The 72,089-nt window shown below is 36.2% G+C and overlaps 2 protein-coding genes, 1 non-coding gene and 1 pseudogene across 4 annotated transcripts; 2 read left to right on the top strand and 2 right to left on the bottom strand.

Annotated features, from left to right (window-relative positions):
- Window positions 1-15,313: 15,313 nt before the first annotated feature.
- LOC112704133 (26S proteasome non-ATPase regulatory subunit 11 homolog) lies at window positions 15,314-17,414 on the top strand. Its single transcript, XM_072199613.1, has 3 exons — window positions 15,314-15,739; window positions 15,877-16,016; window positions 16,833-17,414. The coding sequence occupies exons 2-3, from the start codon at window positions 15,943-15,945 to the stop codon at window positions 17,173-17,175; spliced, it is 417 nt and encodes a 138-aa protein (XP_072055714.1). The 5' UTR covers window positions 15,314-15,739; window positions 15,877-15,942; the 3' UTR covers window positions 17,176-17,414.
- Window positions 17,415-17,543: 129 nt separating this feature from the next.
- On the bottom strand, window positions 17,544-22,115 carry LOC112703393 (uncharacterized). Its single transcript, XR_011864122.1, has 4 exons — window positions 21,702-22,115; window positions 21,191-21,335; window positions 19,213-20,005; window positions 17,544-18,236 (listed from the first exon to the last, which is right to left on the bottom strand). It is a non-coding gene; the product is annotated as an uncharacterized protein (transcript).
- An 8,506-nt stretch (window positions 22,116-30,621) lies between these two features.
- LOC112703392 (ATG8-interacting protein 1-like) lies at window positions 30,622-32,156 on the bottom strand (annotated as a pseudogene).
- A 63-nt stretch (window positions 32,157-32,219) lies between these two features.
- LOC112703391 (uncharacterized) lies at window positions 32,220-38,495 on the top strand. Of its 2 annotated transcripts, none has more exons than XM_025754813.3 (9): window positions 32,220-32,932; window positions 33,074-33,137; window positions 33,672-33,860; window positions 34,639-34,820; window positions 34,913-35,093; window positions 35,171-35,382; window positions 37,311-37,436; window positions 37,521-37,624; window positions 38,118-38,495. In XM_025754813.3, the coding sequence occupies exons 1-9, from the start codon at window positions 32,719-32,721 to the stop codon at window positions 38,322-38,324; spliced, it is 1,479 nt and encodes a 492-aa protein (XP_025610598.2). In that variant the 5' UTR covers window positions 32,220-32,718; the 3' UTR covers window positions 38,325-38,495. The 2 variants fall into 2 exon arrangements, with proteins under 2 accessions (XP_025610598.2, XP_025610597.1); XM_025754812.3 differs by having other exon boundaries at window positions 32,753-32,932; window positions 38,103-38,495.
- The last annotated feature ends 33,594 nt before the right edge of the window (window positions 38,496-72,089 follow it).

Below are 72,089 nucleotides of genomic sequence, written 5' to 3'. Positions count from 1 at the left end.
AGTCATAGAATAAATTTGGGAGGGAATTGTAAATACATGCAAATTATATGAATAAGTGGGTGAAAAGCTGATTAAAACCACTCAATTAAACACAATATAAATCATAAAATATTGATTTATCACCCTCATATGCTCTTGTTCTTACTTCACTTACAGCCACTTTTGTCTCTTTCTTAGCCGCTTTATATTTTTTCCAATTATTTGCATTATGGCAAAAAGACCACTATTTAAAGCACTCCCTTTTTACCTTTATCTTTTTCTTGTACACTCGCATTCCACCACCAAGTCTCCTTATCTCTTTGTCCTATCCCTCTAGATTCACCAAAAATTTATTTTACTGTTCTTTTAATAATTTCTGCCATCTCCCTCCACATCTCCTTCGCGCTTCCATCCCTTACCACTTTGCCTTTTCTCCTACTCGTCTTAGGATGCTTCTTTGTTCCTCACCTTTCATCCGCCACCACCTCGTCTTTGGTTTGTCGTATGATTTCTTTTCCTCAACTTTTGCTCAATGCAAAAATCCATGATGAGCATCTTATGTTGTGTTGTTAAACTCTCTCCTGAAATAATTTTACAATTAATGCAAAATTTTCGATCGACTATCCTCAACAAGAAGAAGTCAATTTGAGAGCTTGTCATGCCACTTCTATAGGTTATAAGATGTTCATCTCTCTTTTTAAAATATATATTTACGATGAGAAGGTCAAAGGTTGAGAAAAAATCCAAAATAGTTTTACCCTCGGTATTGACCACCCTAAAACCATGGCCTCTATGAATATTTTCATACCCAGTCACTTCTCTTCCAACATGGCCAATTAAATCTCCTCCTAAGAAAATTTGATCTCTCGAAGGTATGTCTTGGACCAAACTCTCTAGATCCTCCCAAAACCTTATCTTGAATTACTCGTCCGAACCCATTTGCGATGCTTAGGTGCTAATCACATGAAAAGTACTTCCTTCCACCATAAGTTTGATAGAGATGATTCGATCACCCACCCTCTTGACATCTACTACGTACTTCTTTCACTGTTTATCCACAATAATACCGACGACATTCCTATTCTTCACCTTTTCTGTATACCAAAGTTTGAACCCAGAGGCATCTAACTCCCCAGTCTTTGTGCCGACCCATTTTATTTCTTGTAGGCACATGATGTTAATCTTCCTCGTTGTCATGTTATCCACCACTTTCATAGATTTTCCTATTAGAGTGCCTATGTTCCATGTCTCAAATCTCATCCTTCTGTCGCTCTGATTTTTACCTTTTTCTTTGTGAACTAGCTTATTTACCATCGTCCGTTCATGAAAACATGGGAACTCTTGCTCAGTTAACACTACACCCAGGCATCGATGCAGCGACTCTTGCTCATTTGACATTGTACGCGAACAATACAGCGCCGTTGCATTCGGGTAACGACCTAACTTTAGCGCAATAACGTCTTTGATCTATGTCACAAAGATTTGATTAAATTTTCATGTTGGCTGTGGAAGGCCTAACACAACCCTCTCCTTTTATCCTGGATTGGTGTAAAACCCACAAAATTAGTAGATAATTAATTCATAAATTAATTATTATTTAAAGAAATTAAAAATATGAATTTGATAGTTTAATAAGATAGAGCTAATTAAAATAAGAATTTTGATCCAACTTTAAAGAATTTGGCCTAAGATTGGGCCGAACCGAATGACCGGGTCCAAAATAGGCCTAAAAGCCCAATCCAACCCACCTAATTAAGAGAACTCAGCTTCTTCTCTTCCCCATATGAAACACACGCTGCCAACATACTTGGGGGAAGAACCTTGAGTTTCAAACCCTTGCTCCCAAATCAATTTGCCATAACTTCTCACTTCGAGCTCCGATCACCGTACCATTTGTGGCCACGCGTCTGTGGTGTTGAGCTCTACAAAGCCCAGTGTCTTATAAGGTGAGAAACCCTTCATCTCACTTTCATTTATCCTTCCCTTAAATTTTAAATTTTAGTAGCTTGGAGATTGAGGTTTTGGTTAATTTGATGTTCTAGGGTCAATCTAACTTGGAGAATTAGCGGACTCTTGTTGATTAAGGCACATTTAAGGTAAAGATCCTCAAACCTCTATGAATCCCTTGGTTAATTGTGAATAAGTATTAAGTTGGTGCATGTGAATGTGATCATATATGTTAGGTAGTGTATATGTGAGTTTGGAACTCAATTGAATAGATTGGAAGCCTGTTTAATCCTGGAGTGCTGAGATTTTGGTGTTGGAAGCTTGTGACCTCATCAATTTGGGTGTTTTTGACTTAGGAAAGAAATCGGCCAAGGTATGGTTTTGGTTTCTCGTATTTAATATATAATGTCCTGTGAAAACTTAGGCTAGATGACCATAAGATAAATGGAAATGTATGAATATGATAATTGTTTAGTGCCTTGATGATATTTATGAGAAAGGTAGTGATTGATGTTGGTAATAAAGATAGAATGCTATATGGTGAATTAGTGATGATTGGTGAGGTGTTAAGAGTGAATATGTATATGTGATGAATGATGATGATTTTGTTGGTTAATTGAGGAATTGTGTATGAGATTGTGCAAAATTGAGGTGTGGTTGATTCTAGTAAGATGTGGAGGTTTTAATGCTGTAAATGGAATGTTGTGGTACTATTTATATAAGTGGAATGTTGGAATTAAACTTGTTTTGGTGAAAATAGAGGGTTATGAACTTTTGTAAAAAACTTATTTTTGGCCAAACTTCAGCAAGCCATAACTCGGCTTTCGGACCCTCAAATTATTCCAAATTTACTTCATATGAAAATTGGGTCCATGAAGTTTATGTCATTCAAAGAACGGGTAAAAAATGCTTTAAAATAAAAGAGTTATGCCCGTCAAAAGTTTAGTGCGAAAAGTGAAATACTATAACTTAAAGATTTTTGCCGATTCTGCATAACTCACGTACGCGACCACCACACGCGATGCAGCCATTCCATTCGGGTTGGGTGTCTCGTGTATGCACGGTAAAGGATTTTTAGGGGTTGCGTACGCGACCACTTGCACGCAACGCGACCAACCCATTCGGGTTGGGTATCTCGCGTACGCGAGCAAGAGGATGCGTATGCGAGTAAGGTTAAAACAAGCCCTTGCGTACGCGAACAAGATGCTTGTGTACGCGATGCCCCTGTTTTCAGCAAATGAATATTTGTGTTTTAAAATCTAATTTTGAACCTCTAAACCTCTTTTTTTACTCCTTTAGCCCCTAAACCTTAGGGGTATGCCTAGTGATGAGGTGAAGCTAGGAAAGGATGATAACTTGGGGGTGAAGTAAGCTTGAAAAATGACGAATTATGAATGAAAAGTGCAAAGATGTGACTAAATTGAGGGGTGAATGTTGAGACTAGTAATGATTGGGTATGGCCGAAATGGTCGAGATGGCAAGGTTTGGGTGCGAACCCGCTTGCGTATTAACTTGAAAATGTGTGTTGGATAGCAAGTTGAGGATGGAGGATTCCCTCTCTTGTCGTGATGAAGATGTGGAAAAGGTGGAAAGGTACTCTCTTTCGTATTGTTTCCCTCACATTTTTCTTTGGTTGCAAGGTGGAAAGGCACTCTCCTTCGATATGGAAAGGCACTCTCCTTCATGAAACCTCCAGGAGAATGTGGAAAGGCACTCTCTTTCGTTAAAGTTCCTCCTAGGGATGCGCAACCTAAAGACAAATGTCCAGGTTAGCTACCAGATATGTTGGGTTCTGGCAAAGTAACCGACACGTGAGCTCACGGCTAGTAGGATAGATATTCATCATATGCATATTTGTAATTATTATGCTTACTTGCTGCTATATTTGCTACCTGTTGTATCTGTAATCTACTTGTGTTTGCTTTGTCTGCTTTGTTTGTTTGTGTTGTTCTAATGGTGTCTTGGAGGAAGGTGGAGGAAGGGGATAGTTGAGGGTTTTAGTAAGAATTTGGTTAAGTTTAAGAACCTTAGAAAATTACCCCTGTTTATGGTTTCCGTTCTAATTCTTTAAGTCTTATAATCTAAGTGTCGGAGTTCTAGGATTGTCTCTGGCTTTCCTATTTTCTTATATCTTATGTATGCGATACCATTATCATACTGAGAACCACTAGTTCTCATCCCATACAATATTTGTAATTTTCAGATGCATGTCAGGCGGCACCTCGCTGAAGCACTCAGGGAGCTTCCGAAAGTAAAGATTCTTTTGTACTTTTGGGACTCTAATTTGGTTATGATATATATATATATATATATATATAGATATTTTTTATCTCCACCACATATGTATGTTATGTTTTATCCTTCTTAGATGTTGAATTTGGAAAAACAGGTTCTATAGACTATCTTTTGGGTCTTTTGGGATTCTGATGTATATATATGTATATATGTATATATGCTCTGTCCGGTTTTAACTTCGCGAGCCAGGTCAAAAGCTTTGCTATCTGTATTTTGGAACTCTTTTGTATATATACTTTCATGCTTATTTTACTCTTATTCGGCTTCGTTACGTTTATCGCTTACGTGAGTGATGCACTTTTCTGTTTAACGATTTGTTTTAAAACTTTCTTTCAAAGACTACTAGATAAACCTTCTTTTCAACTATAATATGTATATTTATATTTTATTTTTAGAAATCGTAGCGCATCGTCACCTTTATTTTTCATTCTAAGTGTAAAATTTCATGTAGTAAAATGTTACACTTGGAACCGATTATCTACCATAAGTGTAACATAAGCAGAATTTATTTTATAATTATATTAATCTAAAAATATTTTCTTCTCATCTTAATGTTTTAGCTATTGCAATATATATTTATTATTAATATTATCACTTTATTAGATATTTTGTACCCATCAAATCATATTTCTTTAATTATTTTTGTACAATACATAAAAAAAAATTTATTAAGTATACACTAATTTGTTTGACAAAAAATATGAAAGGACCACTGCATTTTTTTAAATAAATAAAATAAATATTTTAATTATTGAAATAAGTAATTTAGAAAGTTTTTACCCATTGTAATATGGCTTAGTGTAAACGAGATAAGTATAAATGTATCTTGTTTATATTGTAAAGGAGATAAGACAAATGAAAAGTGTGGGTTTTCGGACGCCAGCACTCCACGAATGCAGTGATCAGAGAGTTGTCAAACAAAGTTTCTGAGCTATACCATGTCGCCGAACCTAACCTCCCTCAGATAAGGTACAATGGCGTCTGGTGGTACAAGAGTGTGACTCACCTCCCTAGGTAGTAGAAGGCGAGGCCTATATTTAAAAATAAAATCTTTTAAAAATTGGATTTTAAACTAAGTTCTTTAGTATATTCAAATTTAAAATTAAAAATATAAAATTTGACTTAGAGAAATAATATAACTTAATAGTTAGGATAAACAGTAATTAATACATTTCTTTTATTTATTTAAAAAACCTAATAAACAATTAATGAATAAATCAAATTACGTTAATTAGTAAATTAACTTTTACTATAAGTAAATTCCACACCTAACAAATGTTAATAACTTGTCAATTAACATACTCTATGTTATCTTCAAGATAATCCATTCTACTCACGTATAAAAATACTAAATCTATACAAGTACCCTAACTATGCGCTTATTAATTTAAAAGATAAAAACAACACTAACTTTAAAGTCGATCGCTCCTGCAATATGCCAACTATCATTCAGGCGGTTAATATCGGGGTCCCGTGCATCAGCGCGTACTATAACATCTAGGTAACTCAAAAATATCAAGAAAACGTATGAGAAAAGGAAAAATAAAGGTTAAAGGGATGGAAAGTGAGCCAGGAGGTGGTGTAAACGAGTTGTATTTATAGGTGCGTCCCATCTTTATCTCATTTATAGTGTAAAGAAGATAAGAATAGGCGTATCTCCGTGTCATAACACGTGTGCACACGTGATACGTAGACTCGGATGTATGCCTTATCTTGTTTACAGTGTAAACATATCTGTAAACGAGATATGTCTATACTTAAAATTATCTATTTCAGTAATTAAAACATTTATTTTATTTATTTAAAAAAAATTCAGGACCACTTGAGTGTATAATTATTTTTTATTTATGCACTTTTGCTTGATTGAAATTTATCTTCCTTACTAAAGGGAAAATGAAAAACCTAAGGAACTTGTTCTATAGAGAATGCAAAAACATAAATGATGTAGAAAAAAGTGAAAGAAGTATTTTGAACTACACTAAAAAAAATTGAAATACATGAATTACTCTATTACAAATAATAAGGCTATCTATACATAATGCTAGCACACTAGCTATAACTCGATACACAGCAACAAACTTAACTAACAGCTAATTAATCCTAACAGAATCTATTTTAAACTCTCCTTCACTTTCTTGATTCCTTAATACCGCCTCTCTCAAACTTGAGTAGGGTCTTGGACACACTCGAAGTTTGTCTTTCAACCATTCAAAGGAAACCGCTACAAAAAGGTTTTGTTAAAATGTCTGCCACCTAATCAATGCTTGGGATATACACAATATGAAGAGCTTTTTGCTGCATCTTATCACAAATAATTTGGACATCTAACTGGAAGTTCTTAGTGCGATCATGCAATACAGGATTGACAGATAATAGCATTGTACTCATAGTGTCATAGTATATAGTAGGTGCAGTGCTTAGGTTAATATCCAACTCTTGCAGTAGGTTTCATAGCGAAACAAGTTCAGATTCACAAGATGCTAGACTTTGAAATTCAGCTTCGTAGGAGGATCTACTAATTGTCCCTTATTTTCCACAACACCAAGAGATCAAATTAGTCCTTAAATAAATGCAAAAATCAGATACTGGCCTTCGATCTTCAAGGTCAGCAATCTTGTCAAAGTCAGAGAAACCATAAAACCTATAATTAGTTCTTTGTGCCTTGAAAGTATCTCAAGACTCTCTTAGCTACTTTTCAATGGGCAAGGAGAGGAGAGTGCATAAATTGGCTGATCTTGTACACTGCATAGGAAAGTCAGGTTCGGTGATTGTTAAATACTGAAGTGATCCCACATCTGTCCTATAGAGTTTAGGATCTTTAAACCTTTCCGAACCTATTGAGAGAAGTTGAAATGGATATATCATGCGTATTGGCATAGGACTAGCTCCTGCCATGCCAACTTTTGAGAGTAAATCATTAACATATTTAGTTTGAGATAAATGTAAATTGTCTGATTCTGTTTTCTAAATTTCAATGCGTAAAAAGTAATTAAGTTCTCCAAGATCTTTTAATGAAAATATCTTATCTAGGCTTTGTATCATAACTTGAATGGAATGAGGATCACTGCCAGTTATTATAATATTATTCACATAATAAAAGAATATATTACAGAATTTAAATGATTTTTGACAAACAAAAAAGAATCTGACAGTGTTTTTAAAACCAAAAGAGTATAGTTGTACTAAACTTGATAAACTACTCTCTTGGTGCATGCTTTAAGCTATATAAAGCTTTGTTAATAATCTTGCAAACATGCTCAACAGTGCCTTGTTCAAAGCCAAAGGATTGAGACATGTAAACGGTTTGATACTTTGATGCAATTCTCCATTGCGGAATACATTACTGTAATCAAACTGTCTAAGAATCCAGTTTCTAGATAAAGCAATGATCAAAACCAATATGGTTTTTGTTGGCCTAATCATAGGACTAAAGACTTGTTCAAAGTCAAATCTCTTTTGTTGATGAAAAGCCTTGGACCACTAATTTGGCCTTGTATTTATGGACAGTTCTATCAAGGTGCCTTTTAACTGTCTATATCCATTTACTTCTAATTATCTTAGCATTCTGTGGTTTGGGACAAACAGTCCATATGTTAGTCTCCATCAGGATTTGATATTCTTCTTACATAGATTTATACCAATGAGAAATGCTAAGGGCTATCTTAGGTGTTTTTGGTGGTTGTTTCGTATATTCTAGATCATTGACAGTAGAGGTTAGGACTTTAGATTTTGTTGAATTGGTCTTGGACCTAGTTATCATAGTGTGTGTATTTTCTATCTTAGAAGGTTGATTGGTAATAGATTGGTGAATATTGTCAGGAGGAGGTAAAGGAGTTTCTATATTAGTAAGGGCTATGTGAGTGGATGAGGGAGTACAGGCAAAAAGCTATTATATTAGTGTTAGAATTTTACTTTTTGTAACATCTTTACCATCAAAATCTCACGTTTCCAGCTGTGTTACTCTAATAGCGTAGATATTACGACAACTTTTATATACTTAATAATAAAATAGGAACCTTTAACTTGAAATCGTATTACTATTTTTTTTTTGAAAAACTGAAAATACTTTTTCCTAAAAACGTACATACATAAATATAAACCAATCAAAACACTTATATATATATATATATATATATATATATATATATATATATATATATATATATATATATATATATATATATATATATATATATATATATATATATATAAACAGAAATAGTATAGCTAAGAACTTAGCAAAAATTTCATAAATTTTCTCATCCGTCCTAAAAAAGTCTTTATGGGGGATGAGAACCTAACCACATGGTCTGACTAAGAAGTTTAGAATTGTTATAAGAGGATACATATAAAAAAATGAAGGGATTTCAAATGTAAATTAAATGATTATCACTTGTCCTATGAATCTTTTTAAAAATCAACAATTATCTAAATTCAAATTCATATTTTAATTTATAAAAAGACTCAATCAAACATAATATCCAAAAGACTTCACCACATGCCAACGAATCATTCTAACCAGGCTCACCAATAATTCAACCAATTACGGCTTCCGGCCCAAAATGAAATCAAATCACGGCCTCTGACTCAACATATAATCAAATCACATTCAAACCACTACGATCCAAACCAAACAGTCACAATCACAAATAATGAAGTTCAAACACAATCAAGAGCAATGATAACATGTATAGCAAATAGCAGTTAAACAGATATATTCACTTAGGCAAACCAAATATAAAATGCATACCCAAACAATTTCATATAAATGCGCATGATACATTTCTGTCCTACTGGATATGAGCTCATGTATCGGTTAAACTGGCAGAACCTGACACATCTGATAGTTAACCCGGATATCGTCTCTTTGTTACACTTCTACACTCTTAGGATAAAGTCTCTATCATACTTCTTCATCTCCTCCAGCATTAATGATTCTTACATCAACTTTGACCAACAACAACAACCTCAAACCCATCTTCATGATAATGAGTATAAGCAAGTGCCCAGCTTCTCCATTTTCTTTCACACCCAAACAAGCCCTATTTTCAACCACATAATGGAGCATAAGTTATTCCCTACCAACTACAACAATAATAATGCAACTTTATATGGTGGAGGATCTTTTTCACTGAGAGGATGGATGGTAGCCATTGACAACGGTGATCCACCTACATACAGCTTGCCATGGAAAGGAGTATGAATGATTGGATGAAGGCAATAGGAAAGCAGAGGCTCAGAGGGAACAAAGCATCTTTATATGCTTATCTGAAATTCCCACCAATAAATTGCATAAGTATTTCTATCCTATTTTATGTTTTATTCAGCTTTTAATTATTAAAACCCCATAACCATTTGAATATGCCTGACTGAGATTTACAAGGTGACCATAACTTGTTTCAAGCCGACAATCTCCGTGAGATCGATCCTTACTCACGTAAGGTATTACTTGGACGACCCAATACACTTGCGAGTCAGCTGCACGAAGTTGTGTATCACGATTTTGTGTACCAAGTTTTTGGCGTCGTTGCCGAGGATTGTTCGAGTTTGGACAACTGACAGTTCATCTTGTTGCTTAGATTAGGTATTTTTCTTTTTATTTTCTTCTTCAGAATTTTTTGAGAATGAATTCTAGAGTTTCAGATGATGCTCTTATCATCACAGGAGCTAGTTGATTCCCATCAATTTGGCTGTTGTATGCAATGTCTTGCTGAAGGTTGGTTGACCATGTCTAATCTTTTTAGACTGAAACTTTAGACTAACATTGCATGATTCTTGGAATTCTTATTAAAAATTTTGAGTTTCTTATTTTCTTTTTCAAAAAATTTTTTTCGAAAAATTACAAAAAAATTTTAAAATCATAAAATCAAAAATATTTTGTGTTTGAATCTAGTGTCAATTTTTAAATTTGGTGTCAATTGCATGCATTTTTCGAAAACTCATGCATTGTGTTCTTCATTGATCTTCAAGTTGTTCTTGATGATCTTCCTTGTTCTGATCTTTAAATTCTCCTGTTTTGTGTCTTTTGTTATTTTTCATATGCATTCTCAGATTGTTAGTGTCTCTAGTATGAAAATTTCTAAGTTTGGTGTCTTGCATGTTTTTCTTTTCTTAAAGATTTTGAAAAAAAATTATGTCTTTTTCAAGTCAATAATACAGATAATTGAAGATTCAGAACATACAGCAGAGGAATCACACAGAAAAAGTTGGGCGTTCAAAACGCCCAGTAAAGAAAAAATTCTGGCGTTTAATACCCAAAAAGGTAGACAAGTGGGCGTTTAACGCCAGGATAGCACCAAGGAGGAAATTTTGTTTTCAAATCATATCTTTTTCAATTTTTCAAGTTTTAAAACTGATTTACAAAATCTTATCTTTTTCATATCTTCTCATATCAATCATTTCTTTTTCAAGATCAAATCTTTTCCATTTTTCTTTTAATTTTTTTTTCAAAAATCCTTGCTAACAATTAATGTTGTGATTCAAAAATTTCAAGTTTGTTACTTTCTTGTTAAGAAAGGTTCAATATTTGAATTTTAGAATCATATCTTTTAATTTCTTGTTAGTCAAGTCATCAATTTTGAAAATCAAATATTTTTTTTAAAAATCTTTTTCAATCGTATCTTTTCAATCACATCTTTTCAAAATCATATCTTTTTAAAATCAAATTTTTTTCAATCATATCTCTTTTAGATTTCAAACTTTTTTTTAACTTCTTATCTTTTTAAAATTATTTTCAAATCTTTTTCAACTAATCACTTTTTCTTATCTTTTTCGAAAATCACTAACCTCTTTTTCTAAAATCTTTTTAATTTTCGAAAACTCCCTCTCTCATCTCTTTATATTTAAAGACTAACACTTCTCCTTTATTAGCAATTCGGACTCTCTCCCTCTTAATAAGTTCGAATTCTCTACCTCATCCTTCTATCCTTCTTTTCCTCTGACACATCAAGGAATCTCTATACTGTGATATAGAGGATTCCAAAATTTTTTTGTTTTCTTCTCTTTCACATGAGTAGGAACAAAGATAAAGGCATTCTTGTTGAAGCTGATCTTGAACTTGAAAGGACTCTGAAGAGGAAGCTAAGAGAAGCTAAAGCACAACTCTCTGGAGAGGACCTGACAGAAATCTTCGAAAAAGAAGAAGACATGGCAGCCGAAAATAATAACAATGCCAATAATGCAAGGAAGGTGCTTGGTGACTTTACTGCACCAACTCCCGACTTCTATGGGAGAAGCATCTCTATTCCTGCCATTAGAGCAAACAAATTTGAGCTTAAACCTCAATTAGTTTCTCTGATGCAACAGAATTGCAAGTTTCATGGACTTCCATTGGAAGATCCTCATCAGTTCTTGGCTGAATTTTTGCAAATCTGTGACACTGTTAAGACTAATGGAGTTGATTCTGAGGTCTACAGACTTATACTTTTCCCTTTTGCTGTAAGAGATAGAGCTAGTATATGGTTGAACTCACAACCCAGAGACAGCCTGAACTCTTGGAAAAAGCTGGTCAATGCCTTCTTAGCTAAATTCTTTCCACATCAAAAGATGAGTAAGCTTAGAGTGGAAGTTCAAACCTTTAAACAGAAGGAAGGTGAATCCCTCTATGAATCTTGGGAAAGATACAAGCAATTGATTAGAAGGTGTTCTTCTGACATGCTTTCAGAATGGAGCATCATACGTATCTTCTATGATGGTCTGTCTGAGTTATCCAAGATGTCATTGGACCATTCTGCAGGTGGATCTATTCATCTAAAGAAAATGCCTGCAGAAGCCCAGGAACTCATTAAAATGGTTGCAAATAACCAGTTCATGTACACTTCTGAAAGAAATCCTGTGAAAAATGGGACAACCCAGAAGAAAGGAGTTCTTGAGATTGATACTCTGAATGTCATATTGGCTCAGAACAAATTATGACTCAGCAAATCAATATGATTTCTCAGAATCTGACTATATTGCAAGCTGCATCTAGCAGTGCTAAAGAAGCCTCCTCTGAAGGAGAAGCTTATAACTCTGAGAATCCTGCAATGGAAGAGGTGAATTACATGGAAGAACCCTATGGAAACACCTACAATTCTTCATGGAGAAATCACCCAAATTTCTCATGGAAGGATCAACAGAAGCCTCAACAAGGCTTCAACAACAATAATGGTGGAAGAAATAGGTTTAGCAATAGCAAGCCTTTTCCATCATCTTCTCAGCAACAGACAGAGAACTCTGAACAGAATCGCTCTGGCTTAGCAACCATAGTCTCTGATCTATCTAAGACTACACTAAGTTTCATGAATGAAACAAGATCCTCCATTAGAAATTTGGAGGCACAAATAGGTTAGTTGAGTAAGAGAGTTACTGAAACTCCTACTAGCACTCTCCCAAGCAATACAGAAGAAAATTCCAAGAGAGAGTGCAAGGCCATAACCACGTCCAACATGGCCGAACCTGTGGAGGAAGAAAAGGCAGTGATTCTTAGTGAGAAAGACCTCATGGGACGTCCACTGACCACTAGGGAGTTTCCCTCTGAGGAACCAAGGGAATCTGAGGCTCATACAGAGACCATAGAGATTCCATTGAACCTACTTCTACTATTCATGAGCTCTGATGAGTATTCTTCCTCTGAAGAAGATGAAGATATTACAGAAGAGCAAGTTGCTAAGTACCTTGGAGCAATCATGAAGCTGAATGCCAAGTTATTTGGTAATGAGACTTGGGAGGATGAACCTCCATTGCTCATTAATGAACTAAATACCTTGGCTCAGCTAAAGATACCTCAAAAGAAACCGGACCCTGGAAGGTTCTTAATACCTTGCACCATTGGCACCATGACCTTTGAGAAGGCTTTGTGTGACCTGGGGTCAGGCATAAACCTCTTGCCACTCTCTGTAATGGAGAAACTGAAAATCTTTGAGGTACAAGCTGCAAGAATCTCACTAGAGATGGCAGACAAATCAAAGAAACAGGCTTATGGACTTGTAGAGGATGTCTTGGTAAAGGTTGAAGGCCTTTACATCCCTGTTGACTTCATAATCCTAGACACTGGGAAGGATGAGGATGAATCCATAATCCTTGGCAGACCCTTCCTAGCCACAGCAAAAGCTGTGATTGATGTTGACAGAGGAGAGTTGGTCCTTCAAGTGGATGAGGACTACCTTGTGTTTAAGGCTCAAGGATCTCCTTCTGTACACATGGAGAAGAAGCATGAAAAGCTTCTCTCAATACAGAGTCAAACAGAGCCCCCACATTCAAACTCTAAGTTTGGTGTTGGGAGGCCCCAACCATGCTCTGAATATCTGTGAAGCTCCATGAGAGCTCACTGTCAAGCTATTGACATTAAAGAAGCGCTTGTTGGGAGGCAACCCAATTTTTATTTATCTATGTTAAATTTTCATTTTCCATTATTATTTTATGTTTTCTTTAGGTTGATGATCATGTGGAGTCACAAAAACAATTGCAAAAATCAAAGCAAACTCGAAAACAGCATTAAAAACAGCACACTCTAGAGGAGGAGCTTACTGGCATAGCTTGCTTCAAGCCTACAATCTCCGTGGGATCGACCCTTACTCATGTAAGGTATTACTTGGATGACCCAATGCACTTGCTGGTCAGCTGCACGAAGTTGTGTATCACGATTTTGTGTACCACTTCCTCTCTATCAAATCCAGCCAAATGCTACCTAAAATAAACAGAATTGCACGAACTCAAAGTAGCATCCATAGTGGCTAAAAGATAATTAATTCTTGATTAAACTCAACAATTTAACTGCACATTCACTAGGAAAAGATAAGAAAGATGCTCACGCATCAGCCATCAACAATAATCCCTACCCATTGCCATCGCTACACATCAAGAGTTTCAATGAATTTTTGTTTGGGTTGATTTAGGATTTGATCAATGAATTTCTGGATTTGTCAATTGCATAAGATTTTTCAATTAAGAACTTAAAGCAATTAAAAAAAATGGTGGAAAGAAACTGTGATATTTTTCTATATTCAATAGATTTTTTTTCTTGTTTATCTTAAAAATTGAAATTAAGTTGTTTTCTCTATTAATATGTGCTGTAATTTGTAGTTTCTCTGGGGTATTTCTGTTATAGTAAGTTGATCTAAACATAGATTTGTGCTTTATTGAATGTCATAATAGATATTGCTTTCTCAAATTTTGCAGGTACAATTAGAAGCTTAGTTTGGTTAGAGATATAGCTTGATGGCACAGTTTCAAATAAAATCTTAATCTTTATCATCTGTCATTGCTGCTTCTAAATTAATTTCAGGTCAACCATCTCAACAATCCATCATGTTAACTTTTATAGGATAATTTGCTGGCACAAACTATCATAATACACTAATTTAAATGTAATTTTTTTCTCTCCAAAATTTAAAAAGATGTAATATTGCTCCTTGAAATATAAGAGTATTTTTATGTGATTTTAAGAGAATGCCATATCTATGAACATTATATATTCTGCAATGCTCGTCATGTGAATAAAAATTTTCACAAAGTTCATCACTTTTGGTTACTCAATAGCATTTGCTGCACATCAGATCAAAAGGTGTCTTAACTTTTAAATAGAAAAAAAATTGAAAAAAACTAGTTATCAACATAATTAATTAATATTTTTTTAAAATATCAATTGAAAATAATTATGACCAATCTCAATCTTTATTTAAATATTCCATTTGTATTCTAATACTAAAATTCTTATTTTCATAGCTTGATCTTATTGGAAATTTCATTAACGATCACTTTTGGAAACTCTTACTTTTACCAAATGCTGTAATATATATATATATATATATATATATATATATATATATATATATATATATATATATATATATATATATATATATATATTATATTCTCTTTTGATTAACGATCACTTTTGGAAACTCTTACTTTTACCAAATGCTGTAGCATAAATATATATATATATATATATATATATATATATATATATATATATATATATATATATATATATATATTATATTCTCTTTTGATGACATAGCAAAGAAATGCATGGCGTATTCCATAGAGTGCAACAATTTTTGGTCCCAAAACCTCACATAAAAGAATCTTTGTATTACACAGACCTCTTGAACCTTTGCAAAATCACCGATTGCATAAAACAGACGCATGCCCAGATTGTTGTTAATAGTCACTAGTATCAATTTCATATTGGAATCATGTATTTTGATGAATTGTCACAATGTTTTGTAAATATTATAAAACTAAATAAGTGAACAGGAATAATATTTGGTGAAGATTGATCCTCTCAAACTCTTTTATTCATAACTTGATAAAATAATTTGTGAATTGATAAAACAAAGTGTGTTGTTTCTTTTGACTAATTACTGAGATAGAAGCTGTCTTAAGGGAATTGGGAATTAATAATCCATTGAAGTTTTAAACCTTTTTAGGATTTTAGTCAAAAGAGAATGACCTTTAATGGAGCCTCTAGTTGGAAACAAGTTTTGTATTGGTCGAAAAATATGTGGCGTATCCTTTGGAGAGATCTATCTCGGTGAGCTTTCTCATTTTAGGGTTTATTATATTAATTTATTTTAATAGTTTTTGTGTGGGTACCAATATTCAGACAAATGAAGAGGTTGCGATTAAGCTTGTGAGTACTCTAATCTACCTGTGTTAATTTTGAAAAAGAAATAGTAATAATCAGGAGGGGCAGCTGCGGTGGCAAAGGGGAAGAGAAGGGCGGGGGAGGAACCAATGGACAAGGCCACTCTTCAGAAGCCGAGACACATGATCAAGAGTCTGTTGCTAGGTCCAGGGAACGTAAACAGGTACTTACCCCCCTTTTCCAATTTTTTTTTAATAAAGTTTCTTTTAATAAAGTTTCTTTTGTTATATATTTTGATTTAATGTTTAAAAAATGGAGATTCTTTTGTAGTAATGATGTTCACTATTGTTGGGAATTTCAGTATTGGGGCCTATAATTGTTGAGTTGAAAGGAACAGGAAACTGAATTAAAGTTGAGATTTTTCAATCTTATCTCTATAACTTTAAATTACTTGTTGCAGCTTCTTGAGTTTGTCATTCCAGTATCCAGTTGTGAAAATTGGTACAGAAGATCAATCTTTTTTATTGACTCTGTTATGGTGATGTGAAAATTGGTGATTAGATTTATATCTAATTGATTATTGAATGTCCATGAGCTATCAACATCAACAGTGAGTAAAATAAATTCAAACTTTGTAAAAATAAAAAAATTTATGAAAATACCCGAAGGCTTTTTATTGTGTTTTGTTTCCATTTTTTGCTTTAAACTAGTGGTATACTATGTTGCATATGTGTATTCTGAAATTCATGAAAAAGTTATTGACAATGTAAGAAGTTTAAAATGTTAGTATTTGATGCATATGCACATTCGATATGCATAGTTGAACAAAAATAAAGTGTTTCGGCATCATAGGTTGTGGAACATGTTAGATTTTCAGTAGTTGCAATAATACTAATTGTGTATGTTATTGTTTTCTTTAGCTTTTGGAAATGGATCTGAGCTTGTAATTTGAGATAGTGACATTACTGATATTGGATTTTCAATCTCACCATTTTGGTGGTTTTTAATATGGAAGACACTGTGTATATGTGTTTTGCAGCTCTTGTACAGTTGCTAAAATTTCAGGAACATCTGCTCTTCAAATTGCACTCTGCAAAGAAATGGTACAATGGACTCGTGTTGAGAAGCGTACGTTCTTGAGGCAGAGAGTTGAGGCAAGACTTGCAGTACTTCTAATGGAAAATAAGGAGTTTTCAGAAGTTTTGACTTTACTCTCCAACTTGATCAAAGAGGTTAGAAGATTAGATGACAAGCTTCTACTTGTAGACATAGACTTGCTAGAAAGCAAGCTACACTTCTCATTAAGGAACCTTCCAAAAGCAAAAAATGCACTCACAGCAGCAAGAACAGCTGCAAATGCTATTTATGTGCCGCCGGCATAGCAAAGTGCCATAGATCTGCAGAGTGGACTACTGCATGCTGAGGAGAAGGATTAGAGATGCCCAAAATAACCTACTGTCAGCGCAGTAAAATGTATTACTTATCGTGTGTATTATTATTACCATTCTAAATTATCAATATCAAGGATCATATAATCCTCTATAATGACTACTGTGAATGATAGATTGTATTGTGCATACAAGATATGCTACATGATATGGGAGATCAATTTTTTTAGGTGTTTGGGTTGATTTTTTATTATCTCCCTAACATATATTTTTTTCTCTTAGCTAGTATAGTCTTTTTCTGTACAGTTTCGTGGTATTATTTATTTATTTTTATTTTTTTGTATTCTAATATTCAAATGACATCAGAAAATAGGGATGTGATAGATTAAGGCTTCATTAACTACTATTAGTAGTTTAGTACAACAATCAAAGAGGAGTTCTGGAACACCTTAACCCCAAATTGGAAACATGGTCCATACTTCTGAGAACTGACAAATGGCAAACATTACAGTACTACTCAAATCCTCTTCTTCTTTAAGAATGGCAAACTATGCAGTATTTATTTTTTTTCCACTTCATTCTCCCTAATTCCTCAGCAAAATACACATTAAAAATAGAAAAGAAAAAGAAGCTATGGTTGCTAGTAATTGCTTTGATTTTTTTCCTCCCTGCAAAGATAAAACTTCATGAACTACTGTCATGTATATTATTTTAGCTAAGCATCTCTTTATTTCCAGTGGCTCATTCATTGATATCTTGGAATCCTTGACAATTTCTTTTTTATCTATTATGTAAAACTCCAGTCCTCCATCTGAAGAAGAATCTTCCCCATTCATACTTGAACTTAAATGAGGTGATTCCGTCCCCTCCGTTTCTGCCATTCTTTTCGGTTTGTTATTCAAATCTAAATTTTCTAAGGATTCTTCAGTTTGAAGTGAATTTAGCAACTTTAGATAGAGATCATGGAGATTGGATCTTTTTGTAACATTGCAATGCTTAGACACAATAGGAACTCCAAAAGCCTTCCAATTTGGAGTTGATTTCCCATGAGCTTCCTGACAAGATTTGTTAAAATCCAAAGTTAATGATGGTAAGGAGAAACACAAGTAAACAATAAAAGCCTATGCATGGCATACAGATTATAAGTGAGCATATGAATCCAATTTTTGTTTATAGTCTGGCAGCGAGCATTAGAGTAGTTCAAACTGTCAATTGCAGAGATAAATTAAAACCATCTTATTATGGGAGATGTCAAATAATGATGATAAACTTTAACAAAGTATTTGAGATATTATATGATGACATTTCATATTAAGTCCACATTGGCTTGAAATAATGAAAAAGATTGCTCGAAGAACTCAATATTACATATTTCTAAATTCAGAGTGTAACATATAAATAAATTGATAGGTCCTATTTTTCTCCTGTATGAAAAATTCTCAAAATTTGTTAAAACAAAGACATGAACTCCACATAGTTAAACTCAAGAATCAAATAAGCAAAATAAATGAGACCATTTTATTTTAGTTGTCATCATTCATGAACCACTAATTTAAAAAATGTATTTATTTTATATTTCCAAATAAGCAACAGAAGAAAATAACATTTTCCAATTCCCACATACTTTGTGATGTATCTGATGGAGATTTTGGGATTTCATGTTTGAATATGACTCAACCATTTGATTTCCAATCGTATAGCACAGAAAAAAGGATAAGGCATTGAAAAAATATTTAAAAATTAAAAATCCTGTATCACGAACAGGGGCCTCTTTCCAGTTCATAATCTTAAATTATTCGCTGTTCTAGGATACAGATTCCATCGTAATCATAATTTAACAAAAAAAGGTGAAAAATCGTGGATTTGGAGAGAGGAAATGGAAGGAACAGAACGAGAGAGGAAGAATTGAAGAAGACTAATAGGTACTCATTGTGTTATTGAAAAATAATTTGGCATGCTTCGTGAATATACACAAGCATTCTTAATTTGTATTGGAACAAGAAAAATTAAATCAATTAAGCAAATTCATACCTGAAACTGAGATTTCATTAGAACTCTGAAAGTGGAACATAAAAGAGAAGACAGAGCACCACGGTGCTGACGACGACTCGAAGAGAGAAGAGAGAAGAGAAGACAGGGAGAACGAGCCTAGGAACGACACCGGAAAATGAGATGAGATCGACAGCGAGTGCTTGCTTGATGGCCACGGCGAGAGCAAAAACAAGAGAAGAGTGGAGTAGGTGGTGATAGTTCTAGATGAATTGAAAGGTGCATGAGCTTACACTTTACAGAAAAAGAAATTAAGGTTCCACTTTATGAATTTAAAAAAGTTTGGGGTAAATGTAAAAAAAATAATTATTATTATTAGCCCATGTGAGATATATTTATAAATTATATTTTGTGTACATTGAAAAGGCTCGACTTGAGCTTATTATAGACCGATCTTATATATGATCTTATATATGATTGACTCACGCAGTTTTTTTTTTCTTTCCATTTATCCTTACTAGTTTAATTGCTATAATTGAGAAGACCATTGTCGTTATTATTGTATTCATTTTCTTTCTTTTTTCATGTGTTGTTATGCTGTTAATGATATTTCTTTAGAAGCATAAAGCAAATGATCAACAAATTACAGGTGCTGCCCATTTATATATATAATAGATCCTTGTTAGACAAGGCACAAGAATCGTTTGGCAAAGAGCCGAAAATCACATAAAAAAGAAAACAGAAACATAAATCTTCTATATCTGCAATAGTGCAGTGAAATTTCAATCATCAGAGGCAACAGTCCAGGGCACAGCAGCAACATAATCCAGCACAACTGCAGAAAAATACAACAGAGTGAAAAATAAAATAAAATTTACTTTGAGAGATCAATATGTTGGAATGAAAACATGAGATTTGAGTTTAATTCTATCATTGTGAAATTAAAGTTAAAGTATATTTTTAATTTTTAATATTTTTAAAAAAATTTAAAAATATTCTTAATATTTAATTTATTTAAAAAATTTTAAAAATACTCCTAATATTTAATTTGTTTCAATATTATTCTTAATATTTTTGATAAATTTTAATTTTATCCTTATCTTAACTTTTTCAGTCAAACTTAAATTATCCACAAAAAATCATATCATATGTAATACATATAGTATTACTTCTATATTTCTTCAGAGTATTTATTTCTCACTATTATTAAGAATATATACATAGTTTAGTCATTTTATTTTTTCTTATTTCTCAGTAGTATATTGTTTTTCAATGATCAAGAATAGAGACTAATCTATGTTCTATTGTATTCAGAATGTTCTCTCTTAAAATAGACACTATCATCTCTGACCTGATTAAGAGAGATATTATATCTTTACTTTTATATATCAACACTTTAAAGTATGATAATAATATAGAGTAATATACCAAATTGCTTCGTAAAGAACTTTCAGTTGGATAATTTAATTATTAACAAATTTTAATTATTAAATCAGATTAGTCTAAAAAAATTTTAATCACTAAATTTTAATCTCATCATTTAATAAAAATATAATAATTTTTACATCAATCTTTTTACAAAAATAAAGACTATGATATATAGACTGATTTATCTCATGAAGTAAAAGTTTAGAATTGATTTAGTGATTAAAATTTGTTAAGACCTAAAATGCTCGACTAAAAATTGATTAAAGACTGATTTAGAGTATTGCTCTAATATAAATATTATCATTATTTTATTATAAAACAAAAAAATTATTGAGAAATAAAGTAATTAAATCCAAAAGAGACTAAAGTAATTAAAAATGAGTAATGTTAGGGGCAGCAATATTTGTAATTGGTAGTCATTAACTAGCCATCAATGATAATTTGATGGTATGAGATTGGTGTGAGATTTTATCCAATGGTTCACCTTTATCTACTGGTTACATACTGGTCAAAATACAATAAAATTACTGGTCCCTAAATTTTTCCATTAAAAATTAAATAGATGATAGAAAGAAAGGAAATGAAGTAATACCATCCCTTCCAGAAGCCGTCACCCCTGGCAGTGGTTACCACAGGAAGAGTTTGTTGTTGGGTTGCAGGGCCATCCTTGGTTGGATAACCCACTGGTGGTGGTGGTGCATGCTTGCCCTCATTACTTACTGCTGGATATGCAGTCACTGCTCAATAAAAACAATAATCAAACATCACTATCTATATGTCACCAGAATATAAGACATGTACTTTTTGTTTTACTCAAGCACCTCAATATATATTTCGTTTCAATCAGCACAGCTTTAGGTATGTTTAAATTGTAAACCTCGATTATAAACTCGGTTTTTTGGATCTAAATTTGTAGACTCAAGAATTTGATGGCTTCAGACAAGAGACGTGCCTATTTTGTTCAATAATTCAGAAAGACAGAGAGATCAAAAGCTTTTTTCTCAAGGTTGGGAGGTCAATTTTGATGAATGAATAATAATTTTACCATCAATCTTCAACAGAAAAAAACATAAAAGAATATAATAGTGCACTAAACAATTTACCAGGAGCTTGTTGGTGATTGATACTGAGACTCATGGTTAGTTATGAACTTAGGATAAAGAAGTTGTTGCTATTGGTATTATTTTTTTCTTTGAGAAGCAATGATAGGTTATTTACATTTACATGTATATAAATAAATAAATAGGATAAGCTAAAGCGCGTTTTAGGTAGAGAAGAAGAAGATGTGCAAATTCCCCAATTAATGTCTTTTAATAAGTCTTTCTTCTTTCTTCTTTCCTTTTTTTTTTCCCTCTTTCTTTTTTCTCTCCTTGCTTTCGTAATGTCAGTGTCACACAACGTGTTTAGTTAGTTAGTCTCTGCACGCAAGTGTAAATTAATAATGTTTTAATAATGCATTTTATAGCTCTATAATGCTAACTCAAATTTTTATCATTATTGAATACAAGTATAATTTGAATTCCCGTATATGACAATATAGGAGAGTCGATTTAGTATATGATGCAACATATACGTCTATTTTTTACTTCAACTTTGTTTTTCCACTCATTTTTGGAGTTTTTTATTTTTTTTTATTATTGTGTCCATTCCCAGGTACTAAAATTGAAATATCCCGTAAACATTGTCTCTGCTTCTAGATTATTAATAGTCTTCGTTGAAAATTTCATTTTTAATTCTCTTTTTAAAACCTCAGTTGAATTTTGTTTACAAAGATTTTAATGAAAATGATTTTGATATTCTGTTACACTCTCAATGAATAAAATTATCAACTGTGTTATATATATACTAAAATCAGTTATTAAAATTAATTATTAGTATAAAATATATAATAAAATATAAAATATATATTAAAAATAAATTAAATAATATATATATTTATATACATAACTGATTTTAGTATATAAATAATATTTTTGAAAATAAATCATGCATATGACTTCTAATGTAATCAGCTAGAATAATCAAAAGCTTCTAGGTTGATGACTATGCATACTTATTAAAATTCGGAGAATCAAAGGTTTTTAATGTTCTATATATATATATATATATGACTTGTTGATTTTGTGCAGGTGGAACGGATGCCCCCAAAACTGATTGCACACGCCGGTCTGTTCGGTCCAACTGTGCAGCCACCATCAAAATTTCTTCATAAAAAAATGAATATGCAAATTGTATTTTCCATTTATAAATAAGGGTTTAGCATAGGACACATGTTAAGATTCCTACTAAGTACTAACAAATTTTTAAACCTTTTATCTAATAAATACATAATAAATACTTTAAAAAGTAAACTTTGTATCATTTTCGATATAAAAAAAGTTCTTAATTGATAACTTAAATTTTTATTTTTAGCGTTAATAGTAGCTAAATTATATAAATAATAAAAAAAAAATCAAACTTGAGATTTAGGGATGGAAAAAGACTACACGGTGCTTTACATGTGTTTGGCCTAATCTAATAGAAAATATATCCAAATTCAAATTATATTTAAAAAGTCTAAATTCTTTAAAATGTCAAGTCTAGGTTTTTGAAATAATTTGTTGGGTCTGTTAGCTTAACTTTTTTTTGGTAATTTAAATAAACTAAAAAAAAAAAACAAAACAAATAAAATAAATGAACTGCTTAAATAGAGGATTGTTTCATTTAAGCTTATACTTAAACTCTTCCCAATGTGAAAGAAACTCTATATGAGAAAGTTGTAACTTCATCGCCATCTTTGTCATAGTGTCTGTCACCATGTTTGCATCTTTCATAATCAAATGAAAGTCAACACGCCAATTTCAATGCATGATATCTCTTATTTTGAGCACTAATAGATCAATAAACCCAAAACCATCTTGGTGATTAGTAACAAGATTAAACGCTTCCACACAATCCGTCTCACAAATAACATCTTGTTGACCCACATCTCAGGCTAAGAGATATCCTCTTCAAATAGCAAACAATTCTCCTTGAAGAATACTATTACTCTCAATTATTCCCAAACACCCCATTTGCCAACTCTCGTTAAAATCTCTAATAACACAAGCAAAACCAACACTATCACCCGAATCAGGATAACTAGCATCATAATTAATCTTAAAAGTATTAATTGATGGGGGATTTCAAAAACCATTTAGAATAGAGGGAAAGGACATTCGTTGTAATTCAAAAATATTCCTAAGCTCATTTTCTGAAGTTAATGCCAGACAAATCACTTTTTTCGGAGGTCAAGTTTCATGAGGATTAAATATGTCATTATTCCTTGCTCGCCATATCTACCAAAGTCCCAAAAAGAATATGAACAGATGCTCTCTGCTATGATACAAAAACCAGTTCTTCAAATCCAAAGGATGACAAGAAATATCCAACCTATGCTATACAAGCTGATCTTTTGAACAATCCCGAATATAATGTAAAACCAATTCCTGGCTAGAAGACTTCTTGGGCACCTATCCAATGATGACATCCCTCTTCTGAAGCGAAAACTTGCAGTAGGAAGAGTCTCCTTAGACACAGCCAAGCCAAAAACTTGTACTTTTTCGGAACAAGATGGCGCCAAAGCCAAAGTCAATTCTCCTGCTCATCCCAACCAAACAGCTGCTTACACAACCACAAGTAACTATTGTGTGAGTCATAGACTTTGGCAGTAGACCTAAACCAATACCAACCCACTTCCGGACCTGTTTGCACATCTGGATTGTAAGAAAGAATATTACCTTTCATATTTTGAGATAAAGGAGAATAAAAAGTATCCAGAGATTGTAACGGGAGTTGGCAAAGGGGGTGTTTGGGAATATAATCCATCTTCATCCCAGATGCTTTGCAAAAGGTCTCAAAAACCAACATCACATTTTGCACTTGTCTCTTTGTAGCTTTACAGAATAGAAGCAAGTCATCCGCAAATATTAAGTGGGATATTCTTGGTCCTCCTCTAGAAATAGCAACTAGCTCCCACAAGCCCAAATCAACCTGATGACTAATAAAGCATGCCAATCTCTCCATATACAACACAAAAAGATAAGGTGACATAGGATCTCCTTGTCTAAGACTCCGGCTATGAGTAAAGACATTCAGACAATTTCCATTCTAAAGAATAGATAAGGAGGAAGCAGTGACACAATTCTTAATCAAATTAATTGTAGGCTTGGGAAAACTAAAGCTCTTAAGGGTATGGCCTAAAAACCTCCAGTCAACTTTGTCATGAGCTTTCTCCAGATCAATCTTAAAGGCCAGTGTGTCTTTCTTTGATTTAGTCTTCTTCATAAAGTAGAGGACTTCTTGAGCAATAATGATGTTGTCAGGAGTTCCTCATCCAGGAATAAATCCTCCTTAAAGCGGGCCAAAAATCTCCGCAAGATGAGGACGGAGCCTATTAACAAGGACCTTTGTGATGATCTTGTAAACTACTGCAGAGACTAATCGGCCTGAAATCTTTCATAGATACCGGTGATTCAACCTTTAGAATAAGAACTAGTAAAGTCTCCATCATTCTTGGATCAAGAGTAACACCGGAGAACGCCTGCTAAATCATCTTTCAAACATTAAGACAAATGATCTTCTAATATTCCTTGAAGAAGAAAGCTTGAAACCCATCAGGACTCGAAGCTTTAAAGGAGTTCATGTGAAAAATAGCTGTTCTGACTTCCTCCACAGTAACTGGTGTCGTAAGATCATTGCAAGCTTCTTTATTCAGAGAAGGAAGAGGCTTATCACTAAGGCAACCCAAATCAACATCATCCAAATGACAGAATAAGTTTTTGTAAAAAGACTCTGCCTCTCGACTCAGAACCTCTGAATCAGTTTTCCACACTCTATCCTTGAGAAAAAGGCCATGAATCTTATTATGCTTGCTTTGCACAAGAGTTTGAATATGAAAGAATCTTGTATTCTTATCTCCAAACCTTACTCACTGCTCTTTGGACTTTTGGAACCATAGGAGCTCTTCTTGCACTAGACTATTATTATAATCATCAAGCAACTGTTGCTCTTTTTGACGCAAATAAATGCTATCCACCACTTCCAAACACTTTTGTAAATAGTTAATCTGCTACTCTAATTCACATTTCTTAACAAAAATGTTACCAAACACCTTCGAGTTAAACTCTAATGAATTCTTCTGCACTTCCGAAAGCTTGCCATGAATCCTTCTATTACCATACCACCATGACTGATTCACAATATCCTCATACCTGGGATGAGTAGCTCAAGCAGTAACAAATCGAAAAGATCCATTCCCTTTAGGATGGGGACGACCTTTACAACGCACCAGAATAGGGCAATGATCAGACTAAAGCCTATTTAAAACTTCTACATAAGCATTTGGAAAGATAGATAACCAACTACTATTTATACAGACTCGGTCAAGCTTTTTTGCCACGTCAATATAATTTTTCACCCTGCTGTACCAAGAAAACTGTCTCCCAATAGTCTTCAGATTAAACAAACCACTATCCCCTAATGAAGTAGCAAACCTGTCTGCTCTTTGATGAGAAAATTGACAGCCCTTAGATTCATGAGAAATATGACTTCATTAAAATCACCAAGAACAATTAAAGGTCCTTGAAACACCATGGATTGTGCCACAAGATAATCCCAAAGGAGAATCCTTTTATTAAATTGAGGGCTACCATAAATACCACTACACCTCCAAATTAAATTATTAGATTGAACCTCAACAGTAACACCCTGATCAAAAGCATCAATGAACTTACAACAAACACCCTTCATAGAGGATAGAAACCGAATTCTCCCTTATGCCCCTCTGCTTCCACTATACCAATAGAGTGATACCCCAACCTTTCCCAAAATAATTTTAAATGCTGAAAGTGGAGTAAATTTCAACCACAATAAAGAAAATAGGTCTAAATTTTCTAACAAGTTCCTTACAATGCACCCGGACTAACTTATTAGAAGCACCCCTAATATTCCAAGCAATCATATTTAAAATATCCATAAATAATAGGGACAGAATAAATAAGAACATAAACTCTAAATAGAATCACCAACCTCAATAGGTGGTTTGTCCTGCGATACTGGCACACTCTGATCCTCAATAATTGCCACCCTCGGACCCCCCATCGGTGCACCCGCCATGCTTCCATCTGCTAAGATTTGATCCGTTGCGCCACCATTTTTATCAACTAGCAAGTTCTGCAGGGAAGAAGGCCACGGACGCTTCTGGAGAGAAATTCCACGATGTGCAGGAGTTCTACACGATGGAGATGGCGCAATTTCATGTTTTCCTCGCTACCCCATCCTAATGCCAATTGATTTGCCTCCATCACCATGCAAATTGGGCCTTGGAACCCTTCTCGAACCATACTTGTGCTGCTTTCCATCTTGGTCCTTCAAACTTGATGGATGGTCCATTGTGAATTTTCCCTTACGCAACACTTGTTCTCCATCATCTATGCATGCCTCATTAACATGACCATCAAGAACGTGAGGAGCCAATGATTCCGTAACTGCATCCTTCCCTTTAACAACTCCTAACTTCTCGCCCAAATTACGAGAATTCTCACCCAAATCACGAGCTTCCGATTCAACCTCTTTTTGAATTTCATGATTGTTGTGTGGCACTAGTGTTGGGGCTTCATTATTTTTTCCATCACCAAAAGAATCACCATTTCCTGTTAAGGACTCCTTCTCCATGCACAACGATTTATCATGCCCATACTGTGCACAAGTAGAATAAATCAGCTGTAAACTCTCGTACTCCATTTTATGAGTCACACCCTCCACTACAATATGTTTGATTATAGGCAACCCAAGATTAATTTGAACACAAGTTTGGGCATATTTTCCTCTTTCTACAAGCTTAGTGACCAAGTCTACTTTCTGGAACCCCTATTGCAGAAGCAATTCGCAGCATTGCTTGTTCTTGATAGCACCAAATTGGAAGTCCCGAGACTCGAATCCATACTAGCGTTGATTCAAAGGATTGTTCGCATGGCCTAAAATTCACGTTCCATGGCTTTACTGCAACATAGTGACCGTCTATCAACCACGGGCCACCAAGAATGACTTTCTCACGATCTGCAGCAATATCAAATTTAACCAAAAAATACCCAAACCCCAGATCCAGCTTGGGCCTACAAAGATATATATAGAATTTTATTATGCTAGAAAAATGTAATAAGAAGGGTTTAAACTTGGGTGTTCACATTCGAGGCCTTGGATCAATGGCAGCATCACCTGCCTCACTGGGAGTTGCATCCAAGTTGGAATCTTCATTGAGGAATATAGAACTCATGTTAGTAGTAACAGTGTGTGTGAGTGGGTGTGTGTTGTGTAATGTATAAGACAAAAAAAAACTTAGGTCTTCTATAATATTTAAATGCTTTTTTTCACTAAGTCATTTCTCTCTTTAATTATATATGTGTATTTTTATTAATTAAATTATATTTTATAATTTTGAAAATTAAATTATACCTTAAATTTAAATATTGGTTAAATATTTTTTTCGTTCTTAAGGTATAAGGTCAAAATCAAAATCGTCATCGACCTTTTTTTCTTATTAAAATCATCCTCAACGTTTAAAAACGCTTTAAAATTATCCTTTTCACTCTAAAAAGACAAATTTACCCTTGTAAAAAATAAATTATAAAATAAATTAACTTTGTTCATCATCCTCCCAACCCATTTGCAGCGGCTTCATTATCCCTTTCTTTCTCCATCATCCTCCCAACCCATTTCTTCCTCCAACTAAAGACCTAAACTTTGTTCTCTCCCCCAACAACCCAATAAACTCAAACTCCCAACCTAAGTTTCTTCCCTTACCTACCTTTCTCTCTCTACACCAACCCCCATTTTCTCTCTTCTCAAACTCTATTAACAACATGCTTTCGTTCAAGTTAACAAAAAAATTAAGCAACAACAACAGCCAAATTCAGCAACAACAAATTCAATAACAAATTCAACAAATTCAGCAATAGTAACACATTTTCAGCAACACTAAAATCAAAGTGAATCAACAGCAACAGCAACATCCACAAAATAAATTAACAGAAATTTTAGATTTAACAACAATTTAACAATCATCACCGTAACTTCAGATCCAAAATCAGCAACAATAGAAATTAAAAAAAATAAAAAAAGACGTTCATATTCTTCAAAAATAAAAAAAAGAAAGAATAGAAAGAGGAGGAAGGAAGTAACGGTGCGGTGTGGGAACTTACTGCCATCAACCTCTGGCCGCCGCCGCCCTCAGTGCGCCCCTCCTTCTTCTTCCCATTCTTCTTCCTCTTCCTTCCAACTGCCACCCACCGTCGCCGTCTGTCAAAAGCCAACAGCCACTACAAGCGCCGCCTCTCCCTTCCTAGAACATGTCACAGTGCCACCATATCGGGGAATTCAAAGCTGAAGATGACGAACTCAAAGACGCTTCTATCGATCTAACCACTCTCCGCTCTCCCCCTTCCCAACCTCTCCACCTTCCTCTATTCTCTCATTCTCTCTCTCTTCTCCTCGTTTTGTCTTTCTTTCTCTATAGTCAAGACACAACGGCGAAAGCTACGGTGGCGGCCGCACTCTTTTCCGCCATCACCTTCCTCTTCTTCCTTTCCTTTCCTTTTCTTTCTTCTTCCTCTCTGTTTCTCTCTTCTTTTGTTCGGTATCTTTTGTTTTCTTTTTTTTTCTGATTTAGATGGGAGGATAGGGTGGGGTGGTTTTTCTTTTTTAATATTTTTTATTTTTGTTTAAGGATAAAATTGTTCGGAAAAATGTTGTTAATGCACAAAAGGATGATTTTATAACGTTTTGTAATGTTAAGGATGATTTTAATAACAATAAAAAAGGTTGGGAACGAATTTGATTTTCACCAAGACTTTAGAGAAAAAAAAATACTTAACCCTTTAATTATTTATTAAAAAAATGCCTATTGACAAACTTTAAGTCAGGTCAGATTTGACAACAAGTCAGACGCAATACTCATCAAAAAGCCTATTTCAGACTACAGACCAAACTTAAGAGTAAAGCATGGCCTATTCTGACCTGTTTCATGCTGACCTTTTTTTGGTTTGGTCACTATTAGTTAATCATTCGTTATTAAATTGTGAGTAAAGCGATAAATAAATCCTGAATATTTCGGATAAATTAATCCCTAAAAAAAAGTACGAATAAAGTTCTTTAGAATAGTAGATGTAGATATATTACCTTCAAATTAGTCCCTATAATTAAGGTAAAAATTTTTAATTTGAATTAATTTATCCATATTTGTTATTCTGAAAAAATTTTATTGACACTTATTTTTTGGGAACTAATATGTTCGAAATGTAAATTTTCAAAAACTTATTTGTCACTTTACTCTTAAATAGTTTTATATTGCCCTCACATGTTAATCACACTATTAAATATATATATTTTTTGGTTAGAGCACGTTATTATTAAATCTTTGAAACAGGAGCAGAAAAACATAACTGAATTACACGAATTGATGTTGGTTCAGTTTGCTTCTGTGCTTAAGGAACCAAACGGTTTCTTAGTAGAGATAGTAGAGAGTAAAAAGATTTAATAGAGAGAAAAGATCTCATTCTCCAGTACCATTTCGGAATATACATTGATTAGGGAGAATAGACCACATTTTACTAATGCATTTTCAAATAGTATTATTGCTTCTATCTTATATATGATCATAGTTTTGACCAGAATCCATAGTGGTTAGATGAAAAGTAATAGAAGAATCTACCAACAATTCAAATGGTCACTTCATTTTTTTGGGTCAAGTTACATTAAAGAGAGATTTGAACCTGAACCCTCCCATTCGGAGAGGGAGACAAATGCGTTTGAGCTACAACTCATAGGCAAATAGCCACTTCATTTACATCTTATCTTTGGTGTCTAAACCGTGAATTCCACAAAAATAGAATGAAATACAAATTTACTAAGTTGAAGAACATTTCAGAGCTATATACAATGCAAATCAAGGCAAAGATAAAGAACTCACCAGATAAATATTTCAACAACAATCACAAATAGGAAGCTCAACCAATCCTAATACGAAGCCAGCGCAACGTTGTTCATAAATTTCAAACGACCAATCCTAGTATTTTGGAAACCTGTAGCACTTCTCTCAGCTTCATGTAAAGCAGTTTTTGTTATTATCTTTAGCTTTTCACAGCAGCCTTTATCTTAACTTTCACCAGAGGAGCCTCCTCTGATCAAGGAAACTGGACGGTGGCTGCCGACAATCATATCTTTGAGTCGATATATGGTAACAAGTACCCTGCTTCTTGCCTGTGGAAACAACAAAATAAGTGCATATACTGCGATGCTAAATAAAAAATAAATATGCTATGTACAATTACAGTTGAAGATACTAGTCCGAAAAAGTGTGACAAAATCAGGCTATAAACTTCTCCATTTCTAGAAATTCATTTTCAACATCACACTATCTATCAAATAAGAATTTATTTATACATAGTCAGTGTAGAAAAGTTTTTGAATTATCATAGAATATGAACTTCTATATGTGACTTATAAAATGGTTAAGATAAAAACCAAACACATTTATTGGTCTAGCAGTTATATCTTGTTAGACGACTGTGTAAAAGATACTTTTACATGAATAATTGATGAAAACTAAATCTTTTACTGAATAAACTAAAATACAATCTTTGTACCAATTGAATGAAAATGGAAATACCTCGCCATTTACATTCAGCCACTTGAGTTGCAAAAATCTTTCTTGCTGCCAGTGGTGTCCAACCATCACAACGCCCATCACCGTAGCTGCAACACATACAGAACGAAATGCTCTTCTTTTCCACCAAGCTCCACATGGAAGATCTAAAGGGCTGTATCTATCATCTTTGGTAGGTGTCGTGGTTGACAGCCATAATCGGGACCGACATTTGACCCTTGCTCTACTAGCTCAGTTGTTTTGGCCTCAATTATGCTTTCTCCGCATGCTACTACACAACCAATATCGGTTCCACTGTGGAAAGAAGTGTACTTTGGAGAGTCATACATAGTTTCTTCTTCTCCAGTCAAACCAAAACCGTGTAGAGTTGCACCTTCCTCAAATTGTTTCCCATGAACAGACAACCTGCTGATTGTCTCATCAAAATACGGCATACCCTCAAACTCCTGAAGCATTCAATCCTGTGATTGTCAAGTTTCCTTAATCCTTTCCAACAGGAACATCTTTGCTTCCAGATTCATCAAGAATCTCGCTATAGTCAGGCTCCACCAGCAAGTTCTCATGTTGACTTGGTGGAAAGACAGAGTGGCCAGACATGAACAATGCATGTGACATTTCTCCTTCATCCTGGGCACACACATCTTCCTTCAACTTAACTTCGTCAGGACCAGAAGCAGCTGCATATGTTGATGCCGTGAGGGATACAACCTCCCAATCAGCCCCACGGGAAGTCTTTTCCTCTATATTCTCATTGTCAGTCATCTTTTGTATCCATCAAAAAAATAATGTCAGAAATCTGATTCTACTCAGTAAATATAGACAACAAACAATTAAAGACAAATGCAAGCATACATGAATACGACAGACACATGAAAACCTAGCAGAAAACTACATGTTGCTAAATGTTTGATAAGAGATTAGCTATTAAGAAAGAAGCTTTTGAAGTTTTATTAGTTTTTTATTAATGTAGGATTGTTTAAAACCAACAGGCAACAGGCACACATATCATCACCAAAAATATTAATTAGCTTTATTTCTTCAAAGTAGCAAATTTAGAAAAGCTAGATGCAAGTGCATAGAAAGTACAGAACTAAACCAAGCTGAAATTTCTTGCAAACAATTCCATGCACCCTGTAATTTTATATTTAATTTCGTTTCCTTCATAACAAAGTTAAAAGCACCATAAGATGCAATCAGGACTATTTTTTTCTCCGTTCTCCTTTATCCATTCCAATCGATTTGAATCACCACCAATCGTAAATTTCATTTTATTCCTACAGTTATTATTACTATTTCTCTTTTTGGTGTGAAACTTCAACACAACTCAATAATTAGCACATATTCCTCCATCAACTTATTAATTAATTTAATAAAAATATTCAATAATATCATGTCATATATAAATATTTAAACAAAAAAAAGATATTTTTATTATCTTTATGAATGTAATTAATCTCAATCTGACAATAAGAGGAGACCTAAAAAAATATTTGACCAGATACGTGGCAGTGGGTCGCTTTTACCAACACTCCCCGAGTCCCAGTCCACCGAAACTTCATTTGCGTACCCATCAAGAAGAAGAAAAGAATAAAGTGGAAGAAGAAGAAGAGCCGTCAACGATCATCATGGGGGGTGACTCCGTTGTTTCTAATGGTATCTTTCTTCTTTATGTGTCTTTTTCTTTCCCCTTCGGATTTCTCTGCATGAAAACCTCTTTTCTTTTCTTAGAATAAAAAAGCTTCAATTTTTTTTGTCCGACCAGATTACCAACATGCTAATGCCTCTTATGTGCAGATCAAGACTCTTTGTTGGAAGAGGATTTTACCTTGCTTTCTTCTCACTCCCCAGCTGCACTCAGGTAATTTTTTTTATTATCATCGGTGGATTTTGATACTGTTGTTGTTTAAAACCCGTTGTTTTTTCCTGAAATGTAATTCAGGTGCTGCTGATTTGGTACAGTGCAAAAATTACTTATTGGAGAAATCCATTATTTTTGTAACTTACTAACATGCGCATACCTAAACTTCAATATTTTCACCTTGTTTTTGTCATATTGTACAAAAACATATTGTAAAATGTACAAAACAAATCGATATTGTACAAAATGACATTTTAAACATATTTTAAGGTAGAACCTCGGTTTTATTTTTTTGAAGTATTTTTCTTTTTTGAGGAAAATATAAAGATCGTATGTATTGAAATAAGCAGCTAAGAAGAGCTATATGGATCATACTATACATGTTATTGTGACATTTTAGGAGTATATTGCAAAGTTTACTGGATCATAGTTTGGTAGGTGATCAGAGTTCATACTTTTGCTTTCTTTTTTCTTTTTTATAGTTGATTTCCTTGCTCCTTTGTCATCATTCGTTTGACAATGGTTTTCTGACAGAGACAATAGAGTGAATGTGGAGAACGGGTCAGATGTTGGAGAAACTAGCGAAGAATGGTGTTCTTCTAGGTTTGATTTTGAAGTCAATGAAAGGAAAACGCTTAGTGCCTATGAAGAAATCTCGCAAAGCTATGATCGATTCGCGATTGATAGCAAGAATTTGAAGCATGTGAAAGAAAAAATCCTGAGGTTCTTATTTCAACTCTCGTCTCATTTAAGTTTTCTATTAACTAAAAGCGCCCAATTTTTTTTTTTTTTTTTTTGGTTATTTGTGATTCCACATTGAAACATTGAATTCTTTTAGTATCACCCTTGGAAATTTGTATCTGATCAGTTAACTGAAGAAAAGAATAAAAATTACCAAGCCATGGAGATCGGAATAATAATAATAATAATAAATTTCCCCTTACACTTGTTTTGAGCTCCTTAACAAAGATTGCAGGACATCAGTCATAAACTTTGGGTCATTATTCATCCTGTCTAAATATCCTGATTCCTGAGCAACCATTATTGTATTCAAATTGGAACATTTGGTTGTGCAATCTTGAAAGTGTTTTGGTTCCTAATGATGGCCAACTCCACGTTGCTGAAATTTTTATGATTTATAAACAGTGAAGACAATATTTTTGACAAAATAAACAAGTGGAAAACAGATTCAAATGTAAAGGCCCTAGGTATTCCTGTTATGTGTTCGCATGCAAAGCCTTGAAGCACTTGGTGCTTCTCACAATGTTAAATGCAGATATCTACTTCTCTTATTTCATACCCTTATCTTCCATGATTGATCTATTGGCAATTTGATTGCATCACTTCTAGCATGAAATTTTTCTGTGGTTTCATCTTGAATCAGCTTTTACACTGTTGTGCATGCTACCAACCAACTTGAAGTTTAGTTTTGTGTGATCTGAAACGTTACTTTTATCTTTCATATTTGATTATGTCATATCTGGTGATTTTATTGCCTCAGCTACAAGCCTGGAGCATGGATTGAGAATGTGGGTGGCTTACAGACATGTGATTATGATGTACCAAAGACAACATGCCTCCTATTGGTTGGTCCAGGAGGATCTGGGAAAAGTAGTATGATAAATAGAATCTCTAAGGTGCTTGAGGATGATAAATTTGCACCAGCAAGAGCACAAGTATCATGTACAATTTCTCATTTTACCTTTAATGTCAATTTGAATAATGAATAAGTAATTTCATTTTATGACATGTCTTTGTTTATCTTTTGATGCCAGATAATTTGCTTACAGGAGATGGGACATACTTCCTCCAGGAGTATATGATTCCAAGGCACTCAACCTCGATCTGTCTATGTGATACACGTAGTTTGTCTGACAACTCGAATGAAAATGAGAATGATAGAGTGCTGAAGAGTTGGATGACAAAAGGTGTTCGTCATGGAGAGCTTGTTGTAAGGTCTATACATAAAAATATAAAAGAAACATTATTAGATTCAAAATTCACTCATGCTGATATTGACATATATATCTCAGGAAGACAGATAGTCGAATATTAAAGAAAAGTTTGAAGTGTAAAGCTCGCAAGAATGGTTTCATTTCCAGTAAGATCAGAAAAGTTAATTTTGTAATATATGTTGTAAATGGTCTTTCGGTTCTGAAATCAATGAAGGATACTGGTGCACGGGAGAGACAATATATTGAAACAATTGTTCAAACTTTCAACAGCCCATTCTTGTCATTTAAAGGTATTTTCAAGACAATTATATGCTTTTCTATTATTCTTTTCCTACCATCTGCATATATATATGAATTGAGATCCATTATCACCAATGTATGTGCTGAGAACTTACTCTCAGTCTCATCCATTAATCTTATGTATATATATAGTAATGTGTGTTTTCTATTTCTATGATACCATGGGAGAAGGCTAGTTGTAATGGGCTTAGGTAGTTAGCACGAGTCATTTGGTTAAATCTTGTTGCCACCAATGTACCAAAAAGTTGATTGTTTTCCCCCAATTCATTTTGTCCTAGTTAGGTGTCTTTGTTCTATTAGGAAATCTTTCTGAAGCAATGTAGTTGGTACGAGAAGTATATAAGGATAAACAATAGTAAATAATGGAAATTGAAAGAGAATGCACTAGATAGTGTTGAGTATTGAACACGTTTGATGAACCAAAGCTCTTTTTTTTTTCTCATACTCATACTCTTATCCACCTGACTACTTTTCTATTGATTCTAGTCCTCCCCACTTTTGAGAACATGTGGGCTCATATCACCTATGGGCTATGGCCTACATTCTTCCCTTCTAGCATTACAGCATAAAAACTGTTTGGTATCTATACCTGAATGATGAATATTTCTTGTTCGAGAAAACTATTGGCTTTTCTAATCTACCGTATAGGCCACACTGTTATGACCTAAGAGAGATTTTATATGTGATTAGTTGTAGCATTTGTAGCAGCACCTTGCACCTTTGCCCATTTCTTAAGAATTTTATCAATTATTAGCAGCAATGAAGTCAAATGAATAATGATTGCACATGTGTATTCTTCATGACTCAGAATGTTTTATAGATCTGACTGAACCTTGGATCTTAGTGTTAAGTTGTGAACTCGGAAAGATGACTCGTTCAAGGTGGAGGAAAATTGAACTTCAACTTGCACGATGAAATTTCAACTAGACAAGTGGAACGTCCTAGTGAAACATAATGCTGCTCAACAATACATAGTTTGATGGTTTTCTGCACAAAAATGCACGACTTTTATTTTTTTTAGTTTCTTTAGTGTGTTGTCTACGTATTGATGTCACAGGTTTAAGATATAATAGAATCAGCCATTGATATGTCCATCAGGTTAGGGTACCTACAACTCTTTTGGATGTGGTCTTTCCCTTGTCTTGCGGAACGTGGGATGTGATGCACTGGCTGCCTCTTTTTCTTTTCTTTCTTTGAATCTGTGGAATCTTACACTTGAACAGAAGTCGGGCTCTCCTAATTATTATCAGTAGGATATTGTATTTCTGACATTTTCCAGTTCCAAGTGAACTCGTAGTGAATGTCTTTATAATCACTGATAGTGTGGGTTTCTTATAATTTTTTAAGGTTTATTTTATGTTTGAGATAATTATGATGATATACTTGACAGTAAATCGCATTGATCTGTATAGTGCAACTTAATCCTGTGCTTGAGGGGTGTGGGAATTTGGTATGAAACATGCACGATTTCATATCTATCATGATTAGATTGCAGGTAACCTCAATAACAATGTAAATGACTGTTGGAAGAATTCCAATACTTTTGTTTCTTTCCTTCAACCAAAACAGGGTAAACTTAGATAATCAATTACAATAGATATTCAACCGCACAGAGGACTCATTTATGAAAGACTATAAGTAATGGATGCAGGGTAATGGATGCACATTTATGAAAGACTAAAAGTCAATTTGGGTTGTTCCTACTTCCTAGTTCTCTGAAATGTTTGTTGACATACTGTTGCGAAGCTTTTTCACAATGCTCGAGTAAATTGAGGCCTGCACACCTTATTTTTTAGGCATACTTGAAATAGTGTACATTCTGCTGTTGATCATATTGAAAATTATGAGAATATCATTGAAAATATATGTTGGACCAAAATTCAAGTTTTTTCAGTATTCCGCTTGTTCTTACTTGCAGATGACAAACCTGTTCTTGTTTTCACTCATGGGGATCTCCTTTCCCTGCTTGACCGTGTCCGTGTCCGTGCTTATTTGGGAGAATTACTAGGAATTCCACCAACAATACAAATTTTTGATATCCCTGGTAGCATTCCAATTTTTTTAACTTGTCCTTCCATTCATGTTCCTGTGTTCATGAAAATCTAATATTTTCTTAATTATCCTGCAGATTGTGATGATCTAGCTACTGAGTCTACCATCATTGAGATGCTACGATATAGCCTTGAGCATGCGGAAAGAAATTTTCCCCGGCAAAGCAAAGTTCTTGGAAAGGTATGTACTGTTTCCTGAAGTTTATGCTATAAAAGTAAGCTGGCAACAAATTTGTGAACTTCTGATTTTAATTAGCTTACCGTATTTCTTTTCCAAAAGAATCTTTTAAGTTTATTAAGAGTGTGTTTGAAACATAAGAGATTTGGAGTCGAATTGATTTGAATTGAGTGGAATTATATATCAAAGTGTTATCTTTTGGAATCAAATATGAAAAGGATTGATTTGAATTATGAATGTGTAAGTTGTGTTGCACATCAAGATATACAAAGAGGAGTATAAATACGAATACAATAACGTATGCGAATGTGAGGAAGGGAGGGTAAAAAAAATTTTCATAATTAAAATTTCCAATCCAAGTAATTTCCATACAAGCCCCTTAAAATTGACAAAGATTTCATAATACACGAATGCACTGATCAGAATTTGGTATTGCTTTTGCTTTTGCTTTTGCATTTGCATATAATGAGTTTGTTATAAGATATTGTACTTGCAGGTCGATACCAAGTTTCTGTTCTGCGTGGTTTTGTCGATTCTCGTGCTAGCTGTCGCTGTTGTGATGGCATATGACATGTTGCCACAACTTTGTCATGTCCTTCAACAGCAAGCAGGTCGCAAGAAATATCCTGCCAGGCTCAAAAAACTGAAAGTTCCTGAGATGGAATTCAAAATAGATTGGCACAAGATTCGCTACATATGGTAGCTTTGAATGGTGCTAAGGCTTATCTGTAATGATGCTGCTATGAGTTTTGGTAATGTGAAGATCTGTAAATTGGAAAAAAATAAAAAATATAAAAAAACCAGCGTGTATTCTATTCTTGTTGACCTTTTATTAGTACACTTATGTATGCCAATTTCTCTAGTGTTTCTGTGATGTGTAATCATGTTTTAATCGTAACGTGTTGGAACTAAAAGAGGCAACAAATGTACAGTTTTTTAATTGAACCGGATTTAGACCTGCGGAATGCGCTGAAATCTAATATAAAATTTTTGTATATAACTTTTTCAGTTATTACCTAATTCAGTTGCTAAGATTTTTATCATTAAGACATTTTAGTCTTTCATATTATAAAATATACAAACTAATTTTCAATGTTTATTTCTATTAAATAATACACGTAATTATCTAATTTCACATGTGCGATCTGGATAAATTAGTCTTCAAAGTAATGCGTGCGCATACGTTCTTACGCACAGGTTGCACTCTGGGCGTTAATCACGAAGGATGTTCTTTTGCACCAACCCACCACAACTCTTTCCTTCTTTCTTCTTTTTTCACCCTACCCCAACCCAGCAGTCCAGACCCACCCCTCCCATGTTTCCGGTGACCCCGCTGCCGCCAGAGCCACCACCGCCGCCCTGCCCCCCTCTCTCTCTCTCTCTCCGTATTTCTTCATTTTTTTTCTTCTTTCTTCTTTCTTCTTCTCTTTTTACTCTTCCTTGTTTTGTTTATTGCTTGCTTAATTTTCATTTCCGTTAATTAATTTTGGTAATGTAGGTTAAGTTTTGTTTAATTGTTTGTTTGTTGCATTGCAAGTGTTCAATTTTTTATTTGTAGGTTGTTGATGCTTAAATTTTGGCTTGAAATTGATGAATTTAAGCACCGCATACCATGTGTTTTATATAATGCCTGGACGAACTTTTTGTTAATGCATGTGTTGTAGCTACTTATGTGTTAGACTATATCCTTGTTTGGCATTCTAAACATGAATTGTGCACCTTTGGATGATTATCATGTTATTTTTTATTGAAATTTCAATAATGTACTTATTACCTTGAGTTGCTAGCACCAAATTAATTTAAAAATTGACTTTTTGTCTCTTATTTGGTGCAATTTTGAACAAGTGCATATTGAATTTAGTGAATTGAATTGAATTGTTTGTTCATCATAGTTTTTTAAGTCAATATAATCACATAACAAGGTATTTGTTCCTTGTTAATGCTTTGCATTTTTTTGAGTTGACTTGACTTGATTCTTATCAAGACTTGTCACTTTTTGTAACAAGCACCTTATACATGTGATTATTTCATTATTCCTAAGGATGCATAAGTAGTTTCTCTTCATCATTGAGTTGGTTATTGCTTGTTGTGCTATTTTATTAATCTTGCGCTTTCACTTGCACAATTTCAATATCTGATATTTTCTAAATTCAATTCACTGTTGTTGTAATTGCCTAAGCTTGCTTGAGTCTAATTGACGCTTATTCATTGCGTGCAACTTAGGCCATTTAATTGAGGAACCCATGCTTACTTTTTGATTGTGTGGATGTCATTTTAACCAGCCGTTGTGTGTGTTCTAACCGCGCGCATAATTGGAATACACACATGGCTCATTTTCATCATATCACACCACTATGCAAACTTCCTCAATTAGATGCTTATTTGTTTCTTACTTTACCTTTTTGTGCTACTTGCCCTATGATTCTTAATTATACTTTATTCATTCTTTTTGAGGATGAGACATAAAGGCAAAGAGCCGGTAGAGGAGGAGGACATCGAGTATATAGAGGCCGACCCTGCATTGGACTTGGAGATTTTCATGCAACCCGAGCCCTCGTACCCGCCAGCTGAAGGTGGAGTGCCTTAGCTTCCATCTCCCCGAATTGTGTTCGTACACGGAGGACCGTGCAACGCTTCAGTGTGGGGGAGGATTCACCATTTTTGGGGTGTAAAATTTCTTTTCCGAACATTTTGTATTTTATTTTTGTTTTCTTTTACTATATTTCTTGTAGATTTTTGTTAGTATTTTTTACTATTGCACATTTACTTTAGTTGATATATGTATATATTGCATTTGCATTTTTGCATGGTATATAGTTTATAGATAGAAGTTGTGATTGGATAATGTGAATAGCATAGTGCCTAGTTCAATTTTGTCCTAATTGTTCATAATGGTTTTTGCATATTGAAAATTAGGAATAGAACTAGGAAAATTTTTGAACTTGTATCCATCATATCATACATACATATAGGAAATAATTTTGGTGAAAAACTACAAAGATTTTCAAGAATTTTGATTTTAGGACGTTCTATTGAATTGATTTTGAAAATTCTTTTTAAACTTGCTTGAATGGTTTTTGGGAAACATAGAAGAGAGATAGAACAAAAAACTTTGTGAGTTGTTGAGCCATATTGTGTGGTTGCATATTTTAACCACTATTTTGTTCTTGTGTGCTATGTTCCTTCTATGATTGTGATCTTAGATTTGTTTAATTATTTATTCTGATGTTTGATGTTTTGAATGCATTTAGCATGATTGAGGCCATTTTTGAAGCTAAGCTTACTCACCCATATAGCCTAACCCTTACATCTACCTTTGTGAGCCAATTTTGAGCTTTTTAATCGCCTTTGTTCTAATTGTAACCACATCAAAACCTTAATCGTAAAATCATGAATCACCTTGAATTGCATCTTTGATTAGCTTAGGTTAAGGTGTGTGTGTCATTTAAGTGTGGAAAATTTTTTGGAAAGTATTGGTAGAGACATAAAAGTGTTTTGGATATTCATTGAAAATTTTGAAAAATGGGTGCACATTCATGTGTTAATTTGCTTTAGCCATATGCATTTGTCATAGACAAAGAAAAAAAAAATGAAATGAAAAAAAAGATGGGACAAAAGTTACCTCAAAGAAAAAGAGAAAAAAATGAATAAGAAATGCATATGTGGATTTGGATGAAAAAGATGCATGAATATGTATAAAAAGTGTGACTATGGGAAGTTAGGTTGCATATATTAGTGATTTGGTTGATATAGGTTGAGTGGGACACTTGAGCTAATCAAAGATCCAATTCCTTAGTCCACTTGACCATATCAATCCTACCTTCACCCTAACCCCATTTCAACCTTAAAAAGACCTCATGATATTGGTATTCATTCATCATATGTTTGTTGATTGTTAGATGAAAAGCAAATCCTTTAAAGCATGATTAGAGGAGATTTGAGTGATTAAACCCTAGACACCGAGCGTTGAGAGTGTATATACACCTAGTGAGGGTTCAATAACTCAATTCTATGTTTCCACACCTCTTGTCGTGCATTCTTGCAAGTTGCTTCATTTTGATGAGTTTAATCAATTCTTTAGACTTTGATTGCATTGAATTACTTTTTTGCTTAGCCCTATATATTCATATACTTGCTTGAGAATTTGATTGTTTGTTTTCACCAATCCCATAATCAACCGCTAACAGAATATATAAGAAACCATTCAAGTTTGGAAAGGGACCCATCAATTCAATATCCCAAACATAAAAAATTTCGCAAAACAACATGAGTTGTTGGGGCATCTCATCCCTCTTGGATATGTTTCCAAACCTTTGGCATTGGTGATAAGAGTTATAGAAAAGATTTGCTTCCTTAAAGAGTGTAGGCCACCAAAATCTGCAGTCTAAAATTTTTCTTGCAGTTCTTTGAGGGCCAAAGTGGCCACCACATTCAGAAGAGTGGCACGCCTCCAAGATAGACTGAATTCAGATTGTGGAACACACTTCCTAATTATTTAGTCGGTACCACATCTCCACAAATATGGGTCATTGATGAGTCCATATTTGATGATAATATTTGCCTTGAATTAGACGGATTTCATCATATAAACTCACACTTATTCATTAAAATAACATACTTTTTTGTTTGATCCCTAAATTGAACCTAAATGTAAAAACATATGTTTTTGTGCTTAAATTGAGCAATTTAATTCCACTTTTATTCCATTCTATGCCGTGATATGTTTGTTGAGTGATTTCAGGTCCTAGTGGCAAGAATAGTTTGGTAGAAGTAGAAGAAAGCATGCAAAAAGGGAGAACACATGAAGAAAACAAAGGAGAAAAGTATTTCAGAGTGTGCCCACGCACACTTTTTGTGCCTACGCACAAGGGTCGAAATCAGCAAGTGTGCCCATGCACAACCTCTGTGCGTACTGATGCGTGAGCATCTTTCCTATCTTTTCCTAGTGAATTTGCATCTAATTTGTTGAGTTTAATAAAGAATTAATTATATTTTAGCCAATATGGATGCTACTTTGAGTCTTTTGCAATTTTGTTTATTTTAGGTAGCATTCGGCAGGATTTGATGGAGTTTCTGCAGCACAAGAATCAAAGGAGATGGCAGTGAGGAGCGACGCGCACGCGTGACTGATGCGTGCGCGTGATTTGGAGCTTTCCATGGGGACGCGTACGCGTGATTTGAAGATTTGCTCAGCGACGCGTACGCGTGACCGACGCGTCCGCGTGACTTGGGGTGGAGGTTCAGACCTTCAGACAGAAGGAGGGTGAAACTCTGTATGAAGCTTGAGAGAGATACAAGCTACTAACTAGGCAATGTCCTCCTGACATGTTCTCTAAATGGACTCAACTAGACATCTTTTATGAAGGCTTGGGTGAAATGTCCAAGATGTGCTTAGACAATTCTGCAGGAGGTTCATTGCACAAGAAGAAGACACCGGATGAGACTCTTGAGCTTATTGAATTGGTTGCTAGCAACCAATATTTATACTCATCTAACAGGAATCCTGTGAACTCTGAGGCTCCTCAGAAGAAGGGTGTCATGGAAGTAGAAGCTCTTAATACATTCTTGCTCAGAACAAGCTTATGTCTCTGCAAATAAGTCTACTTACTCAACATATGGGTGGCTAATGAGCGGATAATTTATACGCTTTTTGGCATTGTTTTTAGATAGTTTTTAGTATAATCTAGCTATTTTTAGGGATATTTTCATTAGTTTTTATGCTAAATTCACATTTCTGGACTTTACTATGAGTTTGTATGTTTTTCTGTGATTTCAGGTATTTTTTGGCTAAAATTGAGGGACCTGAGCAAAACTCTGATAAAAGGCTGACAAAGGACTGCTGATGCTATTGGATTCTGACCTCCCTGCACTCGAAATAAATTTTCTAGAGCTACAGAACTCCAAATGGCACACTCTCAACGGCGTTGGAAAGTAGACATCCAGAGCTTTCCAGCAATATATAATAGTTCATACTTTATTCGTGATTAGATGACGTAAACTGGCGTTCAACGCCAGTTCCATGCTGCATTCTGGAGTCAAACGCCAGAAACACGTCACGAACCAGAGTTGAACGCCAAAAACACGTTACAACTTGGCGTTCAACTCCAAAAGAAGCATCAGCTCGTGTAAAGTTCAAGCTCAGCCCAAGCACACACCAAGTGGGTCCCGGAAGTGGATTTTTTGCATCAATTACTTATTTTTGTAAACCCTAGTAGTTAGTCTAGTATAAATAGAACTTTTTACTATTGTACTAGGTGTCTTTGATTGTAAGGTCTTTTGACCATTCGGTCTTTTGACCATTCAGTCTTTTGATTACGTTTGGGGGGCTGGCCATCCGGCCATGCCTGAACCTTCAGCACTTATGTATTTTCAACGGTGGAGTTTCTACACACCATAGATTAAGGGTGTGGAGCTCTGCTGTACCTCAAGTTTTAATGCAATTAATACTATTTTCCATTCAAATTAGCTATTCCTGTTCTAAGATATTCGTTGCACTTCAACATGATGAATGTGATGATCCGTGACACTCATCATCATTCTCACCTATGAACGCGTGACTGACAACCACTTCCATTCTACTTTAGACCGGGCGCATATCTCTTGGATTCCTTAATCAGAATCTTCGTGGTATAAGCTAGATTGATGACGGCATTTATGAGAATCCGGAAAGTCTAAATCTTGTCTGTGGTATTCCGAGTAGGATTCAGGGATTGAATGACTGTGACGAGTTTCAAACTCGTGATTGTTGGGCGTGATGACAAACGCAAAAGAATCAAGGGATTCTATTCCAACATGATCGAGAACCGACAGATGATTAGCCGTGTCGTGACAGAGCATTTGGACTTTTTTTACTGAGAGGATGGGATGTAGCCATTGACAACGGTGATGCCCTACATACAGCTTGCCATGGAAAGGAATAAGAAAGATTGAAGGAAGGCAGTAGGAAAGCAGAGATCCAACAGGGACAAGCATCTCCATACACTTATCTGAAATTTCCACCATTGAATTATATGAGTAACCCTATCTTTATTTTATGTTTATTATTTATTATTATTCGAAAATCCATAACCATCTATTGTCCGCCTGACTGAGATTTATAAGGTGACCATAGCTTGCTTCATACCAACAATCTCTATGGGATCGACCCTTACTCACGTAAGGTATTACTTGGACGACCCAGTACACTTGTTGGTTAGTTGTGCGAAGTTGTGAAGTTATGTTTGGACCATGGTATTATGCACCAGGTTTTGGCGCCATTACCAGGGACAATCAATTTCGAACAACAATTTAAGCATGAGTAACAATTTCGCTCACCAGTGGCATGCAAGTCTCAGCTATCAACACCCAAAATCCACCTCAAGAGGTCTCTTATGACATGACAGGTAACTTTGTGCAAAATGATAATTATGATTATGCTCAACCCTTTTCTGAACAGGTCAATTACATGGGGAGTGTTCCTAGAGATCCCAATAATGATCCCTATTCTCAGACCTACAACCAAAGGTAGAGAAATCACCCCAATTTTGAGTGGAGAGACCAACCTCAGAGATCTCAGAACTTCAACAATAATTCTCAGGGTGGCTTCCAATAGAACAATTACAATAACCACCAATTTCAATCTCATCAACAACAACCACCTCCACAGGCAAATTCTAAATCCCAAGAAGATTCTAATTGGAAAATGATGAAGAGTTTTGCACAGGAAACCAGAGCATCAATCAAGGATTTAGAGATTCAGATGGGTCAAATAGCCACCAGAGTTAATGAAATTGATCAGAGGACCACTAATAGCCTTCCTAGTAATACAGTGGTGACTCTGAGAGAGGAATGCAAGGCTATCACCTTGATAAGTGGACAAGTGGCAAGTATGGAAGCACAAGTTGCTGAGGAGCCAGTTGAAAAAGATTACATGGTTATTTAACTGAGAAGCGGTAAAGCAGTTAGCTCTGAGACCAAGGTCAATGAAGAGTTAGTTGAAAAAGAAGCTCTAGAGGAGAAAAAGGAAGAAGTAGAGCACGCCCCTCCAAAGCGTGCGGACAGCCCATTCCCAGACTCTCTTGACACTTATCCTACAATGCCAAAGGCTCCTGAGTACAAGCCTAAGATGTCGTATCCTCAGAGACTTCAAAAGGAGACCAAGGACAAGCAGTTTTCAAAGTTCTTGGAAGTCTTCAGAAAGTTACAAATCAATATTCCTTTTGCTGAGGTTTTGGAGCAAATGCCTATCTATGTCAAGTTCATGAAGGAGCTGATGTCAAAGAAAAAGCGTTTAAAGAGAGATGAGACAGTAGTCCTGACTAAGGAATGTAGTGCTGTAATTTAGAATAACTTGCCAAAGAAGATGCCAGATCCAGGGAGCTTTCAAATTCCATGCACCATTGGGAGCACAACCTTTAAGAAAGCCTTATGTGATCTGGGGGCAAGCATAAATCTAATGCCCTTATCTGTAATGAAGAAGCTGCAAATCCAAGAGGCACAACCCACAAAGATAGCATTACAGATGGCAGATAAATCTATGAAGCCTGCATATGGATTAGTGGAGAATATCTTGGTTAAAGTGGGTAAGTTCTTCCTCCCAGCAGACTTTGTGATTCTTGACACAGGGGAGGATGAGAATGCCTCTATAATTCTAGGAAGACCATTCCTAGCCACTGGAAGAGCTCTGATTGATGTAGAAATGGGTGAATTAGTACTTAGAGTGCATGATGAGTAACTAGTCTTCCATGTTTTCAAAGATGTACATTCAGCAGGTGAAGAAGAGAGGTGCATGCAGACTGAGCTTATTGATCCAACCCGTCAAAAACCCCTTGATGATACATAGCAGAATCTGTAGCTCAAACCTCCCTTGGTAACAATCAATAAAATTCCTCCTGACATCAAACCTAAGTTTGGTGTTGGAAATGCATCATCTACCAAGGAAGAGGTTCCCAAAAAGAAGAAAGTACCCAGATGATGAAAAAACAAAAAGATCCCCATTGAAGGTTTCTCCCCAAGAATGAAGGTGGTGTTGACTAGCAATCCAAAGTGGATTTATACAGTAACCAGAATCCTCTCTCTGGAGCATATTGAGCTACGTCATGGAGACACAGGAAAAAAGTTCAAAGTAAGGGGTGAAGAGCTGAGCCTCTATGATCTTCCTCCTTAGAGGAGCTAATCGTCAAGCTAGTGACGATAAAGAAGCGCTTGTCGGGAGGCAACCCGATAATTTCGTATCCTTAGCTATTTTATTTTTCGTAGTAGTAGTTTTCTTACTTATTTTATTTTTATTGGCTTCTTACTAATTTTTTGATCATGCAGCTATTTTATCATAGGAACCGAATACCTCAGGCTACCTAAAAAAAAGCACACGATGTGCAAGCGTCACTGACGCGCACGCGTAAGATGGGTGTGCGTAAAAAATAAAATAAAAAATGAACAGAGAGTTACGTGTGCGCGCCACTGGCTTTACGCGAATCGCATAAAACCCAGGGCACGCAGACGCGTGCCTGACGCTTACGTGTCATTATGAAAAATTCGCGACCCATACATACGCGTACACGTCGCCTGCGCCGCACAATTACACTAGTTTGCCGCCCAGTTTTAATTTTCTTTCTCTCTCCCAATCCTAATTCTCTCTTGTTCTTTTATCCTTTTATTCTTCTTTTGTCTTATTATTTGTTTTTGTTTTCAGATTTTCTTTGCTTGAGGACAAGCAAACATTTAAGTTTGGTATTGACGCTTCGCTTAAAGCTTTTCTGTTTAGCACCAAAGGGAGATGAACGTTCTTTATGGAGGAATGAAATGGCCACCAACATAACTAAGGTCGTTAAGTTCCTTTCATTCTATTTCTCTCCCATTCCTATTTTATTGTCCTCTATTTCTGTTACTTTGATTGCATGCATGATTTTTAGTACGTTTAGTTCTTAGATTTAGATTTAATTATAATAAATTGTCTCATGTACCACTCACTGAGCTTGAATCTAAAAAGAAAAAAATTTAAATGATGTATTGCATGAGAAATTGAGTTTAATTTTAAGAATAATCTTATTTACTTAAAGGTGGTGGTATTTTCTGTGATTTTTGAATGCATGATATGAACAATACATATTTGAATTTGAATCAAGGGATGTTGATGTATAAGGAACGGGAATTTAGAGAATTATTATGACTTATCTGAAATAAATGAAAGTTTAATCCTTGAAGCAAAAGAAAAATAAAAGTAAGGTCCAAGGCTCTGAGCATCAATGACTAGGGAGGTTAGACATGATTAAAAGCTCAAAGAGTTGTTTTCCTAGTCACATGCTTGTGGTGTTCTTCTGTCAAGTAATCCTTGAGACAAAACATTTTGAGTCGAGATCAATTGCAGAGTACGCCAAAGGCTTTGAGCACCACTGTCTGGGGATAATAATAATAATAAAAAAATAATAATAATAAAAATATTTAGAACTTAAAAAGAGTTCCCCAGTTAAGTGCTTGTGGTATTTCTGTGTCAGGTAATCCTTAAGACAAAACATTTAAAGTCATGGCTAGGCTCAAGGTGCAAAGCACCAAAGAAAAATTACTGTGTTCAAGGATTAACTTGAGCTATAAAAGATCAGAGAATTCATAATATTATCCGCATTCTAATTCCAGATGACAGTAACATTCTTCTGATTCAAAGGAGAGTGAGATGCTAAAACTATTCAGGATTGCAGTTGTAAACCCCACTATAAGAAGAGACATGGGCTTAATCGAACTCTCATTCTCATGCAAATTCACATCCTAAGCCTATATTAATTTTTGTTGCTTGAGGACAAGCAATAATTTAAGTTTGGTGTTGTGATGCGTGAGCATCTTTCCTATCATTTCCTAGTGAATTTGCATCTAATTTGTTGAGTTTAATAAAGAATTAATTATATTTTAGCCAATATGGATGCTATTTTGAGTCTTTTGTAATTTTGTTTATTTTAGGTAGCATTCGGCGGGATTTGATGGAGTTTCTGTAGCACAAGAATCAAAGGAGATGGCAGCGAGGAGCGACGCGCATGCGTGACTGACGCGTGCGCGTGATTTAGAGCTTTGCATGGCGACAGCGTACGCGTGACCGACGCGTCCGCGTGACTTGCGAAAAAGACCATCGACGCGTATGCGTAACTGACACGTACGCGTGACATGCGCCACGTGTAGAAAATGCAGAATAACGCTGGGGGCGATTTCTGGGCTGTTTTAACTCAATTTTTAGCCCAGAAAACACATATTAGTAGCTGCAGAATGGACAAAACATATGGTCCCCACCCATCAGCTGAAGACTTGTCAGTTAAATTCAAATTTAAATTCAAATATATTTTTAGGAAAAGATATTATTTTTTATTTTAGATAATTAGATTTTAAAATTAATTAGGATTAGTTATAAAAAGGGGATTCCATTAGGGAACATTATCCCATTCCATTCCAATTTACAATCCTAGTTTTCTTCTCTGAACCATGAGCAACTAATCCTTCATTGTTAAGGTTAGGAGCTCTGTCTATGAATTGATTTTATTGCTTTTTCTATTTTAATTCATGTATGGATTTACAATTTAAGAATTGTTTTCGTTTTTATCTTATGAAATTGGGTGGAACGGAAGTATGACCCTCTTTCTACTTGAGTTCTTGTAAAACTTGGAAAAGCTCTTTACTTGAACAACAGCTTGAAAACAATTTCTCCTAAATTTTAATTATTTGGATTTAACAGAATACGTGACATATAATCCTCTTATTTTTGGGTAATTAGAATTTTTGTGGTATATAAACTGGAATTTGAACTTCACCTTCTAATTGGAATTGATTGACCAAGGAATTGGCAGTTAATGAATTTTAGAGGAGACTAGGAAGGTCTAAGGAATTAAGATCTAGTCACATATAGTTTGCCATGAATTAAATCTTGCATGATTAAAATAGTTAGTAAGAAAAATCAATCCGGAAAATAGATAACTCTAAAGCCTTAACTGTTTTCTCCATATTTTATTCCCAACTCATTGCTGCTTGCTTTCTGAAACTCTTAATTTTACTGTTTAATGCTCTTTGAATACCAAAACACTCTTTTCTGCTTGCCTAACTAAGCCAATCAATCAATCAATCATTGTTGCTTGATCCATCAATCCTCGTGGGATCGACCCTTACTCACGTAAGGTATTATTTGGTACGACCCGGTGTACTTGCCGGTTAGTTTGTGGGTTATAAAATACCGCACCACGTACGCACAAGATGAAAATCAGTAAGTGTGCGTACGCACACATCTGTGTGTACGCACAGGTACCAGCGCGTGACTTCATTAACGAAGCACGTGGCTCGCAATTTTGGAAGCCTCCTAGCCCAGTTTTGAGTGTGCTGAAGTTGAATTTCAAGGCTATATGAAGGGGACTACATCACATATCAAAGGGAGAGCTTAGGATTAGTTTAAGAGGCCTCATTACATGTATTAGGAGTAGGAGTTGTGTAGATAGTAAATTATCTTAGGGTTTACTTCAATTTCATTGTAGCATTTTATAGTTTCAAGTTTTCATCTTGGATTTTGCTCAAGTCTTTTGTAAGTACTCTTTAATTTCTCGTTAATTACATTATCTTTACACTTATTTTCTTTTGGTTCAAGTCACTTTGTTAATATATGCAATTTTGGTTTCTTGAAATTTTGATTGATGAATTTAATGTTTTATGCTTTATATATGTTTGTTTGAATGTTTATTATTGATTTTGTGAATAGTTTGGTTATAGTTTTCATTTTTCTTTACAATTTCTTATGTTTTGCTTTTATTCCCACAAGATATTTGTGAACATGCCAACTTTAGATTTTGAGTATATTTTCAATTTGCGAGTCTGATGGGAGAAAAATCGTCGGTAAAGATTTTCACAAAAAAATAATCGCGTTGTAAATATAGTTCTAAACCGACAATTAAACCTCAATCAAGTTTAAATTGTTTGTCACTAAAGCAAACCCAATAAAATTAACCGAAGTATTAAACCTCGGATCGTCTCTCAAGGAATTGCATGGAAGTGTTTATTATTAGTTATGATAAAGTATATTTTTGAGTTTTTGAAATAAGAAACAAGAAAGTAAAATGGCAAGAAGATAAATTAATAATTAAATAAGCTCTTAGCAAGGATTGAGAATTGGAAGTCCCATCCTAATTATCATTATCAATTGTGATGGTAATTACCTTTTGCTATCACTTAGTTAACTTCTAACAATGAAGCAAAGTCAAGTGAGCGAAATCAACTTAGGTTCACAAGTCCTAATCAAAGACTAGATTTAGTGAAGCCTAAGCCAACTAGAAAGTCTCAATTACCAATCAACAAAAGACTTTTGATAACTCAAGAGTCTCTAAATAATCAATCCAAGTTAAGAAACATAAAAATCTAAATTAAAATCCTTCCAAGCATTTTATCAAACACTTGGAAGGCATAAAATAAAAATATAGAAAAGTAATAAGAGAATGAAAAATCTAAACAACCAATTTCAAACATTAATGAAAACAAATGAAAGAGGAAGCAATAAACATAAAATACCTCAACTTGCATTAATAAGAAATTGAATCTAACATAGAGAATTCATAAACTAAATTGGAAAAATAGAGAAATCAATAAGAGGAATAGATGAAATAAATTACTAGAATAAATAAAAGTAAAAGTAAAACCAAATTAAAGCATAATAGCAATCTGAATTTGAAAAAGACTAAACCTAAAAACCCTAAAACCTAGAGAGAGGAGAGAGCCTCTCTCTCTAGAAAACTACATCTAAAACCTAAAATTATGAATAATGAGAAGTATCTCCTAATTCCCCCACTCTGCAGCCTCTAATATGTGTTTTCGGGCTTGGAACTGGGCCAAAAAGAGCCCAGAAATCGCCCTCAGCTTTTCTAATATCTGCAGCACGTGACGCTTTGTCAAGCGTACGAGTCATCCACGCGTGCGCGTCACTGCCAGCTTCTCAAAACTTCATTTTCTTATGTTTCTTCCACTTTTGCATGCTTCTTTTCTATCCTCTAAGCCATTCCTGCCCCTATAAACCCTGAAAACACTCAGCAAACATATCACGGCATCGAATGGTAATAAGAGAGGATTAAAATTAGCAAATTTAAGGTCAAAGAAGCATGTTTTCAATCAAAGCACAAAATTAGGAAGAAAAATGTAAAACATGCGAATTCAATGAATAAGTGTGAGAATAATGGATAAAATCTACTAAATTAAGCACAAGATAAACCCTTAAAATGAGGTTTATCAATCTCCCCACACTTAAACATTAGCATGTCCTAATGCTAAGCTCAAGAGAACCAAAAGAGTGAAGAGGAATGGTAGGATGTATGAAATGTAACTTATCTAAATGCAAGCTACTTACATGCATCATGTTATTCTAATTATTATCTATCTATGTATATATAAGCATATATGTGGTCAAAGTGAGTCAAATTTCCAAGAAATCATATATGCACAATTGAGGACTAAATAAATCACAATAAACACATTCACAGTTGAATTGAGTTAATTAAAAGAATTCACAAACTTGCAAGACAAGCAATGATCAAGTATGGACATATGGAAATGAGCAATTGAACCCTCACTGGATATGTATATACACTCTAATCACTCAAGTGTTTGGGTTTAAACCACTCAAATCTCCTATAATCATGCTTTCAAAAACTTTGTTCTTCATCTAACCAGTCAACAATTATCTAGTGTACAAATGCAAATATCATCAGGGCTTTTTCAAGGTTGTAATGGGGCTAAGGTAAGGGTGAGGATATATGTATGACCAAGTGAGCTATCATATGAATCTTTGACTAGCTTAAGTTCTCACCTAACACACGCACACGCTCTATACAATTCTAAAAATCAAGCCTATCCACCCAAAATCTCACTTTTGCATATTTTCACATACTCATGTATCAATTTTAATTCCATCACATATGCATTGATTTTCTTATTTGAACTTAACAATTTTCTTTTTTTTCTTTTTTTTCTCTTGTTATATATATCTATATATATGAAAGCATAATACATCAATGCATATGGTTTCTACAATTTCACACGAGTATACACCCAAATTCTCAATATTTGTCAATAAAAACCAGAGACATTCTCATCAACCAAAGTTCTCAGATTTTTCCACACTTATTTGACACACTCACTATCTTAAGCAAACCAAAGATTCAAGTAGGACAATTATTTGTTTTTCGCTTAAGGCTAGTGATGTGGTAATATAAAGAATAAAAGGGGGTTAAAAAGGCTCAATGCGGCAAACAAAGGTAAATAAAATGGTAGTCTATTTGGGATAAGTGAGCTATAATCAAATGATGGCCTCAATCACCTAATTGCAGTAAGATGCACTAAATAATGGACATATAGAATGGAACAAACCACAAATTACAATCATAGAGAAGAAAACACACAAGAACAAGAATCATGGTTAAATAATGTAACCATGAAATTAAACTAAAAAACTCACGGGTTGTGTGTTCTTAGCTCAAAAACCATATTCCAAACTATTTATATATATATATATATATATATATATATATATATATATATATATGCAAGTTTTAAAGAGTTTTAACTTAAATCAGTGTGAATCATAAATGCCCTTTCTAAGAAAAATGAAATTCTTGAAATTTTCAACAAATTGGCCAACATTTATTATTATATATATACTAAATGAAATGTTGTGAGTATGAAAAGCTAAAAGTTTTTAGTTTACTCCCTATTTTCAATCAAACAAAATTCTCATATGCAAAAGGGTAAATTAAGCTCAATAATTCACATTTTTCCAAACTACAACTAATAAACTAAAAGTGCAATTCAAGCTAAATGTCTAAGATATATACAAGCCCAAAGTGCAAAATGCAACAAAGCAAAAATAAACAAAAGTACAATAAAATAAAAATGTGCAAGTACTAAAATTAAAACAAAATAAAGTAAAATAAGACAAAAGTCTGAAATGGTTCCCCAAAATATAGTCCACCGGAGACGGCGACCTCCCCACACTTAAATCACAGCATCATCCTCTATGCTCCTCAAATCAAGTTTGGTAAACGGGGTCAATGTCTGCATCTCTATCAGTGCCTGTCGATGTGGGTGCCTCTGGCTCTGTCGGTTGTGGCTGTGGCTGTGCAGTTGCCTATGGCTCTGTAGGGTCCCATGCTGAGTCTCCTCCTGTTGGGCCTCCTGCTGCTCATCATCCTCCTGCTCATCATCCTCCTCCTCAGAGCGCTCCGAGGGTGTATTAGGCTCAGAGAGGATGTTAGTATGCCCCCGAAGTCATAATCAGCCTCAAGTGTGCATAACGTTGCTTGTTGCGACGTTCAGACTGCTCATAACGTCACAACAAGTGCCGCTCCATCCGATCAATGCGCTCAAAGAGGCACTGCACAAGGCGGTAGACTGGCTGTATTGCAGATGAAGGTGCTGATCGAGATGGTGCAGATGGTCCTGCTGCAGCTGAAGAAGTAGTCGGCTCAGTGGCTGCTGCTGTGGCTGCTCGGTCTCTGCGTCGGGCTATTGGGCGGTCACCAAACCAGTCACCCCAAGGGTTAACATTCTCCTTAACATGAGCGGTTGGTGCCTCATCGCCCTGCTCCCAGGGTACCTCAGCCCGGTGAGCTAGTTGTGCGACCAAACAAGGGAATGGCAGGTTGCCTCTAACAGTGGCCCGATACACGTGTCTCCTGATGAGTCGCAGAAGGTACATCTCCTTCCCCTCTAAGACACACCAAATCAGAACTATCATATCGACCGGGACCTCAGTAGTGTCGGTACTAGGCATAACATAGGTGCATAGGATCTGCTGTCAGAGCTTGGCCTTCTTTATCAGATAATCGAACTTAATGCCTCTCGAAGTCTCTTTCTTGGATCCTTGCTCCCAAGGGGTATCAGGAAGGGCAACCGTACGATACACTGCATCCCAATCAAAGCTCATGCATTTAATACCCTCCTCAGCCTGATGGAAGGCATCCTTATCACTGACCATAGGCTGAGAGTGGAGGATATCCTCAATAGCCTCCTCTGTAATTAGTATCTTCCTGTCTCTGAGATGAACGACATCAAGGGTCGTTCGGTAGTAATTGCAATAGAACTCCCGAACCTAAGACTCGTTCACTCGCACTAGCTCTATGTCCAAAAATACCCAACCCCGATCCCTAATCCGAGGCTCAAAAAACTACCTCAAATCGGAGGGTACAGCTAGTTTCTTTTCTACAATGAGGTTCCGCTGATCAAAGTGCGGAAATCTGAGCTCACAATATAGGTTGGCAAACTTATATGGATTGTTGGAAGGCGTAGCTCGGTCAGCCTTGTCTTTCTCATTAAAGTTCCTCTCAGATAAGCCTAAGGTTGCCGACTTAGTGGATGGCTGTGATCTTTTTCTCTTACTGGAGGTGGCCTTGGCTTTGCCTTTCCGTTGGTTAGACATCCTAAAAACAGGGATTACACGATACAGATTTTTAAATAAAGTAGAGGAAAGAAAAGCAGGTAAATAAGCAAACAGACAAAAAGCCAGAAATAGAAGGGTATTGACCGAACTTGAAACAAAATTAAAAACAGAAAAGATGTTCAAAATCACTTGGTCAATCAAGATTCTATTTGACATAGAATTTCGTCAAATAGTTCCTTGTTGCCATCAAACAAGTAATTCAGATAAAGGGAAGCAAAGAAGGGATGGAAATGCTAGCCGACCAATTCATGAATTGAATTTGGTAGTAATCAAGTAGGTATAAAGTCAAAATGTGCCAAATTCAGTTCATAATTGGAAATTGATAGCATAAAGATTTTATAAAAAAAATTCGACAGCATTCCGGCAGTAAATTGAGTGTTCCCGAAATAAAACAGTAGCAAACAACAACTCATTTGAATTTAGAGAAATTAAAATAGATACAGCGAACAGTAAATTCATACTATTCAAATAACATAAAGCTAAAGTAGAAGAGCAGCAATATACAGCTCATATGAGTTCAAAACAATTCAGAAAAGTCAGCAACTATAATTTCATATGAGCTGATATGCATATTCAAACAGAGTAGCCAATTTCAATCCATTAAGCCAAGTTTCACATGAAAGTATCAACAACTAAACACACAAAAGTCACAGGTGAATTTATATGAAATAAGCAAACAAGCCAGCATACATCAGTAGTAGCACTCACGATCAAACATTGATAAAAAATCATCACTGCACAAGCAGTGTTCAGAAATCATTCACTTCAAACAGCAGCTATTGCAAGAATGCAGCAGTAGTGAAAGCTTAGACTCAAAAATTCATCAAGGTGTTATCACTACTACATAAAGAATTCAGAATTTGTTCATTCTCGTAGCAGCCAATCAACAAGAATAAGGCAACAATAATACTATGCAGCAACATCAAATAAACCAGTTTAGCACAAAAGTAAATCAATGAAACAAAAACATAGCATCAATAACAATTTAAACCTAATCAACAGCATCAAGCAAACGAATTTAGCACAGGGCAAGTCATCACCAGCACAAGAAAACGAATTTCAGATAGAACAAACATCAGAGTTCAAACCTAAATCCACTACAGAATCATTTAACTACCTAACCACCTAATTTAACTAAACTAACCTAATCAAACAGCAACCTAATCAACTAATACTAACATGGAAATTAATGATGAGAAAAAAAAAAGAAACAGGAATGGGAATAGTGGAAACTAGAACCTGAAAGGGAAACAGAAACAGAAATAGGGACAAAATAGGGGAAAATAGAGACTGGGAAGACGGCAGTGCCGAGACGACTCACGGTGGCGCTGCTACGGCGGTCTAGCGGCGGCATAACTAAGAGGAGAAAATAGGGGAAAACACCAGGTTCTGTTCTGGTGCAGAGACGGGAAGAATGCGTGAAATGCAGCAAGAAGGAAGGAGAACGAGTGGTTGTGGTAGAAAGCAGAGATTGACGGCGTCAAAGGTGGCCGCGGCGTCGCTTGATTGATGGCGGTTCGGTGGGTTGATGAGGCGATGACGGGGGAGAGAGAGAAGAAGAAGAAAGATAAGAGAAAAGGGAAGAGAGGGGGTTGGTTGGCGGCGGCTCGGGGTCGCCGGACGAAGGTCGGTGGTGGTGAGAAGCAGAGGTTGATGATAGTGTTAATGGAGGTTCAGAGGGGGAGAAGAGAAAAGAAACGTTGGAGGTTGATGGTGAGTGAGTGACGCGAGTGGGTAGGGTTCACGAATAAGGGGTGTAAGTGGATTCAAATCCACGCGTATGCATCACTGACGCATGTGCGTGGGTGGAGAGAAATGAACATGACGTGTACGTGGTGCACGAAATTGTGATCATCAATGGCGCCATCAACATGGTACGCTCAATTGCAATCTCAACTCTTTATCACAACTTCGCACAACTAACCAGCAAGTGCACTGGGTCGTCCAAGTAATAAAACTTACGCGAGTAAGGGTCGATCCCACGGAGATTGTTGGTATGAAGCAAGCTATGGTCATCTTGTAAATCTCAGTCAGGAAGATTCAAATAGTTATAGATGATTTATGAATAAAGCATAAAATAAAGATAGAGATACTTATGTAACTCATTGGTGAGAATTTCAGATAAGCGTATGGAGATGCTTTGTCCCTTCCGTCTCTCTGCTTTCCTACTGTCTTCAACCAATCCTTCTTACTCCTTTCCATGGCAAGCTGTATGTAGGGTTCCACTGTTGTCAATGGCTACCTCCCATCCTCTCAGTGAAAATGTTCAACGTGCTCTGTCACAGCACGACTATTCAGCTGTCGATTATCGATCATGTCGGAATAGAATCCAGTGATTCTTTTGCGTCTATCACTAACGCCCCACAATCGCGAGTTTGAAGATCGTCACAGTCATTCAATCCTTGAATCCTACTCAGAATACCACAGACAAGGTTTAGACCTTACGGATTCTCTTGAATGCCGCCATCAATTCTAGCTTATACCACGAAGATTCCGATTAAGAAATCCAAGAGATAAACATTCAAGCCTTGTTTGCTTGTAGAACGGAAGTGGTTGTCAGGCACGCGTTCATAAGTGAGAATGATGATGAGCGTCACATAATCATCACATTCATCATGTTCTTGGGTGCGAATGAATATCTTAGAACAAGAATAAGCTGAATTGAATAGAAGAATAATAGTAATTGCATTAATACTCGAGGTACAGCAGAGCTCCACACCTTAATCTATGGTGTGTAGAAACTCCACCGTTGAAAATACATAAGAACAAGGTCTAGGCATGGCCGAGAGGCCAGCTCCCAATAATCTAAGAACTAGACGTCCAAAGATGATCTAGAGATCTAAAGTGATCAAAAGATTCAAGTGATCAAAAGACGATAATACAATAGCAAAAGGTCCTATTTGTAGAGAACTAGTAGCTTAGGGTTTACAAAGATGAGTAAATGACATAAAAATCCACTTCTGGGCCCACTTGGTGTGTGCTTGGGCTGAGCATTGAAGCATTTTCATGTAGAGACTCTTCTTGGAGTTAAACGCCAGCTTTTGTGCCAGTTTGGGCGTTTAACTCCCACTTCTGTGCCAGTTCCGGCGTTAAATGCCGAGCAGTCTTGAGCTGATTTGGAACGCCGGTTTGGGCCATCAACTCTCGGGCAAAGTATGAACTATTATATATTGCTGGAAATCCCAGGATGTTTACTTTCCAACTCAATTGAGAGCACGTCAATTGGGCTTCTGTAGCTTCAGAAAATCCACTTTGAGTGCAGGGAGGTCAGAATCCAACAACATCTGCAGTCCTTTTTTAGCCTCTGAATCAGATTTTTACTCAGGTCCCTCAATTTCAGCCAGAAAATACCTGAAATCACAGAAAAATACACAAACTCATAGTAAAGTCCAGAAAAGTGAATTTTAAATAAAAACTAATAAAAATATAATGAAAACTAACTAAAACATACTAAAAACAATGCCAAAAAGCGTATAAATTATCCGCTCATCACAACACCAAACTTAAATTGTTGCTTGTCCCCAAGCAACTGAAAATCAATAGGATAAAAAAGAAGAGAATATACAATGAATTCCAAAAACATCTATGAAGATCAGTATTAATTAGATGAGCGGGGCTTTTAGCTTTTTGCCTCTGAACAGTTTTGGCATCTCACTTTATCCTTTGAAGTTCAGAATGATTGGCCTCTATAGGAACTCAGAATCCGGATAGTGTTATTGATTCTCCTAGTTAAGTATGATGATTCTTGAACACAGCTACTTTATGAGTCTTGGCCGTGGCCCAAAGCACTCTGTTTTCCAGTATTACCACCAGATACATCCATGCCACAGACACATAACTGGGTGAACCTTTTCAGATTGTGACTCAGCTTTGCTAGAGTCCCCAATTAGAGGTGTCCAGGGTTCTTAAGCACACTCTTTTTTATTTGGATCACGACTTTAACCGCTCAGTCTCAAGTTTTCACTTGACACCTTCACGCCACAAGCACATGGTTAGGGACAACTTGGTTTAGCCGCTTAGGCCAGGATGTTATTCATGTAGGCCCTCCTATCCACTAATGCTCAAAGCCTTGGATCCTTTTTATTACCCTTGCCTTTTGCTTTAAAGGGTTATTGGCTTTTTCTGCTTGCCCTTTTTTATTTTTATTTTTTTTTTGAATTCACTGCTTTTTCTTGCTTCAAGAATCATTTTTATGATTTTTCAGATCCTCAGTAACATGTCTCCTTTTTCATTATTCTTTCAAGAGCCAACAATTTTAACATTCATGAACAACAAATTCAAAAGACATATGCACTGTTCAAGCATACATTCAGAAATCAAAAGTATTGCCACCACATCAAAATAATTAATCTGTTATAAAATTCGAAATTCATGCAATTCTTCTCTTTTTCAATTAAGAACATTTTTCATTTAAGAAAAGGTGATGGATTCATAGGACATTCATAACTTTAAGGCATAGACACTAAGACACTAATGATCATAAGACACAAACATATATAAAACATAAAGCATAATTTTCGAAAAACAGAAAAATAAAGAACAAGGAGATTAAAGAACGGGTCCACCTTAGTGATGGCGGCTTGCTCTTCCTCTTGAAGATCTTATGGAGTGCTTGAGCTCCTCAATGTCTCTTCCTTGCCTTTGTTGCTCCTCTCTCATGATTCTTTGATCTTCTCTAATTTCATGGAGGAGGATGGAATGTTCTTGGTGCTCCACCCTTAGTTGTCCCATGTTGGAACTCAATTCTCCTAGGGAGGTGTTGATTTGCTCCCAATAGTTTTGTGGAGGAAAGTGCATCCCTTGAGGCATCTCAGGGATTTCATGAGGAGGAATTTTCTCATGTTCGTGAGTGGGATCTCTTGTTTGCTCCATCCTCTTCTTAGTGATGGGCTTGTCCTCATCAATGAGGATGTCTCCCTCTATGTTAATTCCAACTGAATTACAGAGGTGACAAATGAGATGAGGGAAGGCTAACCTTGCCAAGGTAGAGAACTTGTCCGCCACCTTATAAAGTTCTTGGGATATAACCTCATGAACTTCTACTTCCTCTCCAATCATGATGCTATGAATCATGATAGCCCGGTCTATAGTAACTTCTGATTGCTATAAAATAACTTGAAGACTGGTCGGCATAAAGAAGTTGGACCAGCCACAACAACCAAAGTTATAAGTAAAGCCCTGGAAAGAGGTCTGGCCAACCCTATAAAAGAGGATTACTATAACTTAGAAGAGTCTGGCATGTTGAAGTCGGACTCCCACAATAAAGTTACAAAGGTAATCCCTGAAAGAGACCTGAACAAGGTCGAAGAAAGAGGATTACCAAGTAACTTGACATGGCCCGACGTGACAAAGTCGGCCCAAAGTATAAAGTTACAAAGGTAATCCCTGAAAGAGACCTGAACAAGGTCTAAGAAAGAGGATTACCAAGTAACTCGACAGGGCCCGACGTGACAAAGTCGGCCCAAAGTATAAAGTTACAAAGGTAATCCCTGAAAGAGACCTGAACAGGGTCCAAGAAAGAGGATTACCAAGTAACTCGACAGAGCCCGACGTGACAAAGTCGGCCTACAATATAAAGCTACAAAGGTAATCCCTAAAAGAGACTTGAACAAGGTCCAAGAAAGAGGATTACCAAGTAACTCGACAGGGTCCGACGTGACAAAGTCGGTCCACAATATAAGGCTACAAAGGTAATCCTTAAAAGAGACTTGAACAAGGTCCAAGAAAGAGGATTACCAAGTAACTCGACAGGGTCCGACATGACGAAAGTTGGCCCACAATATAAAGCTACAAAAGTAACCCCTACACGAGGGTCACTAACAACTCTTCGGACAAAAACCGGCATGAAGAAGTTAGCGACCTCAGCATTATAATTCGTAAACAAAGCTCAAAAAGACGAATTGCTGAAAAATAGCATCAGGTAAAGGAATCAAGCCGATCATGTCAGACAGAGTTCCAACACTCCCAAAGCCTACGAATATGCCAAGATAAGACAGACATGATATAAAAATGTTATAATAATAGCCAGCTTCAGAGGCCACCAAATTCAGCCCACAGAACCTGGAAATTACTTTGTTTATCAAAATAAAGTTGCTAGGCCTGCAACTAAAAAAGTATCAAAAGTCAACAAAATAAAGAGTTCAAAGCCTACAAGCCGGGCTATCTACACAAGTAATTACAGAAATCAGTCAAACACCCGAAGGCTTCTCGGAAACATCAGTACAGGGTGAAGGAGGGCGAGTCTGGAGAGGCACTTGGTCCACTGTCCCATCATCCCGATTCAATATCTGGCAATCAGGATATAATTCGGGATGAGCAGGAGCTGAAGAAGCTGACACAACAGAAGCCTTGGCAACAGGCTCAGAGGGAGGCTCAACGTCGTCATCATTAGGATCATCGGGGATGATCTTGCCATCCTTCACAACATTATCCAAACTAAATAAAGCAAGGTCGACCTCCCGAGCAAGAACCCGAACCTGCTCCTTCAGATTCTCATAAGCAGCAGTTACGCTGCCCACAAAGTGACCCTGGAGCTCAGAATAATCAACCCGGACCGACTCTAACTCCCCTCTGAGACGCATCACTTCTTGGTAAGTCGTGACATAGTTGTCTTTGTGCTTCAATGTCGTATCCTCAGCCAACTGCACAGAGGCTGCCAAGGCAAGAGAGCTGGCCTTCTCCCCTTTCAGCTCCTTCTTCAATTTAGTCACCTCTGTTTCGAGCTCCTTCTTCAGACCCTTCATCCGATCGAACTCTCGCTTAGCTTCCTCTATAAAGGCTTTGGTAGCATGCAGAGGAAGATTTTGAGCAGTTTGATACAGAGCAGCTCCCATATGAACCATCTTAACACTGCTTTGAGTTATAAAATCTAAGTGGTGAAGGAGAGAAACATCATCGATGGAGAGGGCACCATAAGGAGCGATCTGCTGGTCGACAAAGCCAATGGGGTCAAAATCCGGGGCATCCAGATTGAAAAGTTCAACGGTTCGAGGTCTTTTAGGAGGAGGGACGGCCGAAGAAGAAACTACAGCAGCAGTAAAAGATTGTGGGGGATCCACTAAACGAACCTGAGGAGTAGGGATCATTCTCCTCGGCCCAGGAGAACTCGGCACAGACGGCTTCAATGGGACCTGAAAGGACCCTTCCCCATCTACCCGAGCCGAGGTGTTTTGAGCTGCAGTGGCTTTCCTCGCCTTTTTGAAGGCCTTCATTGCATCATTATTCTTGGCCATCTCTGAAAAATGAAAAACAATAGTTTTACATACTGGGAAGAAAGGAGAAAAGAAAAAAATAATAAATAGTATACATCAAGTAATACCCAATATATCTCGAATGAGGGAGGGGTCTCCCAAACATTTTTTGGTATCTAAATGAGGAGGTTCCCCCCAAAGATCCTCCAAAACCGTCACAAAGGCCTATTCGACCTCATCAAGCATCTCCCACGTATAAAGGGATACTACTACATTCTGCTGCCAATGTAAAGGGAAGGATGGCTCCCCATTCGCTTCCAGAAAAAAGGGGCGAGCTCCCTCAACAGCTCGAACCTTGAAAATATAATTCTTGAAGTCCCTAAAAGACTTGTCATACATGGTAAAACCTTATGTCCTTGTGCATATCTAAAATAAACCCACGAAGCTTTCTTTTTTGAATAAATCCCAGGCTTAGTTAAAACAAACAAATAAAGGAAAAGAGTTTGAGAAGGGATAACATTCAGTTCTTGACAAAGAAGTTGAAAAATCTTAATAAAGCCCCAGGAGTTTGGATGAAGCTAGGATGAAGCTACGTTATACGACCACAACAAATCGGTCTCAAACGAGGTAAAGGGAAAGGTGATGTCCAACTGGCTGAAGAAATAGTCATAAGCATAAAAGAAAAGGCGCTCCCCCTGGGTCAGGACAGGGAAACAAACCCTTTTCTCGGAGTCAAGTGCCACCAACTCATAATTCTTCTCTTGATCCTTACTCTTATAGAGACGGTGATGTTTCCTAAGCTCCACACAGAATTCAGCATTGACCACAGAAACACACATCAAAACAAGGGAGTCCAACCAATCAGACATACCCTCAGGAACCTTAAAGGACGTCTCTACAATATTTTTGTGAGAAGACATAGCCAACTAGTCCTACAAACAAGAAAAGGAGATTGGATTACTAAAAACATCTCGAATGAAATCAAAACAACTCATCCAGCATAGTCCAGCACAGTCCAAACATGACACAAATAGCAAAAAGAAACCCCAGGACCCACACCAAGAAGGACCAAGGGCATCCTTTGGAGGCAATCAGGAAACAAAGATTCAGGAAAATCTACAAGGCTAACGTCCCAACAAAAACTCGCAGTAAGAACAAAGAGAAACCCTTTTCCCAGAAAGCAACATCCCAAAAAGAAAAACAAACGCGAAGAAGATCAAACGAGCCACCAAAAGAAAAAGTTCTTTTACGGAGCAATCTCCATCAAAGAAAAGCAATCAACAGGACAAAGCCATCAAAAGGAGCAACCTTTCTCAAAAACAACAGTTCATAAATCGGCAGTAGCATACGAAGCCCTAAAGAGCCAAACCAGGAAAATACACCCAGAAGCATACATAAGGTCAAAAGGAAAACCAGAAAGCATGCATCACAGTGATAAACCGAGTGTGATAATATACAAAGATTCAGGCTTTCCAACATGCACTCTGTCAAAATCAAAATTTCAAAATCAAATACAAAGCAGCAAAATAGAGGACGAAAGAAAAAGCAAAACCAACCTGAAAAAGGAGAAGAATGCGGAAGAAGGTTGAAGACGAAGAAGCCAGAAATTGCCGTCGAAAACACTTACGATCGCCAAACAACGTTGCAAGAAGAAATGCCAAGAAACGTAAGTTTTTCAAACGAAAACAGAAGGAGAGAAGAAAAAGGGAAGTTACAGCAAAAAGCAAGAGAAAAAGAAAAATGTTCCTTGAGAGTGAAATTCAAAAATAAAAGCTAAAAGAAACGGAACATCAAAAACCAATTAATGAGGGCATTAAAAACCCTGGCGCATTCCCAAGGCCAGGACACTAAATGCAAAAGCGCGCGCTTTCAGAGGAAACGGAACAGAAACGTTCAACATTCAAAAAAGGAAACTCTACAAAGATAAAATCGATGAAATGCTCAAGTTTGGTTTCACCCAAGAAAGATCGAAGTCCTAAAACTAAAGACTCGACCTCAAAGGGAAGACCGAGCTCAAGCAGGGGCATTGTTCATACCCTGGGTCGAGCTGTCTGACCCGAGATGTTCTACCGACAAAGCGACCGACCTCCTTAGGTCAAGACAATCCGACCTCTTCTCAAAGAGCTCGGCCAAACTACCAGGAAAGCCCAATAAAGGGCCCAAACAGAGGAACACGATCCGAATCCAAGGGCAGCCCAAGCCTATAGAGATAAAGGCGGTTCCCTTAAAGATAAGATGACCTCGCTCGAAGGTAAAGATAAAGATAAGATAACTAACTTATCTTATCTAAGGAAGGTCTTTCTACACCATTATAAATACATTGGAGCACCCAGGTATAACTCATACTCTGATTCTACGAAAAACCTGCTTAATACCCTTGCTAACTTAAGCATCGGAGTCCCTTACAGGTACCCCCCACCCTCCGGGGACGAAGGATCAGCACCATTACCAAGTCCATCAAGTCAGACATAACAGCTCCGACCAGCACAGAAGATCCCATCCGAGACCGACCTACAGTTTCAGGTAACCCTCGGAACACCGGGCTACCTGACAGACTGACCTAGTCACCTTCAAATGGGCATGACTTGAGCTACAGAGGTCCAAATGAGTTAATTCTAAAGGCTTTGGAAAGCTGACATCCAGGACTTTCCAATCATATATAATACTTTATAGTGGACATTCATTTTGAGGCCCAAAAAAACTCCATATTTTCAGCGTATCAATTGGGTCATACTCCAAAGGGCAAATTCAAGTAGGGGTGGCACTTAAACTTCTTCCTGCAGCCCCCAACCCTCAACCAAGCCCACTCCAACTCTCATTCAAGCCACAATTGCCAACCAATCAAGGCCACAAGAAGCATCTAGAATAGTTTATTTTTATTTCATTGTAATTTGCTTTTAATTTCATTTAAGTTTGTAATTTAGGAGAGCCTATATAAAGGCCTTAGTTTCATAGAATTAGAGAGCAATCTATGAGGCTGGACACATTTGGAGGAGTGAGTCTTCGGACCCTCCTTCCCACCATTCTCTTCTCCTCTTCCATTTTCTTACTTGTAAATATTTTAGTTATGAATTACTAACTCTTTCCATTGGGAAAGAGAGCTCTACTGTTTTTCAATGCATTGATTGTTTTTATTCTTCTTCTTCTATTCATCTCTCTTTGATTTACTAGAAAGGATTTCATTCTTCATTCTAGCATTCAATTATCTTGGAAAAGAGATTGAATGCAATTGGGTTTTATGGGAACCTTGGAAGAGGAAACATAAAACCATGCTTGAAATTCTTTCTCACACTTGAGTAGGATTTGGGTTTTGGTGTTTGGATATGGTGACATATAATCCTCCCTCTACTTGGACCTATGATGATGTGTGGTATAATCAGGGACCATTCTTCATCTCTTCTCATGAGCAATTAGACCAAGGAATTGGCTATTGATCAAGATTTGAGAGATTGGTTGACCAAGGAATTGGGGCTCAATCAATCATGATTGCCAAGAGGTCAATGAGTTGCATGATTAAAGATGAGATGAAATCAATTAATCCGGCGAATGCAATATCTCTTGATCCCAATGTTTATTTTATCTTTCTTTCTTTTATTTTCTTTATGTTTATTTACATTTTCTGCACTTTACATTTCCAGTACTTTACTTTCTTGTACTTTACCTTCCTTGCCATTTACTTTCTTGTACTTTATTGCTTTCCTTTACTTTCATGTCATTTACTTTTCTTGTTGCTTATCACTCAAAATTGAATCGTCTAACTAGGATAATTAATCAACTATTGCTTGCTTAATCCAATTAATCTCTGTGGATACGATCCCACTCCATTGTGGGTTATTACTTGACGACAATTTGGTGCGCTTGCCAAATAACGGATTCATTATATATGGGTAGTGAATTCCGGTCATCAATTATCAAATGTATCAGATTGAATAATCAAAATAAATTTCAGCTAAATGATTTCTACAATTTAAAAGATATTTTACATCAACTTTTTTGTGTTTAAACTTCTCAGTAAAATAAAATTTTGTAAAAAAACATCAAGACCTATATCAGGTCACTAGAGCTCTTCTATTTCACTCTTCAAATACCATTTTGAAATTCTTTATCAAAAGACACCTGATTTTACAACATTCAAAGTTTTTAGATACTTAACATTTATATCCACATTGACAGCTCAAAGAACAAAACTAGATGCTAGAGCAAAAAGGGTGGCACCTACAACAGATTCTTGTTAATACAACTTTCCTACATGGATATCTTCATGAAAAAGGGTACCTGAGTCCTCCCCAAGGTCTCAATGTGGACACTCCTAATGCGGTGTGCAAACTTATACCAAATCCCTTTATGGCCTCAAACAAACTAGTCGCTAATGGAATGCGAAATTCACCCTTGTGCTTCTATGCACCGGGTACTATCAATCGCAACATGATTTCTCTTTATTCACAACGTCAACCAATAATAGATTCACGGCCGTGCTTGTCTATGTCGATGAGCTCATCCTTATAAGCAATGATCCCTCTCAAATTTCTCTTACCAAGCAGAAAGTTCATGAAGCACTTAAGATAAAAGACATTGAAAACTTAAAAAGTAATTCTTAGGCTTTTAGATAGCTAGAAACAGCCACGACATTACAGTGCACCAACGTAAATATATACTGAGTTTGCTAACAAAATATAAGATGCTCGAATGCAAGCCATCTTCAATCCTATGGACTATGCCTCCAAACCTGCCATGGATTTAATTAACATCTCTTTTCTCCAAGACATTTCAGCCTATCGCTCCCTATATATTGCCAAGCCAATCCTACTCTATTTTGATAGTCAATCTGCACAACACATAACTGCAAGTTTAATGTTTCATGAGCAGACCAAGCATATCGAAGTGAGGATCAGAATGCATAAATCTTGACAAGGCATTAGCTCTTGGTCCCTTCAAAGCAAGCTATGCCAAATTGGGAATACTCAATATCTTTGATCCCAATTTGAGGAAAAATGTATGGGTAGTTTTTTTTTCTTCTCTTTGTTTCATGTGTGTGATTTTAAGATAATTATTATAAATTGCCCACTCTTCCAGAACTGACAACTTCGGGAGAAATGTTAGTAGAGTATTTTAGTTAGTTAGTTGTTACAGTCAAGAGGTAAATTATGTGGAGGACATGTGGAGTTTGTCACACATCTCCTCTACTTCAGTAGTGTTAGAAACAATAGAGAAATCTGAGAAAAGTGTTTCTGTGTATTATTCAAATTGGTAGAAAATACAATGTACAAGAGGTATATATATAGGTGCTAGAAGAATCAAAGTAATAAAAGTATAGAATCCTACAATTAATATACAGATATGCCATATAAATATAAACAATACTAACTGATCTAAAATGATTCTAATGATTCTCTAATGATTCTCTAACATCCCCCCTTAAACTCAAGTGGGAGCTAAGGATACCATCTTGAGTTTGGATAAAAAAGTCTGGAAACGAGTCGGGTGATGAGCTTTCGTGAAGATATCAGCAGTCTGATCTAGTGTACCAACGGCAATAAGACGAACAATATCAATAAGGATACGTTGCCGAACAAAGTGACAATCAATCTCAATGTGTTTGGTGTGTTCATGAAAGACATCATTATGGGCAATCTGAATAGCACTGCGGTTGTCACAAAAAATATCAGTAGGGAACGATAGAAGAGAATCCAAATCTTCGAGAAGCCAACAAATGGAGATAACCTCAGCAGTGGTGTCAGCGAGGGCACGGTACTCAGCTTCTGTACTTGATCGAGCAGTGAACGTTTGCTTTTTAGCACGCCAAGAAATGAGAGCGTCGCCAAGAAACAAACAGTAACCAGTAGTAGAACGACGATCAGTGGGATCACCAGCCCAATCAGCATCGGAGTACGCCTGAAGGCACAAAGAGGAATGGACAGGAAAATAAAGGCCATGAAATAGAGTGCCTTTGATGTAGCGAAGAATGCGAAGAACTGCCGCATAGTGAGTAGTCCGAGGAGATGACAAGAACTGGCTAAGTAAATGAACTGGATAGGTGATGTCTGGTCGGGTGACAGTTAAGTAGACGAGTCTTCCAACTAGCTGTCGATAGAGAGTAGGATTATCCAAAACAGTGCCATCCATAGGAGTAAATCGCACATTAGGCACAAGAGGAGTAGACTCAGTGCAACTATCCGTAATTCTGGCTCGAGCAAGGAGATCTGAAGCATATTTAGCCTGAGAGAAATAGATGCCATCATCGATGGATATGACTTCTAGACCAAGAAAATAGCTGAGAGAACTAAGATTTTTCATCTCAAAAGTACGCTGAAGGGATGCCTTGAGATCAGAGATACCATCAGCATCATCTCCAGTAATGATCATGTCATCAACATACAGAAGTAGAAGAACGACTTCACGTTCACTTTTACGAATAAAGAGAGCATGCTCATGAGGACTGCAAGTGAAACCAAGACTACATATGGTAGTGCTGAACTTATCAAACCATTCACGAGGAGCTTGCTTAAGCCCAAAGAGTGCCTTGCGAAGGAAACAAACTTTGCCAGAGGGACAAGGATAACCCGGAGGGGGGTTTCATATAGACCTGCTGTTTCAAATCTCCATTAAGAAATGCATTCTTCACATCCATTTGATTGAGAGACCATTTTTTGACCGCAGCAATGGCAAGAAGAACTCGAACAGATGTGAGACGAGCAACAGGAGCAAAAGTCTCTTCATAGTCAATACCATACTCTTGCGTACAACCCTGAGCAACCAATCGTGCCTTATAACGGTCAATAGAACCATCAGAGCGAGTCTTAATCTTGTATACCCATCTGCTGCCCACAACCTCCTGAGCAGAAGGAGGATTAACCAACTCCTAAGTGTGTGCCTTTTCAAGTGCCTGGATTTCTTCCTGCATTACTTGTTGCCAATTTGGATTTGTGGAGGCTTCTCTGAATGACTTAGGTTCATATTGATGAAGGATAGTAGAAAAACAATGATAATCAAGAAGATGAGGAGGTAGATTCCTTACCCTAGAAGAACGAGCAGGAGAAGGAAGCATGATAGTAGGAGCAGGATCATCGTCCGGTCTGGAATCATCAATAGATGGAGAAGGTGGAAGAACAGGAGGCTGTGGAGGGTCACTCGAGATAGAATCTGTAGAATCATCACTAGGAAAAAGATCACCATTGGGGTTAGTTAACAAAGGTGACTGAGTAGTAGGAATTGACTAAAAGGATGAGAACCGAGAAAACATGTGATGCTCCCAGAAGACAACATGACGAGATATACATACACGTTTAGAGAGAGGATCCCAACAACAATAACCAATGTGTTCAGTGCCATAACCAAGAAAACAACACATACGAGCCCGAGGTTCAAGTTTACTATGTTCATGAGGCTGAAGAAAAATAAAACATACACAACCAAAAATTCGAAGAGAAATATAATCTGGGGAGGTATGATAAAGACGCTCAAAGGGAGTAACATTACCAAGAACAGAAGAAGGGAGTCTATTGATAACATGAACAACAGTAAGAACAGCTTTACCCAAGTACGCTCAGGACACGAAGAAGAAAGGAGCATTGCACGGACGGAGTCAAGAATGTGACGGTGTTTGCGTTCAACTCTACCATTTTGTTGAGACGTACCAGGACAAGAAAACTCAGACAAAGTACCTTGTTTTGCAAGAAAGGTTAAGAGTTTGGAATCACGGTATTCCATAGCATTATCACGCCTGAAAACCTTAATGACCTTGGAAAACTGAGTTTTAATCAAAGTAGCAAAGTTGATATAGATCTGAGGTAACTCATGGTGATCAGTCATCAAATAAACCCAAGTGAAACGGGAATATTCATCAATAAAAATGACAAAGTATCGAGCTCTGCCCATAGAGGCAGTGGGAGCGGGGCCCCAAACATCAGAGTGAATGAGATCAAAAGGAGAGCAAGCAAGAGATGAATTATTGTGAAAAGATAAAGCAGGTTTTGTTTGGCAGTTTGGCAAGAAATGCAATCAAAAGATTCATCTGGAACCTGACCTAAAACACCCTGAGACACAAGAGGATGCAATTTTCTTAAGGAGGTGTGGGCAAGACGTTGATGCCATAAGTGAAGGGTGGAGGAAGAAGAAGCAGCACAGAGATTTGGTACAGGAGGAATATGAAGATTCTCGAGTTCAAACAACCTTCCGACCTTATGTCCAGTCCCGATGATTTGTCCCGTCCGAGGATCCTGTACACGACAACCAGAAACGGAAAAAGTGACTTCAAAACCCAGATCAACAAGTTGACCAACAGAAATAAGATTAAAGTTTAATTTGGGAATATAATAAGTATCAGGAAGATTAAGAGTCAACTGGGATATAGAACCCTTGTGTGTTGCGTGCAAGAGGAAACCATTTGCAGTATTGACAGAAGGTCCATTTGTAGTGGTAGATAGAGACGAGAAGAGATTACGCAATGGAGACATGTGATTAAAGCATCCCAAGTCAAAATACCATTTAGAATTACCTGGAGGGGTCGAAAGAACAGCAGGGGTATTACCAGAAAGGGAGAGAAGACGTTGAAGAAGAGACGCAATATCAGATAGAGAGACAGGAGACGAGTTGAGAGGAGCAGTGGTGGTAGATTAAAGAGTAGTATCAACAGTAGAAGTAGGCGCAGGACGTGGTGGGCGAGTAGGACATGTAGTAATCAAATGTCCCGAGAGCTTGCAATAATGGCAAAATAGTTGTGCACAATGGTAGCTAATATGACCTTTCTGGTGGCATGTGCGATATTCAACAGAGGGACAGCTGGAGAACGGGTGCCCGAAACGGTTACAGTTGCGACAGAAGGTACCCTTTCTGTCTGTGGCAGCAAAAACATCTGACTTTTTCATAATAATAGTCACAGAGATCAAGGAGAGGAGAGAAAACTGTAATTTTGGAGCAGAAAATGAGAAAACGGATGGCAAAATCGAAAAGAGCTCACCAAAAAACCTTAGGAAGGGTCCCACTGTCTGACACGTTAGCGGCCACGTCAGATGCCACGTCAGAAAAGCAAGACACGTGGCAACACGCAATAGAAGGAAGGAGACGTGTCAGCGCTGACGCGAGCACGGAGCTGGCAGCGGGTCGGGCCGGGCCGGGTCAGACGCGGTCTGGGCGGATCCGCATGGGTGCTGGCGACGACACGTGGCGTTGTCTGGGACCGTTGATCCTGGGCGTGGATCCAACGGTTTTGGATGGCGTCTGGGTAGAGAGAACCTGAAACGGTGACCGGACTTCTGGCGGCGCGTGACGGCACGTCTGGCGGCAGTAGGCGGCAAGGTCGGCGGCGTTGGAAAGCTTGCAACGAGTAGAAGACGAAGGTGGCGGCGGTGACGAACCAAGGCGTCAGGAAGAATTCGAAAACGGAAGATAAAGTACTGCCGGTGAGACAAGATAAAGGAGGTAGAAACCAATTGTTTCTGAAAAAAAAAATAACCTAAGCTCTTGATACCATATTAGAAACAAGAGAGAAATCTGAGAAAAGTGTTTCTGAGTATTATTCAGATTGGTGGAAAATACAATGTACAAGGGGTATATATAGGTGCCAGAAGAATCAAAGTAATAAAAGTATAGAATTCTACAATTAATATACAGATATGCCATATAAATATAAACGATACTAATTGATCTAAAATGATTCTAATGATTCTCTAATGATTCTCTAACAAGTAGTATATAATATTGCTTCTTTCTATTCTCGGCAGCGCGTAAGAGATCTGAAAATCCTATGTTTCAGGCTCTCTCTCATCTAGGAACTTGAATTGTAACCCTCCGTTACTCTCACTTCCTCTAAGCTTTAATACAAGTTCCTTTTCATGGCTTCTAATTATGGAGGTCACTCAAA

Source organism: Arachis hypogaea, chromosome 7 (genome assembly GCF_003086295.3).
Source record: "Arachis hypogaea cultivar Tifrunner chromosome 7, arahy.Tifrunner.gnm2.J5K5, whole genome shotgun sequence".
Classification (NCBI taxonomy): Eukaryota; Viridiplantae; Streptophyta; class Magnoliopsida; order Fabales; family Fabaceae; genus Arachis; species Arachis hypogaea.
The sequence above is the reverse complement of the archived record's forward strand: the minus strand, read 5'-3'. Positions and strand labels throughout refer to the sequence as shown.

Bases quoted from the DNA above. Each gene is read 5' to 3' on its own strand.
- LOC112704133 (XM_072199613.1), top strand. From the start codon at position 15,943: ATGGACAAGGCCACTCTTCAGAAGCCGAGACACATGATCAAGAGTCTG. The intron at 16,017-16,832 runs GTACTTACCCCC...TGTGTTTTGCAG, and splicing joins GGTCCAGGGAACGTAAACAG to CTCTTGTACAGTTGCTAAAA.
- LOC112703391 (XM_025754813.3), top strand. From the start codon at position 32,719: ATGAATGTAATTAATCTCAATCTGACAATAAGAGGAGACCTAAAAAAA. The intron at 33,861-34,638 runs GTTCTTATTTCA...TTATTGCCTCAG, and splicing joins GTGAAAGAAAAAATCCTGAG to CTACAAGCCTGGAGCATGGA. The intron at 37,437-37,520 runs GTAGCATTCCAA...ATTATCCTGCAG, and splicing joins ACAAATTTTTGATATCCCTG to ATTGTGATGATCTAGCTACT.